At 45.9% G+C, this 69,452-nt stretch overlaps 10 protein-coding genes across 10 annotated transcripts; 6 read left to right on the forward strand and 4 right to left on the reverse strand.

Moving 5' to 3' along the window:
- Nucleotides 1–6,202: 6,202 nt before the first annotated feature.
- On the reverse strand, nt 6,203–6,616 carry LOC120669303 (testis-specific gene A8 protein-like). Its single transcript, XM_039949078.1, has one exon. The coding sequence runs from the start codon at nt 6,614–6,616 to the stop codon at nt 6,203–6,205; it is 414 nt and encodes a 137-aa protein (XP_039805012.1).
- Nucleotides 6,617–8,406: 1,790 nt separating this feature from the next.
- Nucleotides 8,407–9,133, forward strand: LOC120669304 (E3 ubiquitin-protein ligase ATL41-like). The gene is made up of 2 exons (XM_039949079.1): nt 8,407–8,511; nt 8,576–9,133. The coding sequence occupies exons 1-2, from the start codon at nt 8,407–8,409 to the stop codon at nt 9,131–9,133; spliced, it is 663 nt and encodes a 220-aa protein (XP_039805013.1).
- Nucleotides 9,134–10,080: 947 nt separating this feature from the next.
- LOC120671311 (E3 ubiquitin-protein ligase ATL41-like) lies at nt 10,081–15,133 on the forward strand. The gene is made up of 2 exons (XM_039951611.1): nt 10,081–11,931; nt 14,789–15,133. Exon 1 carries the CDS (start codon nt 10,239–10,241, stop codon nt 11,199–11,201), a length of 963 nt encoding a protein of 320 aa, XP_039807545.1. The 5' UTR covers nt 10,081–10,238; the 3' UTR covers nt 11,202–11,931; nt 14,789–15,133.
- Nucleotides 15,134–18,411: 3,278 nt separating this feature from the next.
- Nucleotides 18,412–19,598, forward strand: LOC120669305 (probable E3 ubiquitin-protein ligase ATL45). The gene has a single exon (XM_039949080.1). It carries the CDS (start codon nt 18,849–18,851, stop codon nt 19,596–19,598), a length of 750 nt encoding a protein of 249 aa, XP_039805014.1. The 5' UTR covers nt 18,412–18,848.
- Nucleotides 19,599–20,795: 1,197 nt separating this feature from the next.
- Nucleotides 20,796–21,909, forward strand: LOC120670576 (probable E3 ubiquitin-protein ligase ATL45). The gene has a single exon (XM_039950711.1). The coding sequence runs from the start codon at nt 20,877–20,879 to the stop codon at nt 21,492–21,494; it is 618 nt and encodes a 205-aa protein (XP_039806645.1). The 5' UTR covers nt 20,796–20,876; the 3' UTR covers nt 21,495–21,909.
- Nucleotides 21,910–27,449: 5,540 nt separating this feature from the next.
- On the reverse strand, nt 27,450–28,408 carry LOC120670331 (RING-H2 finger protein ATL39-like). The gene has a single exon (XM_039950419.1). It carries the CDS (start codon nt 28,170–28,172, stop codon nt 27,630–27,632), a length of 543 nt encoding a protein of 180 aa, XP_039806353.1. The 5' UTR covers nt 28,173–28,408; the 3' UTR covers nt 27,450–27,629.
- A 3,432-nt stretch (nt 28,409–31,840) lies between these two features.
- LOC120668990 (protein FAR1-RELATED SEQUENCE 5-like) lies at nt 31,841–34,814 on the forward strand. The gene is made up of 3 exons (XM_039948811.1): nt 31,841–32,639; nt 32,891–34,210; nt 34,356–34,814. Exons 1-2 carry the CDS (start codon nt 31,886–31,888, stop codon nt 34,114–34,116), a joined length of 1,980 nt encoding a protein of 659 aa, XP_039804745.1. The 5' UTR covers nt 31,841–31,885; the 3' UTR covers nt 34,117–34,210; nt 34,356–34,814.
- A 641-nt stretch (nt 34,815–35,455) lies between these two features.
- Nucleotides 35,456–37,775, reverse strand: LOC120669306. The gene is made up of 7 exons (XM_039949082.1): nt 37,644–37,775; nt 37,147–37,209; nt 36,876–37,045; nt 36,626–36,791; nt 36,429–36,506; nt 35,643–35,914; nt 35,456–35,519 (listed from the first exon to the last, which is right to left on the reverse strand). The coding sequence occupies exons 1-7, from the start codon at nt 37,773–37,775 to the stop codon at nt 35,456–35,458; spliced, it is 945 nt and encodes a 314-aa protein (XP_039805016.1).
- Nucleotides 37,408–40,816, reverse strand: LOC120669307. The gene is made up of 8 exons (XM_039949083.1): nt 40,661–40,816; nt 40,136–40,477; nt 39,591–39,731; nt 39,116–39,143; nt 38,783–39,040; nt 38,377–38,706; nt 38,114–38,275; nt 37,408–37,942 (listed from the first exon to the last, which is right to left on the reverse strand). Exons 1-8 carry the CDS (start codon nt 40,814–40,816, stop codon nt 37,923–37,925), a joined length of 1,437 nt encoding a protein of 478 aa, XP_039805017.1. The 3' UTR covers nt 37,408–37,922.
- Nucleotides 40,817–44,815: 3,999 nt separating this feature from the next.
- On the forward strand, nt 44,816–46,342 carry LOC120670955 (E3 ubiquitin-protein ligase Os06g0535400-like). The gene has a single exon (XM_039951148.1). It carries the CDS (start codon nt 45,399–45,401, stop codon nt 46,128–46,130), a length of 732 nt encoding a protein of 243 aa, XP_039807082.1. The 5' UTR covers nt 44,816–45,398; the 3' UTR covers nt 46,131–46,342.
- The last annotated feature ends 23,110 nt before the right edge of the window (nt 46,343–69,452 follow it).

Below are 69,452 nucleotides of genomic sequence, written 5' to 3' on the forward strand. Positions count from 1 at the left end.
TTACTAAAAAAGAAGTGTGGGTTAAATAAACGATAAAACTTGCTTAACATCCATGCCCATTCCATAAAACAACATACGTGTTATGTCATTATGTGCCCAATCTCTGATACTCTGAGTTTCCGCGGGGTGCTATACAAAATGAAACAGCAACCAATATCACCACTCTTTCAGTCATTTTTGTTTTGGGACTCCTTTTTCCCCTATTGAGCATAGTAAAACAATTGGCCTATAGCTCGATGTGGAATTGAATCTCAATTCATGTGCTTAGGTTTTTCATCTTTTTAATGAGACTGGAGAGCAAGCCCTACGTATTTGGTTTATCACTGGATCTTCCTACCAAACCTTAACGAAATAAGGGGCAATTCATGAATTATATTGGAAGGAACAGAATAGGAAACCAGATCTCAATAGGCACCACCATAGCATCAATATGCAATGACTACGTTTTCCTTTCTTGTGTAAGTTAGGAAAGTTGCAGTGTTTTCCTTCAGTTGATGCCTCTGGATTTTACTAGGATATATCAACTGGATACTCTGCTATTGTTAATCCAAGTAACTTTATTCTTTTTTTGCGAAAACCAAGTAATTTTATACAGCACTACTAGATATGAATTATTAGCAGCGAATGTCATTAAATAACTTCATAAGGTTGATCTAAAAGTGGTGCTGTATGCATAACCACTAGGTGTGATCTGGATTGCAACTGGGACTTCACTGAAATGCAAGGATAAAATATTCAGTTCACCAGCCTAATTGTCATGCAGCAAATTGCTTCGCTGCATAACAAAAGGTGGACATACCAGCAGGTGGAGGTTGAAGCTTGAATCCACTAAGCATGTTACCCTTACAGTGGAATCATCTGGAGCATGTCGTTAGCTTTTCAGATTAACAGATTGAACTTCAAGCAGTGCTGTCCTAGTGATAAGAATAAAAGCAGATTAAATTGATATGCAGCAAATTGTAAATGAAATTCACTAGTGCACCTTGTCAGCCAAAACCAGGAGAGTTGGCCCAACCGGGCGCACACCCGGGGGAAGTCCTACTACACCCCAAAAACTAGCCCAAGAGGTGAGAGACTCACCCACTTTATGTTGGTTCAACTCTCCCCTCACAATCAATGTGGGACTAATCCCAACAATCCCTCCACCACTGACCAGCCAGACACACGAGCACACACGGGCCTCACACCCACGGTCCACTGGGACTCGGGCCTACACCACCCCGAGTGTGCACTGGCACAAGAGATTGAAGACGTAAGAATTCAATAGACAAGATGTAAGCATCTAGGCCCTCAAGGTATGTTTCGGTGATTAATGACAACCATTATTGTGACTAATGAGTTTGTGCAGCTTAATAGATCATTATCGCTCATTTGGTCATATGTCAAAAGAGGCCCCTCAATTTCATTATTCAAAAAGGCGATCTCGGTTTTCAACTCAATTATATGTCAAGACTAAGGATCTTTCTAGTCCTAAGTGTCATAAGGTTGAGAAGGACACTTAGGTTACTATAGGTTTTATAGTTTTATAGTGATCGCACTATTAAGAGGGGTTAAGACCAAGTAACTTGAGCATGGACATGATCAATCAAAAATGGATGCACACTATGGTCACTCAGGTTCCTACAAGTTCAAATAAGTGGCTTTCAACTTATATCTCAAGAATATTTGGATTTAACTCAAATCAGAAAAGACAAAATCAGAAAAAGTCTTTAACACCGGTTTAACCGACGCTTCAAATTTTCTATACGTCGGTTAAACGAAGTCAGCAGAGTCTGGACAAGTCAATACACCGGTTAAACCGACGTGTTTGAATTTAACGTCGGTGCATTAGTCCAGAGTTGGTTTTTCCAGGGTGATTCATGTTCTATACACCGGTTAAACCGACGCTGTTTGAATTGAGACGTCGGTACAATTGACCAGTGAGATGGTTTTTCCAAGGATTTCAGAAGTTGTACTCACCGGTTAAACCGACGATAGGTTTGAGTTAACAACGGTGCAGTTGTCCAGAGACTTGATTTTTCAGTTGATCAGTGGACAACTACACTCACCGGTTAAACCGATGATACGTCGGTTAATCTGCCCAAGTTGTAACGGCTAGTTTTCAGAAGGGGCAGTTTACATTCATCGGTTAAACCGACGCTGACTATTGGAGGTACGTCGGATTAACCGGCGCTACGCAGTTTTCTGGCAGCTTTTCTCCAACGGCTCTATTCGTGTGAGCTGCCTATATATATCCCTCCAATGGGTCATTTCGACACTCTTAACACCAGGCAACATCCAAACACTCATAATATAGTCAAGAGCCACCTTGAGCTTCATCTTTCACATACTTGTTCATTCAATCAATCAAGAAGCAAGATTAAGGACTTGAGTAGAGAGAAGCTTGTGTGCATCCGTTCTTGGTGATCGGTTCTTGCTCAAGTGAAGGCCTTAGCTTGTTACTCTTGGTGATTGGCATCACCTAGGCGATCTTGGTGATCGAGGTGTTTCTCGCGGAGCTTGCCAAGGATTGTGGGAGCCCGGAGAAGAAGATTGTACGTGGCTTGATCTCCACCACGCCGGGATGGTGAACAGAGACTCTTAGTGAGCGCCCTCGTCTCGGTGACTTGGGAGGTGACAAGACTCTTTGTGAGTGTCACAACGTGGATTAGGGGTGTATGCCAACACATCGATACCACGGGAAAAAATCCGGTCGTCTCTTATCCACTCTCTCTATTTAAGCATTTTCTTTCATGCAATTTATTCATGTGCTTGACTTAGAGATCATAACTTAGCTCTACCTTGCTAGGCTTTACTTCTCGTTTATCTCTCATAGCTTGTGTAGGTAGCTTAGTTATCCGGTTGGTGAATCGGTGCCTTACTAGCATTGCATAGGTTAAGGTTGCTTAATTGTGTTTTAGAAATTGAAAAAGACCCAATTCACCCCCCCCCCCCCCCTCTTGGTCCATCGATACTTTCACAAGATGATATGGACAGTGGGAATTCAGTAGTGAAAGTTTGATACTAACACTAATCTCTGCAATACAAGGACTCCAGAACTGTTTATTGAGGTTCTAAAGTTGGTCAAAGCAAATGAAAAGCAGAGACTAGCTCATGTAAACCATATAAGCAAAGTTTTATGTTGCTGAAACAATTTTGAATTGTCCTCCACAATAAGAATGAAGACATAAACCTTTGGCGTGTCAATTCAGTTGCTCTTCTGTTCTATATGTTTCATTGTTTATCAAGCAGCACTATATTGCTGTACTGCAAGTATGCAACCTTTGATAAGGTAAAGCTTGTATTGCCAGCATTATCTAGGTGAAAAACTCTTTAATGGAATGTTGAATTCTATAAGGCTTTATTGAGCAGACACAATTTACAATCTACTCTAGGAAATAAGCATGCTAAATAAGAAATTTGATGTATCAAGCTTTCAATAATGAGAAATTACTAAGTTTAGATAACAAAGACTTCCACATTTTATTTCCACCACTGATAAAAAAAACTATTCCAACATAGGCATTAACCCTTGAAGAGAAACAGTTTACAGAAATAAAGAAACCAATCAAGGCAAACAATCTATCCAATATTTGGTCAATGGCTAATATTTCTTTTTGACCTAATCACCAAGGCATTCGAACTCAAATTTGAACACACCCTTCCAACTTTCGAAGTAAGGTCGAATCCCCTTATACTTCAGTCCAATTACCCAAGACTCATGATGCCAAGATGACAATACCTGTATCATAAAGGTTCAAGCAGCTGCAACTTTAATGTCTCCACAACACATCTGCCCTCAAAAAAAGAGTCTTTGCAACACATCGAGTATAATGACAGTCAAAATATATATCATGCAGCCATCAAAGGCTTCTTGAACCTATTATGCATTTTGACAAAGAATGTGAAATCCTGTAAATAAAAAGGCTTCTCATCAGACCAGATATATTTAAACTATCCTTGAGCGATAACGACATGAATACCTTGTGTTTGGATTTCTAGGAGTTTTTCCAGAGGGTCACTTGAAACGTGCTCGAGTTTTTTTATGATCCATCAAAGTTATGTAAATCTGACCAAAGGAATCCCTTATCCAATATGGTAAAAAGCTGCACTAGAGCTGTTACAGATTTCACCTTTCAGTTCGTCAGTAAACCTCTAGCAACTTAAGGTTGTCAGTCTAAAATGAACTATGTAACCCTATCATGGAATGATTATTGGCGCTCATTAAATAATAAACAAACTTGTTAACATATCATCAAAAGGCTGGAAAGTACTGTTGAGCTTACTCAGTTATTATGATCACATGGACATATTAAGTGAAATAATCTCTAGTGTACTGCCATAGACCAAACTTGAATAGGGTTAAAGACAATACTACTCCATCTCGGAATCGCTAGCATCCCAGAGCATGTGCAGTCAAACTTTAGAACTTGGACTACTAATAAACATGTACATAGAAATGATCTAATTTATATGTTTCATCTGAAGTACTTTGGTACCATTCTGTTTCCAATAATCTTTGGCCCTTTGCTAAGAAATAAAAATGGACAAGGATGTGCCTTGGAGATGATATTGATGTCCAAAATAAACAAATGAACAGACTTAGCACTGGGTACTACTTACCAGGTATGCTTGTTACATAGCATGGCTGAGATGAGCAAAGTATGCCAAGTGAAAAAAAAAATCCCAGTTTAGAGTTAGCATTGCTCCTCACCTTTATTTAGTCACATCATCCAATCCAGTTATTGCAGAAGGTGATATCCCTACAGAAATTTGGCCCAGAGTAGTTCTGGAATTTTGTGATATGGCAAGTTACTTGATATGTATTTATGTATATAAGCAAAGCATTAAAAAAACTAAATCCTGTATAAATATGCTTCAAGAAAATTTATGATACCATCATTTTGTCATCATCAGAGGCCAAACCATAGGAGATGTTAACAGAGGGTGTATGTCAACCAGATGCAACTATTATAATAGGTAAAACTTATATGAACATCTTGAAGAACAAGCTCTTCCAAATATCCTTTGTACCACTAGCAACTATAGAAAAATCACTTTATACAGAAAATGATCCAAAAGGCTAGGAAGCACAGTGTTCTGATTTACATTTATATGGTGTTTCAAGAATTGCGGAGTTGTACTTCAGAGACCACTGCTGTTCAGGCTTCAGAAACTTCCATTGGGCCACTCCTAGGCAATTCAAAGAACTTCTCTCATAATCAAGCACACAAAGAGCTAAGGCTGATGTTTTATGAACAAGGTTTCTTAGTATTACTAGGCAATTGATCTTTCGCAGGAGAATTCCTCTGCAGAAACATACATCGAAGACATCTCCCATCACTATCGGTAAGGCTTCTCAAAGAACCAAAATAAGCAAGATCACCCAAGATCATTGTAAAGAGCCAGGAAAAGTACAAAAGGTCAGAGAAATGCTATTAGATATGAGACTATTGGAGATGATTAGTTGGCTCAGTGAAGAACTACCTAGTTTCTAGTAACTTTTGGAGATGATTAGTTGGCTCAGTGAAGAACTACCTAGTTTCTAGTAACTTCTGTGAATTTTGGGTGTGCCCGACTGCCCGTGCAAATAGGACACCCCAGTCAGCTCCACCCAGCCAAGGAGGCTCATGCTCCAAAGCACAGGGATTGCATCACGCCAGTACAAGTCTACACCTACCTAGTTAACTGAATGCAAGATGCATTTGCCAGTTCCTGCTTCCCTTTTCACCATGAAGACTCATACAATAGTAGTTCCAGACGACTTGTCATGCACAAGAAATGCACCTTGACATTCGCTGCGACACTGGGCAAGAGACATGATAGGTTCAGTGTTTTCAACTTTTTATGCTAGCCAGGAGACTGGTATTCGCTGCAACAGCCTTGGGAGCCTTGCTGAGCAGCACCTAAGAGATTCATGAAGGCAGTAGGACCGTATCTCCTGACATGACATTAAAATTCCCCGGAGTATGAGGAATCTAATTGCGATCCACAATGCGACATCATCATCATCATCATCAGTGAGGACACACGAAATTATCAATCAATTTCGCAATGTATCATATTATTCTCCTTTTTGTGAACAAATTATTTCTCATGCTCAAGAGTACAGAAAAGAGCAAACCAAGCAATCAATCAAGGCAATCCAATGAGCTATTGGACAAAGGAACAAGAAGAACCCAACCCGTTCCATCACCTCCGAATTCTACTGTACAGCCGGCGCCTATCTGAACCCCTTCCGGAGTGAGTATCTGGGCGCAGCGGCAGCCTTCTTCGCCGCCGCGCCACCAGCAGCCGCCTTCTTCCCCGCGGCGCCACCAGCAGCCGCCCCGTCCTGCGCCCCCGGCGCTCCCGCCACCGCCGGCACCGCCTCTTCGGGATTCTTCGCCAGCTCCGCCGCGGCTGGCGGCGCCGCGTCCTGCCCGAGCGCGAGCGGCGCCTCGGGCCCCGCGGCCGCCGCCACCAGGTTGGTGATGTCCCGGAGCGGCACCCGCCCCGCCCACCGCGCCGCCCTGGACGGGCGCTTCTTCACCCCGCAGCTCTTTACGCCGTACCCGTGCCGCCGGGGCCCGGCCGCGGCGGCCGAGGTCGAAGGAGCGGCGTTCTCCTTGTCAGCACCGGAGCCGGCGGCGGCCATCGCGGGGCTCGGGTAGCGGACGCGCTCGGGATCGGGGCCGGAGGCGGCGTGGAGAGGCTGGAGCTGGATGTGGGAGGGGAGCGGCCATGGGTATTTGAGAGCTGCAGACGAGGAGGGAGGATTTGAGTTTTGGACGAAAATGGTGGAGGGAGGGAGCTCGAAGCGCAGGCGAATCTGGGGAAAATTTCGCGAGATGCTGCTGGCTTGGAAATTGGAATTGGGGCGTGGCGGGGCGGGGAGGAGATGGGGTGGGGGAGGACTGGAGCTGCAGGACAGGAGGAGGGAGGCGACGGCCGCCCAATTTTTTCGGGTCGGCGGGGGCCGGCTGCTCCGCGGAGGGAACTTCAAATTTCCTCGGTTTGGGAAAGAGCACGTGAGCATGTGGCCTGTTCCCCGGTGTGACTGTGTGAGCGCGCAGTCCCGCGGTGCCGCGACCCTTTCGCGCGCGTGGGCCGTTTCGTGACGCCGAAATTGGCAGGCGGCTGGGACTGGGACGCTCTTTGTTGCGAAATTTCGTTTGAATCGAAATTCTGTTCGTCAAAATTGTTGGGTTTTAAATTGCGTAGCCCAGAGAGAAAAGAGGGTGGTTTGCAAGCTCAAAGAAAATAGGTTGTAAAAATACACCGGTCTTGTTTGGTTCTCTAGCGCTAGAAGAGAGTCTTGCATGCATGGTTAAATGAAGTTTATTTGTAAAACCTTTTTACGGATGGGTGTAACTTTTTGCGACGAATCTAATGAATCTAATTAATCCATTATTGGCTACAGTATGCTGCAGTAACCATCCTCTAATCGTGTGATCAAAATCCTCATTAGATTTGTCTCTCTAATCGTGTGATCAAAATCCTCATTAGATTTGTCTCGCAAAATAGGGCAAGGGTTGTAAAGTCAATTTTGTAAACTATTTTTATTTAATACTCGAAATTAATGATCAAAATTAGTTACATTACCAAGCGCTACTCAACCAAATAGGATCACTATGTTCTCCTAAAAAAACAACCCGTACGGTTAAAATGGGGTTATATCCCCTACCTCCATTACATGAACCCGAAAGGGTAAATCCTTTTGCTACCACTGTAATTTCTCTCAGTCGCTTATTTGCCATTCTATGCCAATTTGAGTGGTATAGATGGCCCCACGTGCCACCAAAGCCTTCGATGACAAATAAGGGAATGCAAGGTTTTGATCATTTTACATGGCACTAGCGGAAAGTTTCAAAAGCAAAACGACCTCGCTTGATTACGAGTCGTTGGAGTTTCAGCGCGTCATTCCATTCCATGGGAGCTAATATAATATAATGGGAATGTATTAGGTGTAAACCAATTTTTTCGTGCAAATTATGAAAATTTCAATCTAAGTCATTAGATCAACATATAAGGGATATGGGAGATTGGGTAATTTTACAACGCCCTTGGATTGGGTAATCACACTTTTTCAAATCTCCCCTCCCACCTCTCTGCGTTCCTCCCCTTGGATATTGATCTGATGACCCAGATTGAAGTTTCCATAATTTGCACGGAGAAATTTGTTTGCACATGATATGTTCCTAATAGTCACGCTTATAGCATCATCATCTTGCAAGATGCCGCGTTCGTCTACGTGCAAGCCATCTCCCGAGCTCAACCTACCTTCCATGGCATGCCACACTGGCAGCCACCACCCGACCTGCACGAAAGAAATGATGCAGAAAACAAACAACCTTCCGCGACATTGCCGTAGTCCCATCCCATCCCTTCCTCTCTACAGGCTCTCTGTCGCGCGCCACGCTCCCGGCGCTCGCGTTCTCCGCGGCAATGCCAGGCGCCTCGGCGTCCACGACGGCGCAGTACGCGGGCATCGGCGTCTTCATCGCCATCGTCCTCTACGTCGTCCTCTACTACAGCCGCTCCTTCAACTCGGTCTTCCTAACGCGCCGGCGCCGGTGACGACGACGCGGTCACCGTGCTCCCCGGCCCGGTGCAGGCGCTCGGCCTCGGCCCCGACGACGTCGCCGTGCTCCCCACGTTCACGTACCGCTCCCCCTCGCCGGGCCGCGGCGACTCGAGGGCCCCGCCCGCGGCCGCGGCGGCGGACTGCTGCGCGGTCTGCCTCGACGAGCTCCGCGACGGCGCGCTGGTGCGCATGCTGCCGTCGTGCAGGCACTACTTCGACGCGGGGTGCGTCGACGTGTGGCTGCTGTCGCACGCGACGTGCCCGGTGTGCCGGGGCAGCCCGGGCCCGGAGAAAGTCCGCCTGGGCGTCGCGTCCCTGTCGCCGCCGCTCCCGCAGCTGCGCCGGCTCGACGCGGCGTCGCACGAGCGCGAGAGGGGCGAGGCGTCGGGAGCGAAAGACGCCGTCGTCTCGTCCATGTCGTCATCTCCAGTGAGGTCCCCCATGCATTTTGAGCTCATGGTCGCCATGGGCAATGGTCGCTCGGCTGTGTCGCCGTCGCCGACTCGGCCAAGAACGCCGGACGGCCGGATGTGCAGGACAAGATCACCTTCTCCTTCCACGTTAGACCCGCACGACGCTGGAGTGTAGAGTAGAGTTCGCAAAAATGTTCCTGGGCTTTACCTCGTTCTGGGCAAGATTTTTCTATGCTTCACTTTGCCCAGCAAATTTGTGCATGCAGATGTGGATAAGTCCCTCTGTTCCAGATTTCCAGTGCTTACTCTGTTGTCTGTTCTACATAAGTCATCTCATAGTCCAATTCTGCTCTGAAGAAAAAATGGGGGAAGAACCGATTTCTCCAAATTTTGCTATGTCAGACTTTGCGCTCAATCCCGGAGCCAATGATCTTATCTGAAACTCATGCAGACGCAGGCAAAGCCTAAAAGTGGTTGATGAGTATGCGCTTGAAAATCAAGTAAACTTTCATTATAAAAAAACAACAACAACAACGGTTGAAGAATCGATGCATGATTTTGCCTACGAATCATGAAGTTGACTTGAACCCTATCCAATTGTCTGCCAGAAAATTCAACCAAACTATATTCACTATTCTAACTGGGTTCACCAATCATGCCTGCCTGCACCAGATGATCACTGAATGATCAATCGATGTCGAGCTAGCAGTTCAACGGCTAAACTACACACAGAGGACAAAAACAATCCTAGCAACAAACTCAAATCCATTATCCAGCACCGGATGAACACCAGCAGAGCGTACAACTTATCACAAGGTCATACAATATTCAGCACGCAACCTCCTGCCTTAACCCAGGGCTTTAAGTGTCCAGCTAGCGACCCAACTGCAATCCTATCATGCACTTGGTATCATGCACTGCATGCACTGCGACCCAGGGTTAACAATTTCGTTTTTACTGTTCGGAATTTCGTTTGTTTGACCAAAATTTGACTTTTATATTTTTGAATTTGGAATTCAAATATATAATTTTCCGGACCGAAATTTATGTCCTGGTGAGTAGCGAAAACGGGAAAAATGACCGAAATTTCGGTCTTTCCGACCGAAATTGTTAACAGCGGCGCACCCCTTTCATGCCTGCGGCAGCCTCTAAATCCCACGTCAACCACCGGGATCAATGATTCGTTGATCGGTTGCCAGCGACATGTCGCTCGAACCATCTCAAGACAAGGTCACCAGAATTGGACGTTCTTGGCAGCAGCGGCGGCGGCGGCAGCGGCCATGTCGTCGCCCACCGCCGACCCTTCCGGCGGCGGCCCGCCGGCGCCGAGCATTAGCAGCTCCAACTTCACGCTGCTGTACATCATCATCGCGGTCCTCGTCGGCGTGATACTCTACATGGCCATCCGCTACGGCCGGTCGGTGCTGGCCGAGTGGCGCCAGCTCCAGGCGGGCGGCCACGGCGCGACGTTGTCCGGGACGGGGATCGGGCTCAGCGTGGACGACATCGCCGCGCTGCCCACGTTCACGTACCGCGCGCGGGCCGCGTCGCCGTCGCCGTCGCCGCTCGGCGGCAGGAGGAGGAGCGGCAGCAAGGGGAGGGCGGCGCCGGGGGCGGTGGAGTGCGTGGTGTGCCTGCAGGAGCTGGAGGACGGCGACGTCGTGCGAGTGCTGCCCCCGTGCCGCCACTTCTTCCACGGCCGCTGCATCGACGCCTGGCTGTGCGCGCACTCGTCGTGCCCGGTGTGCCGTGCGCACCCGGAGCCCGAGCGCGCGCGGCTGATGGAGGGGCTCCTGTCCCCGCCGCTGCCGCAGCTGCGCCGGTGCGGCGTGTCGCCGGAGCGGCCCACGGCGTCGAGGGTCCTGGCGGATATCTTGGCGCGGTCGCCGTTGAGGAGCAGCTGCTCGACGAGTGAGTCCAAGGAGATGATCGTGTCCAAATCACCATCGCCGAGGCCTCACTTTGGTTCCAGGTCTCCGTCTCCAACGCCGCCGGTGTACGCCGGGGTGTGCGACAGGTGCTCGAATCCATCGCCGCCGGGGGTGTCAGAAATCGATGTTGCCCCATCCAAGTCGCCGTCGCCGATGAGGTTCGGCACCATCAGGCAGTTGTCGGCGGTGAACATTGGAACGTTGGAAAGCATAGAGGTCATCACGCCAGCATCACCGTCACCGGTGCTAATCAGAGAGGATGGTGGTGGTTCGCTGTCGAAGTCGAACTCACCGTCCCCGTCGCCACATTGAGTACGTAATGGGTAGATACAAAAGTATGAACACTTTGACAGGGCTTGCGATGCATCTGATATTTGATCCTTTCTTTTTTTCTCCTCTCCCTCTGATTTACTCTTCTCTCTCCCTCTCTCCTTGCCCAAAGCAACCAGCGCCTCTACCTCCCTCTGATTTTTCTCCATCGAGCTACCAGCAAGTCGACAGCAGCAGCTTTGCCTTCCTCCTCTTTGCTCCCCACTGAACAATCAAGCAAGCAATGCAAATTGCTTTCTTTTTTTTTCCGGCTCGATCTCTCCCTCTGCTCTTCCACCAAAGCAACTAAGAACACCTCATCTCTTGCTTCCCTCTCTCCCTTCTATAGTTCTATGGTCTCCACCGAGCAAGCCAAGTACCAGCTCCCTGTTTTCTCAACCGAAGCAGCGAGCCGCAGCCCCTCCGCTGTTCGTGTCTCCCTGCAAGAACCAGCACCAGCCCCATCCGGGAAAGTGCTGTCACCAGGAGCTGCATCCACGACGCCAAGCAGCCTGCTACCCCTCCATCGAGCCGCTGCTGACCACGAGCCGGACGAGCAGGAGCACGCCGACAGCGCTGACCCGGAGGAGCTTCTCCCATGGACGCCTACAACATGTTCGACGAGGATGCCCACGCCGCCGACGCCGAGTCACCGACGGCCGCGACGAGCGGAACCGCGAGCCCAAGCACCACCGTACCGTCACGCCGGCCACGCCTACACCGTCAACCCTCGGTGAGCGCTGTCCCGCTCCCGACGCTCTAGTGCTGCCGACGTGAGCAGCGACCGCCGATGACCCCTCCGTAGAGCCTAGGACTTCTGTCCGGTGTTCTCGTGCAGGAGCCGAACGCCGTTGCCATCCGTTTCCCGTTGCCGCCAGACGCCATCGCGGCCCGGCTACGCCGGAGCTCCGCTAGCGTCGCGGCGATGCTGCGGCCTCGGCTATGCTGAGTGCCCGTGCACGCACACGCTCGGTGCAGCAGTGCCGGCCCCTTTATTCCTTCTTGGCCACCAGTGAGCACGCGCGGCCGCTGTGACCTCGGGTTGCCAAGCGCCCGCGCGCGTACGCGCCGAACACCACCTGAGCCGAGGACCAAAAGGCCCTGCCTTTGCCTCGTCATCGCCCGCGTCCACCACCGCAGACGCAGGCCGTCACGACCGAGCACGGAACATGCTCTGACCCGGGCCAAACCGGCACACCCGTTCCATCGTCGCCGATGTTGCGACGCGAGCTAGCTGTAGCTAGTCACCGCGAATGCGAACGCACGATTGGCCTTGCCAAGCCCACCTGCGGTACCACGGCAGCTCTGCCCCGCGCTCTTGCCGCAGGAGGGCACGTCACGAACCGGCCATGTTGGGCACCGTGCTCATGCATGCCGCCAGAGGCCGTCGTGCTTACCACCATCCTCGCAAGCCCGACACGAGCCAAGTCGCCGTGGATCAGTCGTCGCTGGACGCCACGAGCGCAAGCCTGCACAACTAAATAATCTAAAGTTACAATCTATCCAACCTTACACATGGCATGCTTTTGTTCGGTAGAACGGATGCCGAGCCGTTCGCCGGACGAAATGTTGCCGACTCGTTGCCACGCGCCAACCTCCTACTTAAGATGCCCCTCGCGGTGCCATCCCCTTTCGCTGAGCCCACGACACGCACGAACCGCACTCACGCATGTCGCGACACTATGGCCCCACGATGAGACCGCACATCACTATCCGGCAGCTTTCGGCGCCGCTCTGCACTGTGGCACCATGATGCTTTGCCACCCACGCCGGCTTTGCCATCTCGTTGCGCGTGTGTTGACAACACCGCTCTTCACCACAGCGTTATTTCTGTTCTCGCACTAGTACCCCGTCACACCATTGTCGGCCACTACCTCCTCTTGGTCGATAAAAGGCGCATTCGCGTAGCTCCTCCATCACTCCAAACTCATTTCCGACCAACCCGTCTACCTTCCCAATCTGAGTTCACTCGCCCTATCTTTTCTGCCAGAGCAAGGATTTACTCGTCGCTCTCTCATTCTGACGAGCTGCTCTTGGTAAGCACAACATGCTATCTGACCTGATTCATCTTCCTAAATTTATCTAAAAATCTAGCTCTAACTGTCTTTGTTAGTTTTATAATTTATAGAGTTCAGTTTACATTTATGTATGCTTTGTTTGTTTGATTTGTGTCGCGTAATAGTCGTCGAGAGTTCACGAACAACGACGAGAAGAAGCCTGGAGTCCGGTGCCGTGAGTTAGGAAGTTTGTACCACAAGCAGAAGCCCGGAGTACGTACCGCGAGCATGAGGACTAATACCGCGAGCCGAAAATCGAAATGCGTACCGCGATTTGAACTACCCATTTGTTGAGCGAAGACAAGTCCAACCTTTTCCCTTTTGATCATACTTATCCCAGTTTTTAAACACAACCCGTAGAAGCCTATTTAAAAGTGCATTCAATCTGTATATGAAACCTTGAACTATTTTACTGCTTGATGTAGTTAAATACCCATTTGAAAGACCATACCTTGCTATTGTTTATATCCTGATTATCCCTTGACAACCTAAGATTTATCTCTAAACATGATTAGCTCTGTTTAGATGAATGCCTTGATAAATGATACTACCATGCTTAGGATTTATTTATGCAATCTTACTCACTGTTATTTACCAAAATCAATCATTTACAAATGAGAAAAATGAGATGGTTGTTTTTAAAAGGTGTGAGTTAAATTTTTTAAAAAAGTATAATGAACATGAGGACGATGATGGTGATTACCCAGAGATGGGGCGTAATAGGGTCCATGTGTGGGACCACTAGAGATTGGACTCGAGGTTGTGTGGTACGGTCTTGTAGTTATCCGTCTTGTCTCGATTAAGGAATGGTAATTGGCAGGATTCTAGTCAAGTATTACAATGCAACTATACGGCTAAATGGGCACTGGCCTTAGCTTATTAAGTCAGTCGGCCCAAGAGGATGCTATCGCCCGAGTGCTCGAGGAGCTCATCGGTGTCGGGGTAGCTAACCCAGTCAGATGTACGGAGCCGCGATACTCGGGCAGTCTGTCGTGTAGCATATTTTGGGTCCGGTTGATGTAACGGCTTTGTCATGTTAGCTTGCCGACACATCAAAGGAATTGTGTATGTGCGCGTTGGCCCCGCGCTGGCATCAAAGCGAAACATGTCGTATGGGTAAAGTGTACAACCTCTGCAGAGTGTAAAACTATTCGTATAGCTGTGCTCATGGTCAAGAGCACTTGAACTAGACAGCCGGTTTTAAAGCTTTTAAAACCATTTTGATAAAATGGGATTTGGGTCTGATTTTGAAAATGTCCGGCAAGAGTGCCGTGGGCTACTGCGCACGGAGTGTCCGGTAGCATTAAAAGTTGAACTCACTTCTTTTTAAAAATACTTATAAATATGACTATATTACTCTTTTGCTAAAATGCCTTTACAAAATTAACCTTGCATGGGTAAAAACCTGCTTTTCGCAAAATAAACCCCAGCCACTTCCTTGTACTCCATTATGCATGAATTTTTTATCCCCCTCCGTAGGGCGGGGTTGGTCTTACTGAGTACTTTTGTACTCACCCTTGCCTGTGTTTACAGAGACGGTTCTACGCCAGAGAAGTCTACCCGTAGTCGTCGCGTCCGCACCCGACTTGCCTGTGGTGTGGGCCTTCACGATGATGCTGAGTTACGATGTTGGTTGTTTCATCAATGTTGTTTTAGCTTTAGCACTAGCTTACTTTCTTTTTGTTCTTCTTTTATTTTGGATTGAAATCCATAAACCGCTGCCATACAATCGGCAATGATCCATTCTGCCGAAATGTGTGTACCAGCCTCCTGGGACTAGAATTGTACCACATATGACTCCTGTGTAAGCGGGGGTCGCGACAGCTTAATTAGGTGTTAATGTTCTCTGTGGTGGAATCAGTCTACCTAGGTTTAAGTCCTCGACTCGACACTGGTACTTGCAGTTTTTGGACTTATTACAGGATTTAACTAGCACTATTTATTATCTTATTATTAAGCCAACAAATGGAGCCTCCACTTTCGTTCTTAAGATCTAGAAATTCTCACGTTAATCAGAGAAAAATAGAAAAATAAAAATTACCCACCACTGCCATTATAATAAAAATAGCCTAAAATACCCCTGTGCCTAATTAAAAATCACACACCAATGCCATTATAAAAAATTAAATATAAAATATCATTTAGCTATGTATCAGTTACAAACTTATGCTATTAATAAAAACTAAAGCTAACAACAATCAATCGAAATAAAATAAAAATAAAAATAATTATATGCGTAATATTATTAAAGCTCAACAAATCAAATTGTTATTATAGGTAGATCATATTTGAATTGTTTTAACCAACAATAAGACATAATTTACGATAATAAATAGGGTGATGTATGGTAAAATAATATAATCTTTAAGTAAGAATACAACGACATGCGAATTTTTGAATTTTCAATACTAGCCGCGCAAATGCGCGGGCTATATGCCTAGTTATTTTAGTAGCGACTTCTTCAATTTTATAATCTACTAGCAGCTTATTCTCTCTAAAATAGTTGTAGGGTTGCGGGCATGTATTCAAGAGGTATATGTCCATATATGTTTCGGAAAAAAGATAATTTGCATCTGCGAGACGAATCCGTTGGTGTTCCCCTAAAAAGAGGTTGTTTATATACATTTAGTATTTTTCTTCTCAAGTAAATTTATTCTTAAGATCGACTAGCTCAATCTTTTGGAGGTGATCATAGAAGTATTGTTGTGTGCATGTATTCATAGGGGCAGATGTACCTATGTGTTTCAGAAAAAAAGATGATTTGCATCTGTTAGATGAATATGTCGATGTTAAGCTAAAAAGGGTTTGTCTGTATCACACTTTATATATTATTTTTCTTCTCAAGTAAAAGTATTATTACCTTCAAGTAAACACATGGGGCTGTCTATATCACACTTGTGAGTATTTTTCTCCTCAAGTAAAAGTGTTCCCTTCAATTAAAAACATGTTCCACTCAACAAAAAAATTACTCCGGTTGAATTAGTGAATATTGCGCTAAAAGAATATTCTGCCAGATTTGTAAAATGCAATACGATTATCTAATGACATTGCAAAAGGTAGAATTCAAGCTTGAGAACTCTGACCTGATATTATATTAATTGAGTTATATGCACCATCAGGAAATCATAAACTCTAAAGTCTAATAGTTAATTTAGCTTAAATTTTGAGTGAAAACTCAAACCAGTCACTCAAAGTTTGTGATATCCATTTCTCTTTAGTGTATGTTGTTTTGCTTTCTGGCCAGGAAAAATCGATGGCTCCAAAAGCAAAAATATAACTCACATAGTTAAAAAACGGAGTGTAGCTCAGATAGCAAGGTTCCTTGTGGTGGAATCTGCCCATTCGGGTTTGAGTCCTCCATTCAACATGAGTGCTCGTATTTTTCTAGATTTGTTCTAGATTTAACTCACGCTATTCTTTCAGTGGTAGACGACATGCCCATCGAATCATCGATAGCGAGATACCTGTAGTGACTCCGTCAGTCTTGAGGATCTACTGGCTCAGTCTCTCGAAGGCATTCATCATAGCAGTAGAATTGTGTGCCTACTTTTAGGGGTGAGTGTACATGCATGTTTGTGAGCACTAGCATCTATATTATGTTTCGTAAAAGAATAAGAGAGAGAGAGAAATCAAATAAACCACCATTACCTGTTCCATAAGAAAACAGTGAGAGTACTCTTTTTGTAACATGCGCAAGAGTGAAAGGCTTCCGGCCGGCCTAGGGTAGGGCTGTAGCTCATTATCTGTTACGTACATAGTAATATGATCTGAAATTTTGAATCCAAACGGCTAGAGAGTGAAGCTGCGGGGCGGGCCATCACGTTCCATGTGATAGGCCAGATCCAGCTCCACGCAATTTGCATGCGCAAATGAGCACGAGCGTTATGTATGTGTGACGGTTGTTAATACAGTGATTATTGCTGAGTATGGAATGATCCAATACTCCGTAGATGACGAAAATAATCCAACTACGAGCCATATATACTTCAGGTTATAAACACTACTACAATAAAAACTATTTCGCAGGTGGCTAATTTTTTTTGTACAACTGGTTCTCAAGGTCGCATGCGTCCTAAATTATAAACACTACTACAAAATCATGGTTTCTATACATGTGGTAATATGATCACCTTCCTCTCTGACAATCATAACCTAACATCTACTACTACAAAAATGATTTGCGTAGCTTTGTTTAGAGGCCGATCAAAATGTCACCCGTTTCTAAAAATAGAGACCCGCCCCTACAAATGATACTTATTTCTAGGGGTGGGTGACGCATTCACCCGCCCCTAAAAAATTTCGCTAGGCATCGACGTGATTCAAAATTTTTGACCAGACTATTTATCCAACCAAGTCATCCGTTCACTCTTGACTTCTCTCTCCCATTTTCAACCACTCACTCTCTCGCCTTTATATATCTTGGCCTTGTTTGGTTGGCCTCTTTTAGGATCTTCTAGAAGATAATCTTACATGCATGGCGAGCTAAATGAAGTTTATTTGCAAAACCTCTTCACGGATGGGTGTAACTTCTTGTGACGAATCTAACGACGGTAACTAATCGATGATTGGCTACAGTGATGCTACAGTAATCATTATCTAATCATGCAGTCAAGGACCTCGTTAAATTCGTCGGGGTTCCTAGCACGGGGGTTTTGGAGTTGGTTTTGTAAATTGCCTTTATTTAATACTCGTAATTAGCGGTCAGAGTTTCTTCTAGGCATTCTAGGGAACTAACAATTTTTTTGGATCGGGAACAACGTGGGCGGACAAAGTCTAGGGTTGGGTTAGGCAGTCGGTGGGTTTGTTGAGCCAATATGTTTGAGCCTGTGGCCTGCTGGATGCACGGCTCACTAGGCTCGCGAGCAGCTTGCGAGCCAGCTCGAGGCGGCTCGTTAAACTAACAACCAAAAAAACCTGCTCGGCTGGTTAGCAAATTGAAACGAGCCGAGCCAGCTACGAGCCAAACGAGCTACGAGCATTTCATCCAGCCTATACACACGCCTAATCCTCTAATTCCCACAATTTACCCACCAAAATGGATCTTGTACATCTCCATCAGTTTCCAAAATGTATATCCATTATGTTCTTGACCCATTAATGGCTGACGTGTAACTTCGCTTTTCCGAATCTTGTATTGCATAATTCGCATTTTATGATCTTGAATGAAAAAGCTGTTAATATAAAGCACTGGAACTTTATAAGGCAGTGCAGACTGCAGAGCACAGACGAGCGAGGCCTTGATGGTTTGCACTCATGAATCACATCAGAAGCGACGGGGCCTGCATGGCAGCGATCGAGCTAGGTGCGCCGCATCACCGGGGCAAGCTAGCCGAACCTGCAGATCGAGGCTGGAAAGAAACAGAGAAAAATTTGGCGTGCTGCTAGCTCCATCTTTGCCAGTCCATGGTGCCAAATGTGTGAACCTTCTCTTTCTGTTCAAAATGGCGTCTCTCCGTAGGTTTACGCATGCATTTAGTCTGCAGTTTGTCTACGACCTCGGTTCGCCAACGTCCTCACCAGGTTCCCATCCAGGGAGACTCGATTTGATCAGTTTGTGTGAGATCATCCGTCGCCGGCGCCACCTAGCCATCGAATGAATCCTGCGGCGGCGGCACTACATGCACCGCGCGCGCACATGCTGAGCGTGAGCGTGCACCGGTCGAGGCTGCTGGCGGCGGGCCGCGCGGCGCCGGACGATGACGACGTCTGCGTCTGCTCCGTGATCCTGGCCTCCGTGGTGTCCCTGATGTTCCTCTGCGGGGTCCTCTCCGTGCTCCCCAGCCCCGGGGCCATCGCCGCCACCAAGGCCTACGTCGTCCTCGGCGCGGCCGCGATCATGCTCGTGCTCACGCTCCTCGCCTGGCTCGTCGCGCCGGGGATCCGGGCCCTCGCCGCGCCGCGGGCTCCGGCTCCGGCTCCGGCTCCGGCTCCGGCCCCGGCCCCGGCGACGGCTCCCGCGGCCCCGGCCGCGGCGCCCGTGCGCCTGGCGCGGCGCCTCTGCGCGTGCGGGCTGGCGGACGCGGCGGGGGTCGCCGCCGCGCTGCCGGCGTTCCCGTACGGCGGCCCCCCCGGAGCCGCGGCCGCGGACGGCGAGCGCCGGAGGAGCGGCGTGCTGTGCGCGGTGTGCCTGGAGGACGTGCTCGCCGGGGAGATGGTGCGGCAGCTCCCCGCGTGCAGGCACCTCTTCCACGTGGGCTGCGTCGACGTGTGGCTCCGCGCGCACCGGACCTGCCCGCTCTGCCGCTGCGAGCTCCCGCCGCGTAAGCCCGCCGCCGCCGCCGCTGGTGCGACGGCCAGCGCGCCCGTCGTCGCGGCGGGAGCGCTGCCGCTGCCGCCTATTTGATCTGAGCGCCACTTATCACGCTAGTCACTAGTTCTCACTACCTACCAGTCTACCACCGCCCTGATCGAGATCGAGATGGGTTCGCAGTTACAGCTCTCTGCAATCTTATTAGCCTGTCAGCGATTTGACTGATTGAGTGAGATTTGCGTTTATCCCCCGATAGGTTTGAAATGCTAGAAGGTGCCACGGATATGTTTCAGCTTTCAAGGAGCCCTCGATTGATCGATAGCGAGAGGGCCGGCGGAGAACAAAAAAGACTGGGCAAAATCAAATCGAATGAGTTCTGATCTACCGCTCCCGCCTGATGCTTCCAGTTTCTAAAAGGCGGCGGCCGGCAGGGGACATCCAGGGTGATGGAGACCGGCACCGACATCCTCTAGAGTCTGGCTGCTCTAGCACTAGCCTGACCCTCTCGCTATCTCTCCGTGTTGCGAGCAACCTCGACGTCGATGGTATGATCGGATCAGTGACGCCGCACCGGCATCTCGCCAAGTCAGTTAAGGTGGTGACAGGAGAGACATATGCGTTTCTTTCGATTCCAACTGTAGGCACTGGCACAGTCCAGAATATCCCTAGCATCAGCACAGAGATCCCTGCGTCTCACCACGCCATCTGTGTGGACGAACTGAATAAAAGAGCTTGTTGATGGAAAGCTCGGAACCATCCGAGGCCCCGGCTCTCAAAAGTCAACCGTACGTGTTGGGCGTGTCGAGTTTCTGGAACCCCATGAAAGGAAGGAAGGCAGAGCTCAGCTCGTTCAGTCATCACAAAACCATTTCCAGGCTCTTCTTCTCCTCGAAACAGATGCACCTGTTTGTTGGAGAAACAGAACATATGCTCTGTTCCCGCCACTACTAGCACTAGCTCGCTGCCGCTCCTCGACCGCCATGTGTCGCCTCCTCCCGGCGTCCACGACGGCGGGCCACCGTGGACTAGGCAGTGGAGTCCACTGTCCACCCTCGCCTGACCTCGTTAACTTGCCGTGCGCGGCGTTGCTCGCGCCCCATCGACAGCGACCCCTTGTGGTTTCCGGCCGCCGCGCCGCGATCCCTTCGCAAAACCGTAAGCCGCGGCGCAAATCGACGGCCGCACAGCCAGCAAAGGAACACGTCGCTCTCCACCACGCACCACGCACCACGCACCGGCGCCGCGCGCGCATATTTCTAGCTCGCCTCCGCATCTCGCGGCCACGGGACCCTCGACACACTTCTTCAAGAACACCCCTCCACCACCCCTGTCCCGGAAGCAGACACAAGCTCTCGCAGTCGACACGCACGCATGTTGACGCTGCACCCGAGGGTGGTGGTGGCGCGCGCCGCCGAGGACGGCGGCGGCGGCCACGACGAGGGCCGCGCCTGCTACTTCGTCGTGGTGGCCTGCGTCTCGCTGCTGCTCTTCGTCGTGCTGGCCGCCGCGACGGGCAGCGTCGCCAGGGCCTGCGCCATCACCGCCACGGTCGCGCTCCTGCTCGGGCTCGCCGGCTGGGCCGCGCCCGCGTGGGACGGTGCCCCGGCGGCGGCGGCGGGGCTGCACCAGGCCGGAGTCGGCAGCGCTCCGGTGCGCCTGGTGGCGCACCGCCGCTGCGCGTGCGGCCTGGCGGACGCGGCCGTCGGCGCGCTGCCGGCGTTCGCGTACGAGCCGCCGCCGCCCGCCGCGGCGAAGGGCGGCGACGGCGGCTCCGTGCTGCTGTGCGCGGTGTGCCTGGAGGACGTGCGGGCCGGCGAGGTGGTGCGGCAGCTGCCGGCGTGCCGCCACCTCTTCCACTCCGACTGCGTCGACGCCTGGCTGCGCGCGCACCGGACCTGCCCGCTCTGCCGCTGCGACCTCTCCCCGCGGAGCCTCACCGCCAAGGCCGCCGCAGTGGAGTCCGCGGCCGACGCCCTGCCGCCGGTGTGAGGAGGAATCCATCGATCAGCTCGCCGGAATCTGGGCGGGGCATTCGTTCGGCACGCCTACTGTACATACTCGATCTCTAACACAGCATAAAGCAGATTAGATTGATGCAGTGGTATAGCGATCACTGTCGCTGATGTGTAATTCTCCATCACTACGATTTACGACGCACGACCAATCAAAGATTCTGATCTCCAAGGCGCGACGTGCGTCGCCTGAAAATGTCTGCGAGAATTCGAGTGGCTCCCCAGCTCTCGCCTGATGCTTCCGGTCGCGGAAGATAGGGAGCATCCAGCCGATGGAGACCGGTACCGGATCGTACGGATCGCGGAGCTCGACTTGCCTGAAATCCGCCGCTACCGGACAACCCGGTCGATCACGTCAGCTGCACGGATGCTGTATTGCTGTTGCGCCGGCCAATTACATTTGGATGTCCTGTCGATAGTTTGACCAGATATCGGGAGGACTTTTCGGACACTAATTAAAAAACTAATTTCAGAACTCATTTAGAAACCACGAGACGAATCTTTTGAGGCCTTTGATCGCATCATTAGCACATGCGGGTTACTGTAGCACTTATGGCTAATCATGCACTAATTAGGCTTAAAAGATTCGTCTCGTTGTGTACATCCAAACTGTGTAATTAGTTTTGTTATTTAATTACATTTAGTGCTTCATACATATGTTTAAAGGGGAGGTGAAAATTTTTGATAACTAAAGGGCCCCTTTGCTTGGAGTGTACTATGCAACAAGAAGAAAGGTCCGTGTTTCCCAGGCAAACGCACCCAACCAAGATTTTGTTGGGTGTGATCAGGACATCGTTTCAGTGATGGCATATCTGTCTGTGTTGTGTTGTTGATCGGTCAGACTACCGGAGTGTGGACTTGGTGTGGTTTGGACCCTTCTTTTTCTTTCTTTATCTTTTTCGTTTTGCTTCACTTGCTTTCAGGGCACGGGGGGTGATGACATTCGATTAGCAACCGAACTTATTGGTAACTTAAAATCCAAATGTGTGCTCAGATATTTTGTTGTTAGTGATCTTTCGTGCATTACTGCTATAATTTATATTGGGATAAAGTTCATTTTTGGCCGTCCAACTATTGTCTCAGTTAGGTTTTAGTCATCAAACCGCAAAACCAGGAATCTTTTGTCACCCAACTCTTAAAACTATTCGTATTTGATCATCGTGTTGTTTTGGTGGTGGTTCCGCTGACGTGGACACCATATGACGGTGGGGCCCACCTGTCAGCCCTCCTCTCTCCTTTCTCCTTTCTTTCTTCTCTCCTCTCCCACCGGATGCCGCTCTCCCCCTGCGCGCTAGCTTCGCCACGAGCCAGTGCAGCTGTCTGGGCAAGCCAGACCTTCGCCGCTAGCCAGCGCCATAAGTCCCCAACCTCTCCATTCTCCCCGCCCGCCCCTCCTTTCTTCTAGGGGAAAGCTAAATCTCACTCGAGTGATTTGGAGGCTCTCCTCACTCGAATTTTTTTCTTTCCCATCTACACCTTCTTCTCCAACTCCAGCGAGGTTAGGGTTCGGGTTAGGGTTCCGGGTTGCTGGGGGAGCGCTGCTCACCACTGGCCTTAGAAGGAGGGCCGGCGGCGGCAGGCCGGCCCGGCGGTGGTGGTGGGCAGCCGCGCGCCGGAGCTTCGGCGCAGCCCTAGCGCACCCGCGCCGGGGGGTGGCGGCGGGGCTGGGCGGCCGGTGGTGGCGGGGCTGAGCGGCGGGTGGTGTGGCGGCGGGTGGGGAGAAGCTGGAGGTAGAAGATGAAGGGAGGTAGAAGATGGAGAGCCCTTGGATTTTAATCCAGTGGTCCAAAAAATTGAGGGAGAAGATGTGATATTTCACTCAAGTGAGGGATCTTCTATCTCTCACCATGAGCACGTGTAGAGCCGAACAGAGCCGAGCCGCCATTGGACCTTGTTGTCACTCTCACCACCAAACTCAAATCCCCCCTCCCAAACCCCCTCCACCCTCCCTGCTACCTCCCCAACCTGCTCCCGATGAGCACCGATCCATTGCCGACCGGGAATCAAAGTTCTTCGTCTGCCATTGCCACCGGCGAGACCGAGATCCGCCTGTAGGCAAACTCCCACCTCCGGCTCCCATTTTCCTTGTCCAACGACTCAAATTGAATGTAAGCGACATCCTAAAGCTCATGCCCTCCACATTCCACCACATTCCACCTGTTTCCATGCTCATCTATGGAGCTCGCCGCCGGCCGGAACCCCCTCGTTGCCACCGGCCATGTTTGGCCGTTGCTTTTCATGCACATCACCCACTATTGAACTCGCCTCATTGCGTAGATGCTGTTGATGCAACTCCCCGCCGCTGTATAGCTCGCCGCTGGCGGGAACATGCCGGGTGAGCTCCGCCATGATCCAGAGCTATCGGCTGGAAAGGTGGAGCTTCGTCGAGGGCCCACGTTAATAGCCAGGCGAGCTCGAGCTTCGCCATGGGCCCGCGCTGCCGGCCGGGCGACCTAGAGAGTCGTGCACGGGAAGGGCGGCGGTAGGGGCGGGCCCAGAAATTGAGAGGTGGGTATTCAAAGTTTCAAAAGGTGTAAAATTTTCTTTTAATAGCCAAATTTCGTAAATTACAATAATAGTTTTCAAAACAAAGATCAAATTTATCACTAGTCAGCTCATCTTGCGCTTAGCTTGATTTCGGTTAGACCTGCTTATGCTTCCTCGCCCATCCACCACAAGGCACGTACTGCTTGCGCTTAGCTTGATTTCGCTTAGACCTGCTTATGCTTCCTCGCCAATCCACCACAAGGCACGGACTGCTGGAGCGTCAGAGCTTTGGAGGCCTTGTCGTCCTGGCGAAGCGGCAATGCCTTGCCTTGTCTGCGTGCGCGCCACACCGTGCACGCTCGAGACCTGTGCCCTGCCTAGCTGAGGCACTGGCCTGGCCGCTACTCGCATCTCGTGGCCCGCCCAGCTGCCATGCCCATGATGACGTCTATCTGCCCTGCCGCGGAGCCACTACTGATGTCAGTCCTTGGCGCCAATGAGCCCCTGCATTTGTCTGTCCGTCTGGCTTTGTCGCGCCCTCACCGTCGGGATCGCTGATTCGAGGAGTTAGGGTTGCGGTCTTGCAGCTGGGGATTGGGAATTGAGGGACCGAGGGGATGCACAGGCGCTTGGCCTGCCTGTCAAGCTGACTCACTAGCTACCTGACCGCTAATGGATCTGTGGACCGTCGGGTGGGGAGGCGTAGGATGTGTGTTGCTATGATTTTTCAGCACGAAACATAAACTAGAAGTTTGGAAGCCTATTATATTGTGTAATATTTGTATTTTTGCATCATATATATACAATACACTATATATTTAAAAGGTTTTGCTAAAAATAATGGTATTCATTTGAATACCCTTGATACAACATGGGCCCGTCCCTAGGCGGCGGCCCACGCAGGGTCAGAGGAGTTGGATAGGAGAGAAGAGAGGGAGAGGAGAGAAGAAAGAGGAGAGAGAGGAGGACTTATAGGTGGGTCCCACCATCATGTGGGGTTCACGTCAGCAAAACTATCCCCAAATCAACCCGATGGCCAAATATAAACGGTTTTAAGAGTTGGGTGTGAAGATTCTTGGTTTTAGGGTTCGATGGTCAAAATCAAACTGAGATAATAGTTGAATAGCTAAAAATGGACTTTATCTTTATTACAAGACACGCATCCTCCGGTTCATCGGTCACCATGTGTACGGCCATAGAAGCAACGATGGGGGGTTTGGTTTCAAGGAGGTTATCTGTGGCAGAGGACTGAAAAAAGAAAATGTAGCGGTAAATCTTCCAGCAAGGGATGAAGCCACTGGAAACCAAAGTGTGTGGCGAAAATGAGGAGCTGAGCACCAATGTGGAATTCGTAAACAAAACGGAAGTTGAACTGAAATCTAGATGTAATGAAACAATTGATCCTTCAAGTCGCGCGCCCCAAACATACATGATTTAATCCGTGTTGAAAAAAAATGTGTTGTCTATTGTATAGCATTGCCCACATTAGCAATTAACTGGATTGGCCAATTTTGCATCTTCAATTTGGTAGCATGGAGTCTATAGCCTTTAGCATCTCCAAAAGCCTGCCTAGCCAAATCTCACTCTCTATATTCTCGTTTAGCTAAGATCCACTCTCTATATTTGGCTACACTACAACAAACTAGTCAAATCTCACTCTTCATATCCAACTCTTTTCTCTCCTCTCATCTCTTCAACTCATTGACACGTGGGCCCTACAACATCATCCACTCCCCTCCTCCTCCTCATGCTCCCCGCCCATGGCGCCGAGGGCCACCGCCGAGTGGCCCCACTGGCGAGGGTAATTGCCGAATGGCGCCACCGCCGAGAGCGCCCGCTACCGAGGGCTACCTCTGCCGATGGTGCCAGGGCGGGAGGGGGTGCGAAATGGTGGGAAGCAGCGCGCGTGATAGTGTGTCTTGCGGACTCGGGAAAGATGTCGACGAGGCAACACGCGAGGATGGCGAGGGAGATACCGAGCAGAGGGGGAAAAGAAACCCTGTTGGGTCATGATTTTACAGCACTTTAGCCAAATTTATAGAGCCTATTCTATTTACAAAGGCTGTTAGTGTGGCTCTCCTTCGCCTCTTGCCACGTGTTAGCGTGCTTAGGGGGTGTTTGGATCAAAATGCTAATGCCGTGCTAAAGTTTAGCACTAGTCCATCTAAACAGAAGTGCTAATACTAATAGATTGAGCTAAACTTTAGTCAAAACTCAATTTTTTTTTCATCTTAAAAAATAATAGATGCTAAAAATTTAGCACTCAAAGTTAATCCATTCAAACAAACCCTTAGTCACGTGATGATCATAGAGCATTCATGCGGAACATAAAATCCTCTTAAAAAACTGTAAGTTCCTTTTAAGAAAACGCGGGTGTGTTAGTGTAATGTACTGCGTGCATATGATTTTGTAATTCAACCTAGAAACTAGGTTTTGTAGTTCAACTGCTGGTGCGACCTGGTTATAATAACACACTGTATATTGTACTCCAAACTCCTAAGGGCTTCTCCAGTGGCTGTGCGTGAAGAGTCGAATCATGCATGCCACGTATGAGCCTAGTTTTTTCATCTGACATACTTCATTAATTTCATATCCCTCGATGGACCTACAACAGAATAGTTAAAAGGTAAAGGCCGTGTTTAGATAGTGCGTAAATTTTTTTTGCAACGGAATCTTGCTAATTTAAAGTACTAAATGAAGTCTATTTATAAAACTTTTTACATAGATGGGTTGTAAATCGCGAGACGAATCTAATGATGCTAATTAATCCATGATTAACCTATAATTAGCAGATGACTACTGTAGCATCACTGTTGCAAATCATGGATTAAGTAGGCTCATTAGATTCGTCTCGCGATTTACAGCTCATCCATGCAAAAAATTTTATAAATAGACTTTATTTAGTACTCCATGCATGTGTCAAAACATTCAATGTGATGTTTTTTTTTGCGTTTACAAGATTTACGGGTAAAAATCTAAACAGGGCCAAAATATCTTTCAAAGCCTTGTCTTTTCTCTCCATGCACGGTTGGAACTTCAACACTCAATTTTTTAATCAGTAGGATTCGACTCCTCTTTGGAGGTGGACTCTTTCTCTCTCCTTTCAAAGCCTTGCCTTTTCTCTTCATGCACGGTTGAAACTTCAACACTCAATTTTTTAATCGGTAGGATTCGACTCCTCTTTGGAGGTGGACTCTTTCTCTCTTCTTTAAAAGATCGGCATGCTCCAGCGGTGATGATTCGATTCATCAGGTCCATGTCGGCCCAGAGTTCGGCCACTGGAGAAGCCTAAGTCCTAACTACAGCAAACGTGGATAGATCGAATCAAAGTCGATGATATGGGCTGTCAGTGTCCATTGGCAGATCTTTTTACAGCTTGTCTCAGTCAGTAGTGTTGTCAGGTTCTTTTCTATCGACGATGACTGGACAGACTTTGCAAGATCGCTAGCATAATAAACTGCATTCTCATTGACAAATAGGCTTACATGTATACAGCCAGCAGAACAACACACTAGCACAACTATATATAAACCCCAAAAAATTAGTACTATGTGCAAAACTATCCCAAAAGTCGAAACTACCCTTCAGCCGCCGTGACACGTCCCAGCCCAACCCCCCGCAGGAGCTACACCGGCGGCTCGGTGGACGGCGGCAGCGCGGGCCCCTCGGGCGGTTCTTTGCCGCCCTTCCGCGGCACGACGTGGCTCCTGCACACGGGGCACGTCGCGTGCGAGTCGAGCCACATGTCGATGCAGCCGACGTGGAACGCGTGTGCGCACGCCGGCAGCCGCCGTGCCGGCTCCCCAGCCTTCATCGCCTCAAGGCACACCGGGCAGTCCCCGGGCGCGGGCGCGGCCGGCGGCTCGTACGGGAACGCCGGGGCGGCCGCGGCGATGGCCGCCGCCGAGAGCCCGCCGCGGCCGGCCCGCGCCTCCTCCTCGCCGCCATCGGCGGCGGCCGGCCCGGCGCCGAAGGTGCGGGCGGCGCACGAGAGCACGAAGAGGAGCGCGCAGTACATGGCGAGCGCGACCCACAGGTACCTGACGAACGCGGCCAGGATGACGAGGAGCAGCAGCACCGGGTACGACGCGAGCACCAGCGCGCTGCGCCGCGCGGCCACCGCGTCGCCGAACGCCTGCGCCTGCCACGGGTGCTCCGCCGACGACATCCTCAACTAGCAGCGCCGCCTGTGCCCTATGGTGAGCTAGTGTGGCTGCTCTCGTGTGGCGACGGTGAGTGCGTGCGAGCGAGCATTGGCGGCGTCTGGCGAGGGAATTTAAGCTGCCCGGCGGCCAACGCCAACCGGATAATGCCGTCCGGTTGCCGGGCGGCGTATGCAGCGCGCAGCTGCAACTAGACAGGCGGCATTCGAGACTTGTGCAAGAGTTGCTTTCCTGGGCGGGCGAGGTGATTGGATTTTTGTATGGGGTCAATGCTTGTCTCGGCAAGAAAGGCTTGGTGGAGGAAAGGGACCCCTGTTAGAAGAACTGCTCTGATGGTAGTTCGTTCTCTGATAGTGTGATCCAAGGCGTGCGAGTGAAGACAGCCCATGGACCGAGCGACCAGATGATTTTGTTATTGGTCGCGATATGATCCAACCATGCATATCCTGAACAAAAACAGGACAACAAGCTTGGCACCAGCAGTCTGATTATTCTTTGAAGAAGCATATCTGACATGGTCTTGTTGGGGTGTAAGAACTGGTATTGAGTTTCGAAAACATGCTGCTTGTCCAAACACGACGCCGCTTCTCTCTATTTCTTAATTCATTCAAGTGGCCAGTGGGTCGAGACAAAGGAAAAGGGAGAAGAAAATCCGCAGGAGTTCAGAGAACGCAGTCACAATGCGCGCACGCGTTGTATTAAAATTTCTGTCGTCTGCAGAGGTGTGTTTTCGAGCAGAAGGTAGCTGTCAGCAGGCTCTGAGTTTATCACAAACGAAAGATACTGATGATGGGACGTTAAGTAGTTAGTACCTGCGAGGCGATGCTGGTCTGGTGAACAATCTGGCGACAGGTGACCTGGCCGCTGAGCATATGATGAACCGGAGATCGAAATGGTCACTGCTCATGCTTGTGTTTTCGCGGATAAAAGTATTATTAGATTCTTAAGGGTTCATAGTGCATGGATTCTCAAGTTGGTTTTGTATATTAACTTTATTTAACACTTCTTATTATCGGTCAAGTGCGTTCTAGGTCATTCTAGAGAATAACTAAATAAGGCCAATGTTTCATTGCAGCTTTTAGGAATACATTCACTCCATTAACCGGGTTAGGGTTAACCAGACACAGCTAAATAGCTGGTTAAATGACAGCGCACATTCGGAAACAACATTCACCGCAAGCAATGCAAGTGTCCTGGCTCTAGCGAGCTGTAGTTCAGTTCGTTAGTTTTCTTTTAATGAACATTGTTCACCTTAAATCTGTGTTCTATACTAAAATATGGATACTTACATTTATAGCTAATTAATCTTTTTAGGTAATTTTATCCATCAACACGAGACGTCTAACTTAGTTGATCTTAGGGGATGTTGATTTCCCGGGGCTTGTCACATCGAATGTTTCGATGCCAGTTACAAAAGGAATTCCAGCTTTATCTCTTTTTTCAATAACAAAAAAGGAATTCCAGCTTTTCTAAAGAGAAAAGTCTGCTATAACAAAAATTCAATTTTCAACCTTCAACTACAAAATCGGTAATAAAAGCAATCGAACTGTCGAAACCACACAACTTTTGCCCTTTGGGTTTAAAGGTTATAAACCACCTTCGTCCTTCGAAACCTTTATAAAGGTTTGTAACATAACCTTTTTATAATATGCATATACTTCTTTCGAAATCAATAAGCAATATACTAATCAAACTTTCGGGAAAAAAAACTAACTAAACAAAGAGACGACCACCCGCTTTGTAACACTAGTGGTGAAACAAAAAAAAACTTCCATGCGCTTTGGCAAGAACTCGGGCTGAGTGCAGCCCACAGGCTTGGCCCATCTAGAGTTCAATACAAAAGGTCACACTTTCATGGGCCCTATGTAAAAAAGCCAGGTGATCTGTAGGTACTTATTGGGTAGAATGGACTGCCCAGACTCAGAATATTTCTTGTTTTCATTCTGGCCTGCTTCGTTGGACAATTGAATCTAGCCCGTCACATTTTGCTGTGTATATGAGCTTTATCGAGGAAAAAAGTACTTATGAAACGAACAAATAATTTTCCACCTGTTGCCTTGGTATTCTGGTATGTGTGAACGTGTCATTCTGTCCGTGGGAGAGACGGGGAATAATTCTCTGAGATTTGACTCGCGGCTTTCGCCGGTGAAGGATCGGCCCTTGGAGTTGGACCTCCTGCTGGCGCTCCTGGTGGTGGCCATGGGAGAGGCCAGATCAAGTGACCTGATCCACCCGACTCAGATCAGCTTGTGGGATTACGATGGTCGTCACTCGTCAGGTGGCTTAAACATCTGCGGTGATGATGATATTGCCTTGCAGAAACTTCGGGCGAAAGTTCTATCTGACTGTTATATCGGGTCAATATCGGCGTTGTTTGGGTATCGTTTTCCTCTTTTAGGACGTTGTTGTGATACTTTCTGCAAAGGATCGCGTTAACGCGCGACCTATCGCGCGCTGGGGGACCGCGCGACCCCCCTTTCCACCAGGGCGTGATAGCGACGTTTCCTTTTCTAGTTTCCATCCCGACCTACCCACGGCTTCGCCGCAACACTTGGCCCCGCGTGCTGGAGGAGGGAGGCGCGTCGGCGTCTGGTCCGGTCCAGGCGCGCGAGAGGCGCGGAGCCCCCCTGACCCGCGCGCTGGAAGGAAGGAGGCGCCCGCAGCAGCCGCGGCGCGCCGAATCCCCCCATCGCCCCATCCACCGCGACTCGCCGCATCTCGCATCCATCCATCCAGCCCACATCGCTGCATCTCGCCGACACGCACGGGAGGGCAGCCGCGGCCGTAGCAAGACCCTTGCGACTTGTGTCCTCCCTCCCCGGTCTGCAACTCCTTCCTTGCAGGTTTGCAACTTTTTTTGTGCTCTTTCCTTCTCATCTGCTTGATCTAATCCTCCTAAATCTGAACAAATCTTCCCAGTGATCTTCGAATTGTAGATAATTTTTTATGTCCATCTATATATTAGTGCAAATTTGTTGCAATCCACACAAGTTGTTGGATGGTGCCTCTTGACTAATGATCAGTAAATAAAATATTAGGACTTAATTTCGTCTAATAGATCAACAGGATGGGTGCCCCCTTACAAGACTCTTCTGAACATATAGGTTTATAGATTACAGTTCTGAGATGGCAACTTGTGTTCATTTTTTTGTGGCAACTTGTCTTTCTTCAGACTGCAGCTTATCTACATTTTGAGTTTTTTTGTATAGCAATTTGTGTTCATTTTTTTGGCTAAAAAAGAAATTTGTATTGTGCTAATTAGCATTTGTGTGCTTTTCTATATACATTATGAGTTTCCTTGCATGACAATTTACACTTAATATTTGTGTTTTTTAGGTGCAATATGACTTGTAGTGGGGTTTTTGATCTAAATTCTGCACCACTACAAGAGCATGATTTCGTTGCAGCCCCTTCAGATCTTGAGTTGCAGCAAGTTTCTGGTGCAGCTTTCCCACCGATATGTGTTGCTGGTGGTGCAGGTGCACATGTGTCCAGCAGCAACTTGACTCTCCCTGTAATATCTAATGAAACCCTTCATCTGCCAAGCAACTCAGCTCCTCCTGAAGTGGTAACTCAGCAACTTAGCAACTTAGCATCAAAGGTGCTCCCGGCTGAATCTGGTGGTGTGACAGTTCCCACGGCTGAGACAACTATAGATGGAGTTGATGTTGAGGATGGTGTTGAGGTTTTATCCACTCCGCAGGAACCTTTTGTAGGCATGTATTTTAATACTTCTGATGCTGCCAAAGACTATTACAATTCCTATGCCCGTCATACAGGTTTCTCTATAAGGATCGACACATCCCGTGAGTCGAAGAAGGCCAATGAAAAGACAAAGTATATCTATGTTTGCCAGAAGGCTGGGGTCAACAAAAAAGAGAAGGTTGCTGATGATGGGCCAATAACTGAGAAAAAGATTGTGAGGCAAAGGCGCAGTGATTATGTAGATAGGACGCACTGCCCAGCTTGCATGATTGTGAGGAAGACATCCCCTGGACACTGGGAGGTTGTGAACTTTGAAAGGGAGCACAACCATGAGTGTTTAAGAAAATTCTCGCTCACAAAATACTTGAAGTCCCACAGAGACATACCAGCTGAAGAGAAAGAGTTCATCAAGTTGCTCCATGGATGCTGCATCACGACAACTCGTGCTTACCAGATAATGGCTGAGTTGTATGGAGGTATTGAAAACTGTCTATACACCGAAGGTGATGCTAAAAATTTGCGTGTTGAGTACCGCGCTGAATATAGAGGTAAAGATGTGAAGGCGGCGCTTGAGTACATTGAAGAATTGAAGAAGAAAGACCCGGAATTCTATTATAGTTACACTCTTGATGAGTTTGACAGGGTTGAGAATATGTTTTGGGTGGATGGTGCAGCAAGGAGAGCTTATGAGCTGTATAGTGATTGTTTGTCCTTTGACACTACTTATTTGACCAATGCCTACAACATGCCATGTGCTCCTTTCATAGGTATGTATGTCCAGCAAAAAAAATATGCTAGTTTGCCCATTGATGGTTTTCATTGATTGTTATTTATTGGAGTCTAGAAAAAATACTGGTTATCACACTGACTATAATGCTGTATACTCTTTGAACAATTTGCTACTTTGAGAAAGCACAAGTTGGACACACTTGTTGCACATAAGTTGCCATCTTTATTCTGCACCAATTGATAGCCTTCAGCTATGAAAAAATACTAATAATTTGTATTGTGTTAACAGGGATTGACAGGAATGGTATAACAATCCAGCTGGGTTGCGGCTTTCTGAGGAATGAGAAGACTGAGGGTTTTGTCTTGCTGTTTACTGAGTTTAAGAAAGCAATGGGCGGCAAGGATCCTACAAATATAATATCTGATCAAGATATTGCGATGAAGGCTGCTATCGCAGAGGTATTTGTCAGTTCAGTTCATAGGAATTGCCGTTGGCACATTATGGAAAATGCTAGAAAGACAATGGGTCCTTTCTTGGATAGCAAGGGGGATGGTAAGCAAGAGTTGGCGGATGACTTCAAGGATTGTATTGACAATAGCTTCACGCTGGCAGAGTTTGAGCAGAAGTGGCAGGCTTTTCTGGATAAATATGAGCTCAACAATGATGAGAGGTTCCAACATTTGTATGACATGAGACATTGTTGGATCCCTGAGTATTTCATGCATTGTTTCTTCCCCTTCCTCCAAACAATAGCACGGAGTGAAGGCTTCAATGCTGTCCTGAAGCGCTATGTCAACCCAAAGAACTCGATACTCAACTTTGTGCAGCAATATAAGAAGATAGAACAAAGGATTTTCAGCAAACAAGATTTGCAAGAGGCGGCCACAGCCACGAAGGTCCCACACTACTTGACGGGGCACCCTATGGAGCATCAGATGAAGAAAGCGTATACAAGGAGGTTGTTCAATGTGTTTCAACACGAGCTGCAGTTAAGTTCGAGCTACTATGTTGTTCGTGTTGAAGGGGATGACTTGATAGATGTTGTTCCGTACAGACATTGCCCTGATCTGTTGTATGGGACACGGACATTTAGGGTCATGTCGTCCAGGGTGGAGGGCTTGTATAGCTGCACTTGTTGCAAGTTTGAGAGAGATGGAGTGCTTTGCTGCCACATATTGAAGGTTTTTGACGCCCTTGTAGTCCGCGAGGTGCCTGATCGATACATTCTCCCTCGATGGTCAGTTGAGCCAGTGGTTGATAGTGGGGTGGAAATTGCCGCTAACGAGCCTCTTCAAGAAGCCCAGATTACAGACCATGGGAAGCATGTTATACGTTACAGCAGTATGTGCACAAACTTTAATAAGATTGTGAGACCTTTTATAGCTGATGACGAGGGGTATGCCATAGTATCAAAACAAGTGAGTGCCCTACAATCTAAGCTTGTTGCTTTGGGGAAAAGGAGAGCGTCAAGTGTTCTTCCGGGGCTGGAGTGTGAACAAGTTGATATTGAATAACCCGCTGCGCCAAGGCCGCAGAACAAATCGTGCAAAAAAACAAGCTCATCAACCGGAGGGGGTGGGGATCCAAATCTGTCACAACAGCCTAATGGTGCGTATTGTCTTAACTGAATGTAGCAACTTATACTTCCTTGCCCCTAGCAACTTCTACTCATTCAGTCTAGCAACTTGTACTCCTTGTTCCAGCAACTTGTGTGTATTACTCCTAATAACTTGAAATTGTTTTGACTTTTCAGGCTCGCATGTTGCTGGTGCTGAGATTGGGGACCCACCAATAACAAAGAAGTAAGGGCGTCCAAGGTCAAAGAGATACAAGACAGGGTTGGGGTTGCTTCCCCCAAAAAAACCACCGTGTGGCTATTGTGGTTCAACAGAAAATACCACATCGACTTGCCCCGCCAAGCCGGCAAGAATGCAAACAAAAGAACTCTCGGATAAATCACTAAATGAGGTTGCTGCTGCGTGAAAAATAAGATGTGTTGCAGGGGGATGCATCTAACATTTTTTCCACTTCCTTGTAAGTTATTAAACTGCAATTAGTGATTTATGATTTTATTAAAGCATTGTGTGTGGTGATGTAATAATGAATAGTTGATGATTTTTATATTTCAGACTTGCTATATATATGGATAAATATACTTTTAATAAAACTTTGTGTATGGTGGCGTATGAAAAAAAAAGATTGGAAAATTGCAGCGCATGTTGAATTAAGTTAACAGAAAACACAAAAAAGTGCAGATCTGATGTACAGAAGTTGATATTTCAAAAAAAAATAAAGATCTGTGCACAATTTGCTGTTTTGACTTCAGACAAGTTGCCTGTTGGGCTGGTCACAAGTTGCCACTGTAAATATCTCCTTATATTACATAAGTTGCTGATCACAAAGAATACCTCCATATATTACATAAGTTGCTTCTCACACAGGAAAGTGGGGGGGTAAAAAAACGATTAGCATATCCGAGCATTGTTTAAAACCACAGAGAACATCTATATACAGAGTGCATGTATCATGAAAAAAATCACAAGTTGTTGTTGCACTAGCCACAAATTGCATACAAGTTGTCTGTTGAACTGGTCGCAAGTATATTACAGAATATCTGAGCATATCTGAGCATCAATTAAAAATAAAATGGGAGCATCTATATACAGAGTATATGCATCATGTGAAAAATACAGACATCTCTCCTCCCCTTCCCCACTCCGCTCCTAGCCTACTGATTTGCCATCTTTCCCTTTCCCTTTGAGAATAGTTCAGTCTTGTTCTCTAGCTTGTTGGCCGGGCTATGAAACCACACATGAAGAACTCGCTTCTTCAGCTTCATTTCATCAAACTCCATCATATTTGGGAGGTTGTGTCCCAGTGCTCTATAGCCTTGAGGGTGAACAGACCGCAGTCATGACTGAGATTAAGGGCACAAAAAGAGAGAGACAAATGTTAGATAATGTAGAACTTACAAAATGTTACAATATCTACAGTTTGGAATTCAGTTTAGAATAAAAAGATAAGAATGACTTGTGCTTACATCCCGAATTGCTTGTACCCCTCAATGAACTGCATCTCAAAGTTGTAAATGGTGGGAATCTTGCACCCCTGAACCTTAGATGTGTACTTGTTCCATAGGGTAATCACTTTTGCACGCACCGGATTGGCTTTCCATCTCAATTCAGCATTGTCGCTGTTCCTTAGAGAGTCTATGATTTGAAACTTCTTATCTGGAATATTTACAGCAAATGCGAACCAGTGGCCATCGCCGCCCGGCTGCACTATATTCTCTTGGTGCACGGGAAAGAGTATCTGTAGAAAAATCAGTTGAATAACTCACATGATAACAGAAAATAAGTTGCTGCTAAGGGGATGAATAAGTTGCTGGAAAAGAAAATCGAGTTGCTGATAAAAAAAGAAAAAATGCTACTGAACTGCGCAAACATGCTAATCCAATTCAATTTCTGTTCTGCATTCGGTTAAAAATATAATGGGAAACAAAAATGGCACTGTGAATGGGAAGTGATATGCAATGTTCAGCAATTGAAGCAGTATGCTGTGAGTCTGTGACCTCGACAAATATCTAACTTTGAATATTGCTATCAGAAAGCTACCTAACTCTGAATGTTGCAAATCACAAACTACTCATTACTCTTAATATTTGCAAATCAGAAAACAAAGACATTGGAAAACTACTCCTTAGGAATATTGCAATTACCAATGGGTTCTGTGGGCTAAAATTTGCTATAATCATACAACACAAGTTTGCAAACTAGGTTACTAGGCAGACAACACAAAGTTTTCAAGAAAAAAAATGTGGTTTTACCATTTCATAGTTTGAATCGCGAAACTCAAAAGCGTTCTTGACAATGTTGCTGTTCATGGGCCCTGTCATCATTTGGATCTGTAGCAAAAAAAAGTATATGGCAAAAAATGCTCAGATATGCACATGGGGGAATACTTTCAAAATGATAAGATACACACAGATGTCAGAGGGGTCAAAAGGGGGAAAAATGATATTACCGACACCCATGGGGACATTATCTTTGTCCTCTTCTTTCTAGGGTCCTGTGACAGCACGTAAGTCCCGAGATGCATGGCGTTGGTGCCTAGCGATCTCCCCATAACCATGCCCGCTGCTACCTCATGTGCTGTAAGTGTTATCTCTTTGGATTCAAAGAATATTGTGCTGACAAACAAGAAAAAGGTTTTCTCCATGACTGATGGGTAGAAAAAAAAGATGGGGGGATAAGATCAAGGTATATTGCCATACCCCTCTTTGTGCCTGGTGTGTCTGCATATGATGCTGTACAGTTCATCTTCTGTTGCAAGTTGACCCTTGTCCATTTCTTGAGAATCCTCATCGTCTGTAAATCCCAGTGAGAAGCTTGGAGCATCGGGTGCATCCTTGAAACCTTTGCTGTCCTTCAAGTTGTCGACACGCTGCTATCGGAACACATACACGTGCACAAAAAATTAACACTTGCATGCTGTATATCGGATTGAAAAAAATGAGAAGAAAAGAAAACATGGGTTGCTATTACCTTTTCTACTGCTGCTTTATGCATAGCTTCCGTGTGCCCATCACCAAGTATTTGGGTTGCAGTCTATGTAATGAAGACAAAAAAACGGATTAGCATAAGTTGCTGGTTTGCAAAAAAAAATGTGATGGGGCACATTTGCATGCGTGAGTTGCTACCTCAGCTTGTTTTGGGATGGTATCTGATTTTTCTGTAAACTTCCTCGCATACACTTTGGTCGCTGCTGCACCAGGAAGCAGCTCTACCTTTCCCTCATCTTGCTCCTTTGCAGTATTGGATTTGGGCACCACCGGTGGCAAGCCTCTCCCTCATGTGCTAGCAAGCTTTTTCCTTGACACTACATCTGACCGCTCCGCCTTTCTCTTTGTTCTCTTGGATTTGGGCACTTCTTCCAGAAGATTGTCCACAGGCAGGGGTTGCAACAAATCTTCCAGAAGCTTGGCCTCAAACTATTTTGCTTGCTCTTTCGGTTCAGAATCCATCTCATCGGACATTGTGACCGTGTCCTTCGCCCCTTTAAATTCCTTTTCGACAATATCATTGAAGACTTCCTTCTCATTGGGCACGAGCGGCACATCGAGGAACTCAGGTGGTTCAAAGATCAAAGGCTTCCTATCGGGCGGTGTAGCCATTAAGTCCAGTAGTGTCATACCTCCCGGAAGCCTGTACCGATTTGCTGGTGTAATCGGTGACAATCCGCTAAACTCAGAGCTGGATTGTGTGCCCGATTGCGTACTGCGTGGTGTGCCTTGATAATTGTCACCAGCCTCATCTTTAGGTCATGGTGCTTCATCAAAATCTGTCAAAAAAATAGATGTTGTGATCAAATATAAGTTGCTACAGATCGAAACATAAGTTGCTGCTAAGCAAAATCATAAGTTGCTAAATAACTCAATCCAAAGTTGCTGGTTCAACCAAAAAATTACTGATACAAAAATTGCTGCTGGACTGATAAAAAATGTATGTTTACCTTGCTTTCCATCATCTCTGATGCTAACATCATCCTTTGATGCTTTGTCGTCATCCTTTGCTGCTTTATCGTCGTCCTTTGCACCTTTATCATCATCTTTGGATGACGCACCTTTAGATTTATCACCAGACTGATCTTTGTGTGATGATGGTTCAGCAGATACTTAAAAAAAACATAAAACATAAGTTGCTGCTGTCTCCAAAAAGAGAATATGCTACTGAACCAATACGAGTTGTTGGAGGCCTTCAATACAAGTTGCATACCTGATTGTTTGCTGGCTGGTTTGGCTTTGTTGGTCTTCTTTCGGTCGTTGGCCCTATCATTTGAACCGCCATCATTGTGGTTGTCTTTATTCCTTTGTTTATTAGCAGCCTCATCTTTACATGAGGCTCCAGAGGCAGATCCTGCGAAGATAAAATAATAAAGAACCCTTGAGATTTCCATTGATCTTGCTACCAATATACAAGTTTTGATCCAACATATCATGTCAACATATTTACCTTGATTGCCTTTCATCGACTTGTACTCTATGTCATCATCTTGCTTGTTTGCGTTATCTACATCTTCAAATCTAACCTTCTTCTTGCTTTGCACTATCAAAGAAAAAGAAAATGTTTTTGTTATAAAAACAAAACTATAAGAAGCATATGCGATGCTGTTAGTCAATACCTTCGTTCTCAGTAGCTCTTGGGTCAATTTGTGATGAATTGATATCATCTCCAAATCCATCGTTGTTCTCATCATCTTCGTCCCCCTCTGTGTCGCAAGAGTCAAAGTTGGCATAATCTTCATCGCTGCTGGAGTCTTCTTCATCACTCCTAATCTCACCGAGTGATTCTTCCAGAATGTCGTTCTTCCTTTTACTCCTAACCTCCCGGGTACCTTTAGAGGTACTGGGGCCTGCTTGACCTCCTTCTGCATGTGCTTCTTACTGTTGTACCCCTTGGCACAACTTTTGTGTAAGGTTGACAAAAGCTTGATTGATTGCAATGTTGAACTCACTCAATGCACTTTTGAGGACCTCCCGATTCTGCAAAAAAAGAAAAAAAATTGCAAAAACATAAGGCAGCAACGAAAAACATAAGATGGTTGGATTATATGAGAGAAATGCGGGAGGAAAATGATGCGTGATGATAGAAAAAAAAGGATGGAGGACAGAAACATACAACAATGACCGATTCCGGCATGTTTGAATCGATGAATTGTTGGATCCTTTCTGGTGGGATCATCGTTGTTCTTAAATGATCTGGCTTTAGCTGTACAAAAAAAGGAGAAAAGGTGTGCATGAGTGAATAAAAAAAGGTTACTGGTTTACAAAGGCAGTATATAACTTTGCATGTATAACTCTGTGACTCTGTACATGTGTATCCAACACATGTATAACTTGCTACTTACACATACAAGATATTTACAAAGTTACTAATTCCCACACATGCAGAAAGTTGGAGGGAAAAAGATATTCGTGCATGAATCTTACTTGTAGTTTGCCGAACTGAGTCTCGGAGAGCTTATCCATGAGGCAGACTTTGGAGACGAGTTGTCCTGTCCACACAGCGGCTCTTACTTCCAAGTCGTTGTTAACGATATCACCAACATCGAGTGAATCTAGATACAATATCTGCATGCACAAAAAAGAGCATATTGAACACCAAAAAAAAGGATAGTCAGGTCTTGAGAAAAAAGAAAAAGGGAGTCTGAAAAATGAAAAAGACAAGGTGCTACAAGTCTAGTGTCCATACGGTATGGAAGAAGAGGCACCCGGACACAAACTTTCGCTTCCCAGACTTAAACTTTGCAATTCTTTTAATGAGTCTGTCCACTACTAGTTTGCACCAATTGTATCCTTTAATCTCTTCGGTGATTGAAATGGAATGGAAAGCCCTCACACACAACTTTGGGCTTGATGTTGGGCACAAGAAGGTGGTAATTGCAAACATTAGCCAAACCTTCAACCATTTGTCATCTATTGAATTGTTTCCCTCACCAGACAACTATTTTTTCAACTTCTACAAATGATGGTGCCTTATGATCATTCTCATGGCCAAAAACTTGATAGAACTCAGTGAATGTATCCGAATAACTCTTCTTTTCATAAATGACAGAGTTCGGGCCCATTGGTAACCCGAGCACTCGTTTAACAGCTTTATCGTCCACCTTTATTGTCCCCTTGTATGGGATCACCAACTCGGACTTGTTGATGTCGAAATTGTTAACTAGCCAAGTTGACAACTTCTCAGGAACAATGTTGCACTTTATTTCAAGGAGTCCCTCAAACCCAACACTTGCAATTCGCTGTTTCTGATTACCCTTGAGATTTTCATTGATCTTGCTCAGTCTTTTCGCTGATCCTTTTTTCCTTATATCCTAAAAGAAGAAACGAAGCATTTAATGAGTTTGCACACAATTCATGAATTCAAACTGCTTAAAAAAAGATTCATACAAGCTACCACATAATTCATGTATAAAGCTGCTAGAGCGGACATTCTACAAGTTAACCATAAGAAAAAAAAGATTCATGCAGCATAGTTTTTCTGCTTTGAATGATACCTGCTCTGCGTGCTTTCTTCCTACATCATCTTCTGTCGTTTCATCATTCACTCCACTGCCTCTAGAAGTATCCTTGTCTGCTCTAGAAGTAGCCCTAGTTGTTCGCTTTGGAGACGGGGCTGTATTAGTAGCTTCAATATTGCGTTTCTGGGCCATGCTATAAAAAAAAGTGCATAAAGAAAATGTGTCAGACAAAATAATAACCCCCATGATAAACAAAATAAGTTGCTGCGAAAGGGATGAATAAGTTGCTGGAAAAGAAATCAGGTTGCTACGTGGGTTCAGAGAAAAAAAAAAGTTCAGTGGGTCCTAGTGTCAACAAATCATCCTCTGAAAATAATAATCCCCAGTTGAATAATAACCCCCCATGATAAATAGAATAAGTTGCTGCATAGGGAATGAATAAGTTGCTGGAAACACAGAGGGCATATGTCGAGGCCATGCGTGCTAAAATTCTAGCTGAAATACTAGGAGGCAGTGGAGGTGGGAGTGTCTAGTGGTTTTTTGGTGTCTAGTGTCTAGTGCTTCTTTAGTTGTGTTGCTCCCTGCAGATTTTTGCAGATTATGCAGTTTCTGTAATCACTCATTCATGCATGACCTGTAGTAGTTGATAACCAGATATTCAGTTTAGATTATGCAATTTTTGGAATGCCACCTGAAACTCTTGTGAACTATGGCTATGGCAATGTATTCTTGACAATTCAGATGATTCTGATGGCTGTTGTTCAGCCATGTGCTTCTGGGCTTTTGTGCGAGCAGGAGCACAATCAGGAATGTGTTTAGCCAGAAAGTGCTTCCTTCAGATTTTTCAGTTATGCACAGACATATCTAATGCACAGAGAGTGATTTTTCAGTTGACTGAATGTACTTCTAATATTTGGTTTGATACTGTAACTTTATTTGGTATCCATATTTGGAATATCTGATGTACTTCTAATATTCTTGTTCCTTAAAAGCCCAGCTAAATTAAGTTGTGAAACCTCTGTGGCTAGGTTAATGTACATGACTGAATTATTTAAGTCACTTTGGTCTGTCCATACCTGATTTGTGACGAAGGTTTACACCAAGAGCTACAACACTCTTTATGCCCATGATATTTTCGTTTCTTTTTCAGCCAGTGAAATGGTGAACAAAGCTGCATTTCTATCACGTTTCTTTTTTCCTTTTTCAGGTTTAAATGTTCATGGTCCGAATAGGCAGAAAAAAATGATACAAAGTTGCCATGCAATTTGATACAAAATTGCCTTAAACAAAACAACTAGGCAGAAAAAAAATTGGAGAATAGAGAGTAGTCACCGTGATTTCCCAGCAGGGGGATGTGGTGCCGTGCCGGGCGCTGCCCTCATCGGGGAGTTGGCGCCTCCCCCATGACTCGATGCCCTTGTTCGCGGGCGACCCGCGACTTCATTCGCTGTGTCGTCATCGGATCCTGGGTCCGCGGAGGTGGAGGAGGTAGTCGGCCTGGGACCCCGCATCGCAAGCGCCTTCCTCCCTTGACACAAGCCGCCGGTGCCGCCGTGGCTAGCACCTCCCGGCGGGGCCTCCTCTCCAGCGCCGCTGGCGGAAGTTCCCGCCATGCCGCCTCTGCCGCTACTCCTCGCAGCCGCCTCCGCCGCTGCTCCCCGCTCGAGATCCACCCGAGCAGGGGCCTCTGCAAACCCCCGTCAGGTCCTCCCGCCGGTCCGCCAACCTCCGCCGGCAGCACCTACGCGCGGAGCGGCGGCGGTTTGCCCGTAGGAGCAGGGCGATGCGGGATGAGGAAACAACCCTGGATCCGGATTTGGAATGGGGGGAGGGGATGTCGGGGCGAGTTGATGGGCCGGTTTGGACGCGGCCTGCTGGGCTGGGCGGTCGAGCGCTCGCCGCGGGGCACGACCAGTCGTTCCTTAGCTTTTACCATTTGGAATGGGGGAGGGGATGTCGGGGCGAGTTGATGGGCCGGTTTGGACGCGGCCTGCTGGGCTGGGCGGTCGCGCGCTCGCCGCGGGCCGCGACCAGTCGTTCCTTAGCTTTTACCTTCTGCAAAGGTCCGCAGTCCTCCGAGTAAAAATCTAACTCCGGCTCGTCGAATGGACGACAACGGCATCTTCAATGTCGTGTTCTCCTTGGAGGCGTCGCCCTAGAGGTCCTCCGTGTTTGGAAACGGGAACGCTACGCTAGCAAGAATTCCTAATTCTACTCCGTTCACCAAAGATCTCATGCAAGCGGATGATCGTGGATCGTTACCCCTCTACGTGCAGCGCAGTGGAAGATGTGTTGGAGTAGACTCGTCCAACATAGTCACACATCGAAGTAGAGGAAGTAGTCGTTACGTCACCTCCTCGCCGATCAGCGCCGCAACAACAGCAGTGCCTCCACGAAATCTACACGTATGGGATGGGAAAAGCCAGTCACCAGTGTGCTAGCACCGCGTGGTCGGCTAGGTTTTTTGGCGAGGGGGAGAGGCGGCAACGACTAGGGTTTTTGACGCGTGAGTCATTGTCCGCCCCTAGCCTGCCCCTCATTATATAGACCCCACTAGTGGACCGTCATGCCGGAGACCCATTAAGGTTCTAATCTTTCTTGAATCAATAACTGACACACACATGATTGACTCTTGGGCATATCACCAACATTCCGCACCTAATTTCATTGTCAAGGTGGAGTTTATTTATGTGGTTTCTACATGAAAGGATTTAGCAAGCAACGGACAATTCGGACATCAAGTTTCTAATCAGACGAGTGATGTTGAATTGGTGCAGCGTGAAGATATTGCAAGACTGAAACATTAGCGGAAAGAAGATTAAATCATAGTATATTTTAGCTTTCTTTCTTCGTTTTAGAGTTTTCTTCTTGTGTTTGTAACTCTCATTTTGAGGTTTGGAGTCTAAGAACTCTTGTAATATTTGGCTATATATATTCATCATGTGAAATAAAAGGCCGGTTTCTAACCTTAATCTGAAAAATGTATTTGATGCCCAGATCCAATTGGCATCTTACTCTTGAAGAATTTTTTTGATACAGACAATACTCATTCGAATGAATAGGAAGCAAATGTAATGCGTCGCATCATGAAAAAGGTACAAAATCTAAATGCATGAGATGAGCCATCAAGAGATCGCTTTTGTGCATGTTTATCTTTTTATCATAATTGAAAACGGAATTCCTTCGACTAAGCGTACCTTTCACGATACCGATCCTGTCCTGTGCATCAAAGGTCCAAACTCAAAGGACACGGTACATGGTTCTCAGCATCCTTGACAAACGTATACGTGCACTCACTAGATTTCATATTGTAGCATTTGAAGGGAACACTTGTACGCGCGTACCTCTAGAACACGGGCACCCTCGGTGTCACCAGATCAGATCTGAGCGCTGTCTCCTTCCTAGTACAGCAGAAATGGCAAACTGTCAAAAAAAAAAAAAACGGCCGCTGCCAGCGACGGATGATCAGTCCGTGCGCTTGCTCCGGCCACTAGATTCCGGCCCACCCCTCCGCCGTTCACCGGTACGCACTCCGCCCCCGCCGAGAACGACCCGCTGGCGACTAATCGCGGCTGGGAGACACGCCGGTGTCTACACGGATACGGGTAAAAGATATGATACTATCAGATACACGGATACGCACTTTTCTGAAAATATTGATACGGAGATACAGCTAGAATAATTAATAATTATATATAAATATCACATAAATATTCAGCAAGTGAGATTTTACTCTTGAGGAACTTCCCCTATACTCAGATATGCAATACATGCATGTCCATATAACATTATCTCTATAACTAGCATTCTCTAAATGCACAACTGATTCCACAAGGGGTTTTTCAGTTGCTGCTCATCTAGTTCTACAGTTCTATTGCAGCAAATTCATCATTTTGTATCATCTCTTACTATCAAAATAGCATTTGGGTGGGCTGATTACTGCTCTGAGTTGTATCCCATCCGGCCAAAAAGTATCAGATACGCGTATCCAAATAAATACATATCCGTTTTTTCATAATACGAAAAAAAACGTATCCGAAGTGTATTCGGAGCGTATCCGATACGGATACGCCACCACCTAGAGTATCCGCGTAACAGAGGCCGCGTCGCTTGAGGGGCCACCGTTCTACCGATAGCGACGCCGCGGGTCGTCCTTATCTGGTTGGTAAACCGTAACAAACTGCTCCGTGTGGTTCACCCTCCCTCCCCTGTCTCGCAAAGAGAGATGCACGAGAGCTCCCCTGCAGCTGCAATCCTCATCGGTCTCCATGGTGAATCGTCCTGTCGCCGTCTTTCCAAAAAAAAAATCATTCTGTCGCCGTGTCAAATTTCGTTTTTTTACACGATCGATTTTACACTGTGGATTTGCCATCACGCTGCTGGTTAGTTTTATACGTTGGTTGAGTTGTCGGAGCTCGACAGCCATGGTGAAATCAAAGAAGAAAGGTAAGTTTTTTTTTTTCGGATTGAGCGCTAATCACTCTTCGCGGCGACTGCGCGATCGGGTCACCGGCGTGCGCTAATCACTTTGCCTATGTGGAAGCACACCATTCGGCGTTCACATCAGCACTAATCTTTTCCCCGAATTGATTAGCTTTTCTTGCCATGTCCGCCGCAAGAAAAAGCCGAAATTTTAGTGCGCAGACCGGAGCCTCCACGGAATCCTGCTCTGTTTTTTCCCCCGTGGCCCATGGATTCCTCCCGCTGAGCTGAGCCCCGAGGGCCGCCCGACGCGGCCTCTGATGAGCGCGGCCTCGCCGGCGGCACGGCGGCGATGGACCTCCCGTGGCTGGATCTGCCCTTCACCTTCCTCACGCTGCTCCTCGCCACGCGCCTCGCCTACGACTACTACGGCGACGTCGCTGCGGCCTTCGCCGGCGGCTTCTCCATCCAGGTCTTCCTCTTCTACTGCTTCGCGCGCTGGTACCGCCACGCCATCGAGGGGCGCGCCGCCGCGGCGGGCCGCGACGACCCGTCGCCGTCGAACCGGCAGCAGCAGGGGGGCGCGGACGCGGAGGCCCCGCCCGTCCTGACCCCGCTGCTGGGCGCGCCCGGCGGCGTGCGCGCGTCGACTCTGGGCAGCCGGTGCTTCGCCGTGGTCTTCATGGTGTTCGTGCCGCTGGTCATCGTCGTCTTCGAGCGCAGCCAGGCGGACGTCGTCGCCTACGCGCTCTGCCTCGCCAACATCATCGTCATGGTCGTCTGGCTCTCGCCGGACGCCGGGCCCGCGGCGGCCGCCGCCAAGTCGCTCCTGCGCCTCAGCGACGACGAGGACGACGGCAGCACGGGCAGCGCCGGCGCCGACGACAAGTGCTGCGTCTGCCTCGCCGGCATGCGGGAGGACCAGGCGCTCCGGGAGCTGCCGCGCTGCGGCCACCGCTTCCACGACAAGTGCATCGGCAAGTGGCTCAAGGCGCACCCGACGTGCCCGGTCTGCCGGGCCACGGCCGTGCCGCCGCCGCAGGAGGGCGGCGACCCGCTCGACGACGACATTAGCCCCGTCTAGCGCTCTAGCTATCGTTCCCCATGTTTGATTGGTGCATCTCGTCTGACAAATTCGTGGTGGTTTGTTGGGAAATTTGCTGAACCTGTGTATAGTTATTATCGAAATCGCTGTTAGGCATCGATTGGAATTGTTAGCAGTGCAGTGATGTGTAAATACACTCGTTTTCGTGCACTTTGGAGAAAGGAAAAAAAAGGAAAGCCTTGTTTGCTTCATGAAAGGTCCAATCATTGAACATTGTGTTCTGAAAAGATAGGAAAAATGATGACTTTCTCGGTAGTGGTCGATGGATTAAAAGAATGTCAACATGCCATTAGCATGGAGTACCCCACTAATTTGATGCTTACTTGATGTAGGCACAAAATAAAGCAACGACTTTGCATTTTCCATGCGTCAACAAAATAACTTTTGTTTTGTTTCGTGAGCGTAATAAGTAACTCCATTGCTACATTAAAGACCAACATTTTCCACCGTGGTAGTTGGTTGATGCCCACATGCCACATGGATCGATGGATGTTGGCCTGTTGTAGTCATAAACAAAGTACTGATGACTAAGCATTTTACGGGCGTCGGCACGATAAAAACTATGAATTTCGTCGCAGGATAGATAACTCTGTTGCTACAGTTTGGAGCAGTGTTTCAATGTAAGGTCATGTTTAGTTCCCAATTTTTTTTAAGATTCCCTGTTACATCAAATTTTTGAATACATGCATGGAGCATTAAATATAGTTAAAGAAAATAACCAATTACACAGTTTAGCTGTAAATGATGAGATGAATCTTTTGAGTCTAATTAATTCAAACGAAAGTGCTACATTAGCCGAATCCAAATATTTTCACCAACTAAACACACCCTAAAGTTTCCTCTTGAGAGCTGTTGAACAACTTATACCAGATCACTAATGGAACTTATCTTTTCTTTTATAACATAATAATCCATGTTCCATCATCTACAGCAGTGTTCAGTGCACCTTGACGATCTCAAGATATAGGGCTTGATTAGTTTGCTTTTTATACAATATTAGCATGCTAAACTATGGGAAAGCTCACAAATTCGGTACTTATTTTGTTGAAGGCTAAAAAATAGCCAATCTAGCCACGTGTGCTATTCTAAACTTGCCAATTTTTGGTAAAAAAATTGGTATGCCCACATTTTAACCTTTTTTTTTAAGCCGAACATTTTAACCTTTTAACAATGTTTTTAACAATGCCAATTATTTAGCACCAACCAAGCAAACCGGTAAAACATCATCTGCGGTCGGTTGGGCCAAATCAATCAGATAGAGGAGAGGTCTGATGGCGATGTATTTGGCCCATGTCTCATTACAACACATTTAGATGACCTCAGCCCAGATTAGCAACAACAGTGGGTGGGTCTGGTTGGCCTTCCTCAAAAATACTTGCTGAGTGTCATTGTTATTTATATTTATGTAATAGCACCTATGTAGGATCGTATCAGACATTCTCCTCCTTAAATGATATGGTAGTACTCCTACCTTTACATGTTTTCTTTTCAAAAAATACTTGCTGGTGGCGATGTGCAGAGCTGCAGTTTGCACGCATTTTTCTGGAACACGTAGAGGAGCTGTGTATCTTTGTATTAAGAAGAAGAGTGTAGCAAATTTACATCACTGATCATCCACCTTGAGTCAGAATGGGTGAGGCGACCTCCAATGGTGCCACCCATCCCTCCCCCCACCCCATATCGGGGGAGCTATAGGGGGAAATCCGATCCAACGGTTCCCCCTATATACAGGGGAGTTGAAACTTCTCCCACATATAGGGTGAGTTCCAACTCCCCCTATATCTCTAATCACACCGTTTCTTCGCGATATTAATCCCGTTTGAGCCCCGTAACATGATGATAATGCGTATTATGACAGTACAAATACAGTATGATTTTTTTTAAATTCAAAAACATTAAATAAATAGTTAGTTAATGAGTGATAGTATATAGGGGGAATAGATATGGGGGGAATGATTGGAGAGAAGGAGTTATAGGGGAGGAATTTTTTGGAGGGAAGTTGTAAAATATAGTAAATAGTACATTTGGGGGGAGTTGGATGGGGGGAATGGTTGGAGAAAGCCTGACAGTCGAACAAAACTCCTAAAAAAACTCTTACAGAGCTGTTTGCACGCCAGAGGATTTTCTTTTTACTAAATATTTGGCACACATTTTATCTTCACTACTCTTATGATTATCTCTTTTTTTAGGAAGACACCAAAAAAGTGTCTCATATCTTATTCATATCAATAAAAATAATTGATAGTACAATAGAAAGACAACTTGATGCAAGATGACGTAAAGGAAATAAAATTACACCGAAGAGCTCTCAAGTCGCCTTCTTCATCCGATTGTTCGTTGTCCACTGGAGCTTGAAAAACACACTGAAAAGGCAGTAAGGGAAAGGGACACGTGCAAACGCCATCGCCACACAAAGCTTTGAAGACCGCAAACACCACTCGCTGCTTACGAGATCTAGCAATCGCTGAAAGAACATCGGCTGGGGGGAACACCCTAAGCAACACAGGCTTGCAATCCTTCACCACCAAAATAGAGGGTTGAAAAAACCAGATATTATCGTAGAACAGATCGAAAGAAGATGTCAAAGTCGCCACAACAAAAGACAACCAACTGCATCTCTTGATTGACACACCTCAGCTGCAAAGATCTAGAGAGAACCTTTAAATCTGACAAAACTAACTCCCACTTGGCCATCGTTGGTGCCGGAACGGATGTCGTCGAGGTAGGAAAAGACCGGAGAGACCTTATTCCAAAGCATCATCGTCGCCACCACCTCATCGATGTTGCTGGAGAACCAAACAATAAAGAAAACTAAGTTTTAGAAAAAAATTATTTAAATGACTTTCATGGAAAATTTATTCAAATTTATTTAATAATTTTAACTAAAAGTTTTGTGAAGAATATATTTGGGTCCACAAAACTGGAATTCATCAACAGAAAAAAGAACATATTTGGGTCTACAACAATTTCTAGGGTGTATAAAGTAGAAGATGTTACCTAAGCGAAATAGTACTACGTATTCATATTGAAAAAGAAACAAATTCCAGTAGGACACGACAATCCGCTTAATAATAGATACGCTTGCAGATCACTTTGATCCGGTAAAACCGTATCTATCGATCTGTTACCCGCATGCACCCCAACACGCCATGGCCCGCCACCAAACGAACTTCCACTGGGCCATCGAATTTGCTCGAAGCCGCTGTCGTCTTCGTCGCCGGGATCGCGACCGCCGCCGTGGCCGCCTTCAGCTTCCTGAGGAACGGCGGCATAGCCATCCTTTTCCTGGGCGGGCTGCCTACCGTTTTATTTTTCGCCATCGGTTTCCATGTTGTAAGCTCGGCCGCTCTTCGGAATAGGAGATCCGCGTCGCGTCTCCAGGTCGAAGGCGACGAGGAGGATGGAACGTTGCGTGGCATTATTGTTGCCGGCCATGGCCGCCCCCAACAGCACCACCACCGCGGCTCCATTCAGCTTCCGGCCATTGCCATCGCCAAGGTCGGGGAATTGTCGCATAACAAGAGGGAGGCGGCGGCGCTCACCGCAGCGGCGGCATCGGTGAGGAGTGCGCGGTCTGCCTCTGCAAGATCGGGGACGACGGCGTGCCGACGAGACAGCTACCGGTGTGCCGGCACGTACTCCACAGGGATTGCATTGAGCAGTGGCTGCGCGTCCATCCGACGTGCCCAATCTGCCGGTGCAACGTGCCCAGTTCTTGACGTTTTTTTTGTCAGACTCTTGTTTGTGGATAGCCTATTGATCCATATCATATATGAATATATGATATATGCATTGTTTCATGTCTTCGACTATGTGCAACAAAAATACTTTTACAAATTACCATGCATTTGTAATAGAGTATTTACCTTTTTTTTTTCCAGATTTGCTACTTGTACAAGGTAATTTAGATTTTATTTGGAATGTAACACGGTAAAAGCGTAGCGAAACGAACCACTCTTTCCTAACCTATCTCTTTAATTATTTCATTTCCACATATATAGCCTAAAAACTTTATTGTTAGCTTGTAGTTTTTTTTAAGTTTTTGATGTTTCATGTCTTGAATATTCACATGTGAATGTCAATGGCCATAAAGAAACATATCTGGCTACAAAGTTAGAAGCTTATACGAGTAATTAGACATCAAATCTCTAACCGAGAAACACAGAAGATAAGAAAGCAAAAAAGGCTAAGCTTCAATCTCCTTTTAAGACCTTGCTTCAACCTTGCTTGCTCCTCATGTCGTAATAAAAATCTCATATCAACTGTCTTTTTAGAAATTCTTGATGTAAGGATTGTTGATGGTCCTATGCTTTGCTGTCGCCCTGTGATCTAGAAACCGCACTGGGTCCATCTCTACCACTCAAAACACCACCATTTCTCGAAGCTGACCATGGTGTTACCATCAAAGACTCCAAGACGATGCCTTCAGAGTAGAGCAACATTAAGATGCTGCCGTCACCCGATAGTCAATTCATTGGTTTTCACCTGGATTTGTCTCTGTAGGTTGAAGTCCTCACAGTAATGCCTTTTCAAGAAGAAGAATGATGCCTACGGCAACATAATCACCGGCACAAACTAGGGCACTGGACTTTCACGCCATGAACCTGCAAACCAAAAACCAAAGCATGGCGACTGACGAATCTCTGACCCGAATGTTCAAACGGAGCCCACCAGGACCTTGAGGGGAGGGGGATGGCCATCGGAGGCAAGTGTAAAAGATGTTTTCCACCTTGAGCTTTAGCCAAGAAGAGGACGATTCTGCGCGGAACAACTCCAAGGGCCGCCGGAGCCATAGGCTGTTGCTATCGATAACACAGCCGTGGGCCGCCACCGTCGCGATCGGTGACGAAGCACTCGCCAGCGACGCGTAAGGGGGGAACCCCGATCCCCACCACCGGACCATGATGGCCCGCGCCGCGCCGCCGGACCACCCCACGGGGAGCCACGCGCCCACGCCACAAGCTGCCGAGCGCCGGGCCCCCACCGTGGGGTGCCGCACCGGCACCGCAAGCCACCGGGGTCCACCGCGGGGAGCCACGCCTGCACCGCCACATATGCCTGCGCCGCCACCGCCGCCATCTATGACTCCACTTAGCCTGTGTTTATCCGTAAAATAGTAGTAAAAAGAGTCACATCGGACACTTTGACATACTATAACACTTTTCGTTTGTTTATGGTAATTGTTGTTCTACCATGACCTAACTAAGCTCAAAAGATTCGTCTCGTCGTGTACATCAAAACTATGCAATTAGTTTTTTTATTTATCTATATTTAATGCTTTATGCATGAGGTAAAAAATTTGATGTGATAGGTGAATAGTGAAGTTTGGAGAGAGAAATTTTGAGAGTGAACACATCGGTAGAAACAAATTCCTGTAGAAACCAGAATTCCCGGTCAAACCCCCCCCCCCCCCCCCCCCCCCCGAAATCCCCCCTAATTAACAGACTCCACGTGCATGCAGATCATGTCGTCATGGTAGATCTGCATGACTGCAACTGATCCGGTAAAACCATTTATTTCTTAGATCGATCAGTTACCTGCATGCGTCCACACCACACCATGGCTCGCCATCAAACAATCTTCCACTGGGGCATTGAGGTGCTCGACTTCTTCGTCTTCCTCGCCGGGGTCGCGACCGCAGCTGTCGCGGCCGTTGGCTTCTGGAACAATGGCCGCGTCGCCATCATTTTTCTCGGCGGGCTGCCCACCGTCTTCTGCTTCGCCGTCGGTTTCCGTTTGTGCTCGCCCGCTTTTCTCCACAGGAGGGTGCCGCGGTTTCACGTCAACGGCGACGAGGAAGGTGGAACGTTGCAAGGCGCCACCGCCCATGGCCTGCCACCGGCAACAGCCACACGGAGGCGTCGGTGAGGGACTCGCGGTCTGTCCCGGCAAGATCGATTGGGGACGACGGCGTTGCGAGCAGCGAGCCAGCGACAAGCACCCGCGCCGGCGTACCTGTGCTTGCTGCACAAGCACTGCATTGGGCAGTGTCTTCGCGTCCGGCCATCTGACGTGTCCAATCTGCCCCTGCAACATGTTCCATTTACATTTTTGGTAGACTTGCTTATCGACAACCTTTTCTATATCCGTTCCTGATTTGTTCAACTATGTGCAATAATATCTCTTTATTATCTAGGATCGTTTATCATGCATTCGTATTTCTTATTAATGGAATTAACTATACGAAGATGCTATTCTTATGCAATTGGAAATCACAAATCTTTATTTGGTTCCTCCCATGATATAGGATTATTATCTCTTATGTGCTGCCAAAAAAACGGATAACAGTAGATCCAACCAAAAAGTACCAGCATGCTAGTACCGGATCTTCTCCATGCCAATATTTTTGAGGTAGAAAATAATTATTTGTTTCTGTTGTTAAAATATTTATTCCCAGTAGCCAAAAATAATTATTTAGTATTATTTTTTTTTCAAAATATCGTGCAAACATAGGCAAGTGTGATCTTGATTTGAAAATCTTATCAATAAAAAAGATAATGGTGCAATTGTTGACATCGTTTTTTGACACGTGTCAAGAAAACTGATTCTTGTGAAGGGAAGATTGCCGATTTGGAAGAAATCAAAAGATACACAGGGTTGGAATCGGCCGATGGAAGTCCGTTCGATGGGCCAGGGGGATATTCTGCGAAGATGCTGGTCCGCTAGCTCTGGTGCTCGGCCGATGGAGAGTTGCCGATGAAGTCAAGGAAGGAAGAGAGGATCCGGATTCTACGAAAATCTTGATGATTCGGTTGTAATATTTTAAGTAGTTTATCTTTTAGATAGTCTTTTCTTTAGGGTTAAGTAATGTTTGCCGTAATCAGCTAGGACTTGATAGCGCTAGGCTATAAATATGAGTTGTAAGAGACCGGAAAAACTTGATACACATCCAATACAACAAACTTTACAATTCCTTTGCACTTTTTCGGCGACTTCGCCTTTTCTCTTTTTTTTTCGATGAGTTCTTTCAAGTTGATCAAGGACGCCTCACATTCGAGCGACCTGATTTGCTGGTGAGTTTTCGTTTTACCGAGTATATTTGAGCTTTAGCTATCGGGCGCATCGCTGTGGCTTCGTTCAAATCTATTCAAATGTTATCGAGTTTATCTAGGCTTTGACTTCCGGGCGCATCGCTGTCGTCTCATCTAGATTTATTCACCAATTATCGATATCGGCTAGATTTGTAGGTTTTCCTATGCTTTTTGGCCATTATCACATCAAAAAACATACTAGATCGGCTTTAGGTTTTGGAGTAACACTTTTGTTATCTCAAGAGTCGGTTTAGATCTGTTTTTAGCTTTACATCATCTGAGTTACACATTCGTAGCTTAGATCTTGTCATACATACACGATCGGCTGTTTAAAGCCGGTTTTGTCGTTTAGTGTATCGGCTGATCCTGCCAATACGCTCGTTTACTACGCGCTTGTATTTAATATCTTTTTATCGTCTATAGTATCGGCAATGCTTACCGATACGCCCATCTGAGAGATATTCGAAATCCCAGCCGATACGCTCTCGAATTTGACTTTGTTTTCTCCCTTGTCAATTTTAGGTCAAATTGACTGGCACGCTTGGTTGACTTTCTGTGACTCGGCGAACACTTGCCCTCGGATTCCAGTGTGTTGATTTTTGCGTCAATAACAATCTGAATTTAATATTTTACATGTTTGCATGCAGATGATGTAGCAAGATTTGTTTCTTTTGCAACTGCATGTGCTTCCAGACTCCCAATATATAGATGCAGTGGCGCAGCTAGAGCAAATTGGAGGGGTGTGTGCTTGCCTTGTGGGTGCATAAGGTTGAGTCGAGGGGTGCAAATATGGTGAAAATTTGAGCATGATCACTGTTTTTTCATTTTTTGTGGGGTGCATTAGCACCCGCTAATCACAACGTAGCTTGGCCCCCTGATTGCCTATTGTGTGTTGATGTTTGATTGGGCCAAAATTTGATTGGGCCATAGTAGGATGGTGGGGGCTTGGGACATCTTTAGGCAATAGGGAAAATTTTTTATCACCTTCTCTGATGCATAGCTGCGCCCGTTAGGATAGGGTCATTGTAATAACTAGTTAAATACCCAGCTTGTGTGATGCGTTGCTGCGGCAAACATGTTGAAGTTGAGTTTGCTGAAAAGATGGAGTTATGAAATTGCAGCCAATTAGCATAGGAGATATATGACTTGGTTGTATATAAAATATGCTTAAATACTGAAATCAAGGTACATATAAGAAGGTCATGATTTGATTCTTGCCTGATTTTCCCTGTTGATGGATCCCGTCACAGGCGATGACCAAGATCGTCGGCACGCTCGGCCCCAGGTCACGCTATGTCAACACCATCTCCACCTTTCTCATGCCAGGCATGTCCAGTAATTTCCCACAACCTCTGTTGCTCTATCTCCATCAAAAAATCTATTCTGATTTATACTGCACCTTTAAAGTTTAGAGATTTACTCTTTTAAGGTGACTTAGATCTTGTATTTGCATAAGTCACCAAAATGGACCATTGGATCCCGTCCAGAATTAATCTATGTGTCTTGTTTTGTTTTTGTTTTGTCTTGTCATGTCTTGTTTTTATATTGTTTTGTTTTATTTTTGTGTCTTGTTTTTGTGTCTAGTGTTACAAGTGACTTACAGGAGTGTAATATCTTTTTTTTTTGTGTCTAGTGTTACAGGTGACTTACGGAAATACAATATCTAAGTCACCTGATGAGGAGACAGACCCGTAAGTTTATGCATTTGCTGACGTTCTATCCCCGAACATAATTTTACCTTTAAGATGAACAGATATAATTATTGTAGCGATATTGTGTCCCCCGGTATATGTACTGCATTATCTATAATTTAGAATATATTTAGCGCACAATAGTTTCAATGGCTTTTGTCAAGTTTCATGTATAATAATTTGAGGGAACAATTTATAGATGAGGGGAGAGTGACAAAGAACTTGCCCAGTAGATGTGCGCATCGCTCAAACTACATCTGGTCAAATGTAGAAATCATTGATGCATCTTCTTCATTGAATAATTAGAATATGCCGAATAAATAAACTTTTGCATCATTTCTACATCAAAACAGCAACCCACAATGATTGGTCTACTTCGTTACTTGAAACTGAATTTAGCAAGATCACGAAACTCCGATTGAAATCCTGCACACAATTTAAGAGAACAATTTATAGATGACGACAGAGTGACAAAGAACTTGCCTAGTAAATGCGTGCATCGCTGTCTAGTGCATACAGGAGCACGGTGTTTGCTTTCAGAGAATCACCACCTGCAGTATCAGTGTGCTTCCAGTGACGGGAAAGGAAAGAGGGTGCGTGATCAAGCTAGTGTGGTCGTAGCTGCTATATGAATATATACGATCACCCATTTCTCCCACCGTTTTAGCTACTCAATGCCATCCTCCACATTCTGCCAGTTACAGTTTTGGAGGAGCCTATTGAGTGAAAATGGATGTCAACCAGTCTGTATTGATGAACAGTGTAGAGTATTTATACAAAGGGGAATAGGTAGTTACCTGGTGCGAAGGGGCCAAAGGCCCGAAGGGGTCAGATGCCCAAAAAGTGTCTGTTGGCACCAAAAGCTGCCTATTCCTATGCCTACTATACAAGTGTCATTAGTAGTTGCTAATGATGCCATTAATCCTAATTGATTACTATTAATTAATCCTAATTAATCCTAACACTCCACCTTGATTAATTGTTTTCTTGTTGGCATCGTTACTTGTTCATCAGTTATTGTCTTGAAGCTTTAGAAAAACCCTGTGGGAAAAAAACCAAAGTGTTTCGATATACCAGGTAAAATTCCTCAAAACACAGTGGGAAAAATAAGGAGAAACGCCATAATATATATAACTCCCAATGTTCATAGACCCTTTAGGTAATTCTAAAGACATAGTCTAATTTGATCTGAGATCAATATGTCATATATTATCCTTGAAAAACCTCTGTGAGGAAAAGTAGATAATATGGCAATTTCCATGTGTTAACATTACCTCATTGAAAACTTTATGTGAGAAAACTCTCTAGAAGTAAAACTCATATAAAGAAAAGAGTGTAATGTGATGCTTATGTAGATTATATCTTAATGAGATTCTCCCCCTGATTCTTGCAAATCTCTAAGCCTTCTCATACCAATGCCCTCAATGCATTTACGAAATGCGGTGTATTGTAGAGACTTTGTGAATAAATCTGCTAGATTATCACAAGATTTAGTTTGCAAGATTTCGATCTCTCCATTCTTTTGGAGTTCATGGGGGTAGAATAACTTAGGGATGATATGCTTAGTCATATTACTCTTGATATAAACTGACTCCATTCGAGTAACACATGCTGAATTATCCTAAAAGATAATTGTGGGTGTATTAATCGCACCAATACCGCATGACTGTATTATGTTCTTTATCATTCTGCGGAGCCATACACATTCGCGTGATGCCTCGTATAAAGCTATTATATCGGAATGATTGGTGGATGTAGATACTAAGGTCTGCTTTGTAGACTTTCAAGATACTGTTGTACCACCTTGTAAGTATACAAAGTCAGTTTGTGATATGCCATTGTGGGGATCTGCTAAATAACCAGCATCTGTATATCCTAACAAAATTGGATCTTGATTTCTATTTTAAAATAATCCAGGTCTCTAGTGCCATTGAGATATCTAAATACTGTTTTAATTCCTACCCAATGATGTTGGTAGGAGCAGCATTATACCTTGCTAATAAATTAACTGCAAATTCAATATCTGGTCGGGTATTGTTAGCAAGATACATAAGTGCTCCAATAGCACTCAGGTATGGGACATGTGGTCCTAATACCTCTTTTCCTTCCTCTCGTGGTCTAAAAGGATCCTTCTCAACGTCTAAGGATCTTACTACAATGGGAGTCTTTGTAGGATATGATTTGTCCATATTGAATTTCTTCAATATTTTCTCAACATAGGCAGCTTGGTATACAAATATACCAGTGGGTAAATGCTCAAGTTGTAAACCTAAGCAGAATTTTGTTTTAACCAAATCTTTCATTTCAAACTCCGTCTTTAAATGATGACGTCCTTCATTAATATCAGTTTCGCTGCCAATGATATTTAGATCATCAACATATACCGATATGATACAAAATCCTGTTGATGATTTTTTAATGAAGACACATGGGCAGTCATCATTATTTGTGTATCCCTTCACTTAAGGAATTCAGTTAACCGATTGTACCACATTCGGTTTGACTGCTTTAAGCCATATAATGACTTTTGCAATTTAATGTAATACATGTTGTGATTTGCCTTGGGATTCGATAAGCTAATTCCATTAGGAACTTTCATATATATATCCGAATCTAATGACCCATATAAATATGCAGTCACAACGTCCATCATCTGCATAAACGATTTTGTACTGCCAGAGATATTAAGTATCAGATGGTTATTCCATTCATTATTGGAGAGTAAGTTTCGTTGAAATCAACGCCAGGTCTTTGCGTAAAACCTTGTGCCACTAGCCTTGCTTTATATCTCACCACTTCATTGTTTTCATTCCCTTTACGAACGAAAACCCATTTGTATCCCACAGGGAGGATACCAGGAGGTGTTGGCATTACTGCCGAAAATACCTTCATTTTATTAAGCGAGGCGATCTCTGTTTCAATTGCAATCTTCCATTTATCCCAGTCCAAGTGCTTCTTGCACTCAGTCATAGACTTAGGATCTGAATCGATTTCAAGAATATTTGCAATTTGCTTAGAGAAGTAACAGTCGACTATTATGGACTTACGGTCATAAGACTCTCCAGTCTCAATGAAATTTATAGCTATTTCATTTACCCTTAAAGATTCATCATGACTTCTCGAAACGATGGATCTAGGGTCTTCCGATGTTCGAGTCTTAGTGTTTATGCGCATATCTGAGATGGGGTGTGGATTATAAATATCCACAGGAAATACAATGTCTTCTAGGTGTCTTTGAACCAAAGGTTGAGTTGCATTTTCAGTCTTCTTTTGCTTGTTTGCAATAGCATCATGCTTTTTGGAAGTTCTTCTCCCCCTCTTTTTGCCAAGTTGGGGATGAGTGGTTTTATTAGGTACCTCTACTCTTTAGGGCACATTCTTTGCAGGATGGAGAGACTTTGTGACACCTTTATAATCTATAAAAGCATCTGGCAGATTATTTGCAATATTTTGCAAATCAATAATTCTCTGAACCTGTTGTTCAGCTTTTGTAGTACGTGGATCAGAAAATTGAATGCCTTTTGCATTCCAATCTATTTCATGGCATTCCTTTTGGTACAATTCTCCCCCTAATGCCGGGAAATGATCCTCATTAAAAATACAATCAGCGAATCGGGCAGTAAATAGATCTCCTGTCATAGGTTCTAAGTACTTTATGATTGATGGAGATGAATATCCAATATAGATCCCGAATTTCTTGTGGGGGCCCATGGATGTTCGTTGAGGTGGTGAGATGGGTACGTATACAGCGCACCCAAATTTACGCAAATAGGAAATACTTGGTGGATTCCCACGTACTAACTGCAATGGGAAGATTTCATGATATGCAGTTGGTCGTAGTTGGATTAGGTCAGCAACGTGCAGAACTGCGTGACCCCAACATGACGAAGGCAATTTGCAATTCATCAACATAGGTCTTGCAATGAGCTTGATTTTTTTAATCATTGATTCAGCCAAACCATTTTGAGTATGTATGTATGGAACTAAATGCTGAACCTGAATTTCCAATGCCATGCAATAATTATTAAAAACATGGGTGGAGAATTCAGCAGCATTGTCCATATGAATTGACTTAATTCGATGATTAGGATAATAGGCTTTCAACTTGATAAGTTGAGCCATTATTTTGGCAAAAGCATGGTTGCGTGTCGACAGAAGAGACATGTGAGACCAACGCGTAGATGCGTCTATCAATACCAAAAAGTACCTGAACGGCCCCGATAATGGTTGGATTGGACCACAAATATCTCCTTGAATTCTTTCAAGGAATTTTAGTGGTTCAGCTCGAATCTTAAGATATGATGGTCTTAAAATTAATTTCCCTGTTGCACAAGCAGTGCAACCAAAATCTTTATCTTGGGGAAATTTTATCTTTTCCATATCATGACTTATGGAATTGCCGATAATTTTTCACATCATTCCTTTTCCAGGGTGCCCAAGTCGATCATGCCAGTTTCGGAATGTATCGATGTTGTGAAAAATTATATTGTAAGCAACATGAGCAATGGGCTTTATGTATGTAAAGTACAATCCGGTTTGGAGTGAAGAAAACTTCTCACAGATTTATTTGCCGAATCTCGTGAGTTTAGTAAAGAGAAGAAATTCCTCTTTGTTATCCTGATGTGTTTCCACATGGAAACCATTCTTACGGATATCTCTATAACTTAGAAGGGTACGAGTCGAATCAGGATACAACAAAACATCCTCCATCGTTATCTGTGTACCCAAAGGGAGAGTAATAGTAGCTCGACCTGAACCAACTATTAACACATCTTGACTAGCAATGGTCATAATATTTCCTTCTCTTTTCTCAAGAGTCTGGAAATATTTTGTCTCTCTAAGTATAGAATTTGTGGTACATGAGTCCACAAGACATAATTCTTCCTCCTTTGGATTGTTACCAACAGACATCTATTTGTAAAACAAATGTAATTTAAATATACAAGTGTAACATATAGAGAGAACATACAATATATATTATATCAAATAGCATAGTATGATACAATAATATTTATGTGACTTTGTACAGATAGACAACAAAAATAACAAGTTTGTACAATGTTAAACAATATGAATCAAAACAACTATGTACAACTTTGATTATTACAACAAATATTCAATCTGATATCAATTTCGGACTGAGATTACTCCAAATCTCCAAATATGCCTCCAGAGCTAAAGTCTATGAGCATATTGTCCGTGGTTGGAAGATCGTCTTCCATATTAAGAGACTTGTTGTTTCGTTGTTAGTTGATCTGCTCGGAACAACTCTCCTTTGGGGTAGCCTCAGATGTAAGATTGAAGTGTGTTTCATATCTTTTATCTCCTGCTTGCTTGCCCTCCTTTAAAGACTTTTGGTATAATGCAACCAAATGCTTTGGTGCACGGCAATCATTAGCAAAATGCGAGAAATCACCACATCTGTGACACTTGTTGTCTTTCTTGGATCTCGCATTGTCTCTTTTCCACTTGTGTGAATTGGGTCTTTGCTTTATATTGTGTTTAAGTTGACCAGAGGTGTTCTTTGGAGCGGGTCCATTGAACTTTTTATTCTTAGCCTTTTTATGTATATTGTGAACCTCAGGCAAAGGCACCGAACCAACAGGGCGCTTATGATGTTTCTTCATAAGAAGTTCAAGTTTTTCTGCCTGAGACAAAGTATGAATAGGCTTCGAATAAACCTCAAAATTTTTAGCCCTGTGTTGTTGTTGCAATACTCGATCAGATGGAAGCATAGTAGAGAGTGTCTTCTCTATCTTATCTGCATCTGTTGGCTCTTTCTCGCAAAACATCAATTTAGAGCAAATTTTGTGAATAGCGTGATTATAGTCTGCCATAGATTTAAAATCTTGGAGACATAAATGATTCCATTCATGATAAGCTTCAGGCCAAATGAGTTCCTTTTGCTGTTCATATCTCTCTTTAAGAGACTTCCATAATTCATGAGGATTTTCAGTCATAATGTATTCGTCTTTCAAATCTTTATGAATATAAAAAACATAGTAAAGCCAAAGCAGTATAGATTTGCTTGTCTTGCACAACAACACCATCTTGGGGTTCCTGAATTGTAGGCAAAAGACCACGAGATGCAAGCGATATCTTGATATCAGAAGCCCATGTAGGGTAATTACTACCATCTAACGCGAGTTCATCGAACTCCTTAGTGGCCATAATCCTACATGGACAACCATGGATTATATAATTTACCTTATGGTAAATTTAACATGGCAATGTTGTAATATATAGGTAAAAGAACTATATCCTATCATAGTTTTGGAATACTTGCAGATTTAGACCAAAACAACAATTCATAAATGTTGAAAAAATGGTAATCGTTACTAAGATTTAAACTATTTACTACTATCTAAAAACCTTTATTTTGGTTAAAACATGTTGTAGGTAATCATCAAGTTTTGGAAAAACAAGATGTAGACCTCTCAGTAATGGGTGATTGAATCACTGCTAAGGCACTATCTCTAGGCAGAATAATTCATGCATGAATTAAACGCAACCAATGCCTTAGTCTCCATTGCCTTGTGTTTATTAACCAAAATAAACAAGATATATTGTATGTAAATTGTGATCCTAGTGTAATTATACAATTTCTAGGATAATCTTGTTAGATATTATCTAAATTGCTTGTTAATTTAGCATGTATGTGGTGCAAAAGTGGTTCTGGGAGCACCAACATATCCAATTCTATGATATAAATGTAATTGTAACTAGGAATTAGTGCAAAATATGGGATTTTGGGTGCACTAATAAATTCCAAAAATATATCCAAATTACAAATATAATATTTGTATGGTGCAAAATAAAAATTAATTGCACAAACAATACATACAATCATAGATTATTCAATTGAATGTATATATAAACTAGATTAAAACCAAAAATATATACAAAGATAATTACAGCAATTCCGAGCAACAATATACTATACAATTAAGCAAATTGTTCTCACAAGAAAAGAAAATAGCTAAGTCGTATGCTAATTAGACTAACACTGCTGTAAATGGAAATAAATTAAAGAGAAAAGAAAAAAATAGAAAACAGAGGGCGGCTTCGTTCGGGAGGCGATGCTGATGCGGGCGGCTCTCGGCCGCAACATCGGCGTAGGAGCGCCCGGATGCCATAGTCGTTGGAGGAATTGCGACGTTGAGGTTGTAGGCGAATCACGGCGGCCACGCATCCGCTCCGGCGTCACGGTTGGGGACTGGAGGGGCGTCACGGCGTCCAACCATGAGTCCACCACCTCCGTTCCAGTGCTGAGCGACGGCGGGCGGTACTGGTGGCGGCCGTGTCAACAACGGCATCGGCAGCGTGGATGGGTGAGGGGTTGGCGGCCTCGGCAGCGACGACGGTGGTGCGCCCAAGCGCCTAACAAACATGGCAGCGCCATGCGTCGGGCAGGCGCCTAGAGCGAACTGCAGCAACGGTGAACTCGGCGACGAGTGACGGACGCCGGAGTTTGTGCGCATTCTGTTGAAATGGCGGAGCGGTGCACTGCGGTCGTTGATGTCGGGGAGGGCACGGCGAACGACACTCTGCAGCATGAAGCGTGGAGGACGACCAGTGGCATTGCTGCGGGCGATGCCGACTCGACGGCGTCGGTGATGGTGTCCACCATCGCGTTCATGGTGGGAACTGTGGGGTTCGCCATCGTTGGTTACCTTGCAGAAGTCCGGCGAGGTCTCCCGTGAGTACTCCAGTGAGTCTCACGAACTTGTTCCGGCGAGTCCCTGTTTTCTTCTTTCTCTGCCTCTGCCTACGAGCGTAAGTGGTGTGTGTGCGTGCATGATAACGTATTGAGTGAAAATGGATGTCAACCAGTTTGTATTGATGAACAGTGTAGAGTATTTATACAAAGGGGAACAGGCCTGAATGGGTCAGATGCCCAAAAGGTGTCTGTTGGCACCAAAAGATGCCTATTCCCGTGCCTATTGTACAAGTGTCATTAGCAGTTGCTAATGACGCCATTAATCCTAATTGATCACTTTTAATTAATCCTAACAGAGCCCATGCTTGCGTTTATCTTGCCATGATTAATCGAATAAGTTATTGAAATAACAGGTGAGCAAGTGGAGAAATGTAACGGTATTTAAGCACTAAAGCGAGACGATGAAGGGTCATAGTGGGAACTATTCTCAATTCAGTGTGAGGCGAGCGGAGTGGCACTACCGGCCTGTTGATGGAATTGAAGGACGCGTTATCATTTTATATCTCAGGACTCAGGTCATGCATTATGGCCTGATATATTATTAAAACATCAAGGGCAGCGCGCACTATACCTGTTAGGAGATGAAACAAAAAGTCATATGATGGCTGACACGCACAAAAAGCTAATGAACGAAATTAAATTAAATATGCAAGTATAGTAACAGCCAGCAGAAGTGAACCATCATCTGTATTGGATGATGAGCGGCTGCCTACCACTTGGATGGACAGCTGTGTTAAGCTCGTGATCCAATGGTGAAAGATAAAATGATGCTGTGGCTTCACGTCTTAACGACATGTGAGAAAAATAGCCATTAATGACTCTTAGTGGGTGAAGAGGTAGTGCTGGTAAAAAAGATGACGTGGCATCATGAAGTTATATAAATAAATTAGTCATAAAAATGTCCTATGGTCTGACAAGGCCCATGTGATAAACAAACTAGATATATACTGACAAGGTCCATGTGATAAACAAACTAGATATATATGGGCTAAGCCCAGATCCTACATATATATGGGCCAAGCTCAGTTGTAGGCTCAGTCGATTTCATAAATTATTTTCTTATTTGATTCTCTTTTTAATTATGCTAAACAATAATATAAATTTATAAAACAATTTATTATATAATTTTTTCCCTAATTAGTCTTTTTAAAACGCGGTATAGATGCAGAAGTTCACATATACGCGCGCACACTCATCCCTATGTATACTGCATGCAACCTACCTTTATGAGCACCTTCAAGAGACTGAGAACCTCGAGATTGATGAAGTCACCACAAACATCTCGCTGTAGATGTGTGTACGTAGCCTACCACTGAGAGAAAAGCACCGCTTAAATCTTGGAATAAATTTAGAAAAATACGAGCTTCTATGCCTAGTCTAGGACTCGAACCCGAGTGGGCAGGTTCCACCATAAAGAAGCTTCTTCCTAATATAATTAATTATGCAAGCCTCTAAAGACTTGAATAATAACTATTTCAATGGTTAAATAATGTTAGAGTGTCATATGCCCTTTATGCATTTCTTGACAAAAAGAAATTGTGACTAAATGTATGCGATGTCTGATGAGGACATCACTATGGTGGACACACTCAAGCCGGTCTCATCATCAAGCCACAAGTCATCGCTAACTTGGACTGCGCGTTCAGTTTGGATTCAGCCGACAGCCCTGCACTCAAACGACGAAATCTTCCTCATGCAGTGTCCAAACAAGGTGTTCTCAGATATGTTGGAAACTTGGCGACGAGACACTTCTTTTGGTTCTGGTCCCAGCTACAGAAGATTTGTGGATAATTCTATGTGTCCATGACAAGGTGCTGTGTCACCTATATTGGGCCAAGCAGGCCTTTATGTTGTGTCGGGCCTTAAGTCCAAGTTTTGGGCAGCCCCCTAGTCGCCCCCAACCCTAGGACACCCTTTTTTCTGGTATAAACTCAAGTTTGGGGTTTGGGGCTTTGTTAGATCATGTTTTCCATTGAAGAACTGTCTTCTTCATTGTAACTGTGACATTGTATCTTTTTGCTGTGAATCAAGGGCCGTTCTTGTTCTTAACCACTATGGCGATTAGTCCTTTTGTGATCAGAGCTTGAACCTGAACCCTATCTTGATTGTTGCTTCATACACATCTGCAATTTCAGTTTACCCTTTTTTGCTTGTGTGTTTTCAATTTGCTTGTAGGAAAAGCATTCTTGGCGAGGTCAATCGAGTTGTGCTTGGTTGATAACAAGCGGAGCAGCCATGTAACTATTGCAGGACTTCGAATCGTGTCTGATTAGAAGCCGGATCGCTAACGTCGAGGTTCCACAAATTGAATTTACCCTACCTCTTGGAAGATCGGGCCAGTCTCAAATCAAGTGGTATCAGGATTCAGATTTACCGTGAGGTATATCATCGTGCTCCCCTTTAGATTCATCCCATTCCTTAACCTAGAGAGCACAAAAAGCCCAAAAATATTTCACTTTTCGCTGTCCTATAATCTGTTTTAGCCTCTGCAATTTTCATTTCAGATTTGCTTTGTTGAGTTCGTGTCCATGGTCGAGTCTTGTTGCTGGTTTAGTGTGTTTGTAGTCGTAGTTCAACCGTCCGTCGTTGTTTTTGTTTCCTCCCCGTACCATCCACCTTTACCCAAACACCAAGTCAAGCCCTCACGTTACTTGACTTGCCCTCACTAGCTGCCTTGTATGAACTCTCGCCGCACATACCCTAGATAGGTTGAAAGCCACCTTGTGTTTTTCACCTTGCATCATAGCCTTTCTTGATTCATTTGGCGATACCTATTGCTACATACACCAGGAATACTTTGGCCTAGCTGAGATGCTTTGCTCAAGCCCGATCTTTGTTGAGGTTCAGGGAAGCTTTGCCCTACCCTCCACCGCCATCCTATTTGTCAAGTTGTGCTCTCTCAAAACACTGACTTGAGATACCTTCAGTAAAACAGGCATAGCTTGTCGCTCGGTGCTCCGTTGAGCTCAATTTTTTAAAGAAGATTCATGACTGAAAGTTGGATATATGCCAAACAACGTTGGTTTGGCACTCAAAAATTCAAAAAACATCTAGAGGATTAAGTTTTTGGCCTCTGAAGTTGTTTCAGGGTTTTCAAAGAATGTGCCCGAATTTCTCTAGACCAAATTTGACCTCTTTTTTAGGTGAAATTTCTTGTGGTTCCTTCTTTTGTGCTCCCTATTCAGAGAAAAATATCTAAGAAAAAAATATTAAGATTGTTTGCTATTGGTATTTCTTAACAATCACAGAGTAATCCGCAAGCGCACGGAAGATACCGTTGTAGCACTTCACCCGGATAGTATTCAGGGTATCGAGATTTCACAGGAACGGATGTGTAACGACCATCTGGCTAGTTCAACCCAGGAGAATAAGAGGTAGGCGAGCTTCGAGTAGTGTGGTTTATCTAAGGTTAAAGATCAAGGCAAGGTAGACTTAGGCTCGTCACTTGTTTACTTCGGGCATCGGTCTGACCTAGGTACTGTTAGGGACCTCCGGCTTGTGGCTCTACGCCATACTTGGACAGGGGGGAGTGCACTAACCACAAAACAGCTTTGTAGTAGACCGACAGGGCTATCACCACCTGCGGTCTACCCCGCAATACTGTGGAGCACGAGGCAAACAAAGGCAATCTAGGACCTAAGCACCACGCTTAAGCCTTCGACTACTTACTCTAGCGTTACGCAGGGTTACTCATCTTTATCAGGGGTCCTCTACTAGAGCAACTGTTACTAGAACGGACGATGAACCCGTAAACAAATGAATAACTTAAGAATACTAAACCAAGAACTCAACAGAAGATGAACTCCGGATACTTACTCAAGCGATTCGTACCCGTCGAGGTACAAGGCGAAGAGCGGCCGACACGTCCGGCTCTTCTCAGATCCTTCTCCTCGCATACTCCCTCTACTCTAATGATACAAGTGGAGACCTACTACTACTTCTCCAACAAGTGAATGGAGTGATGAATGGTGATGCCTTGAGAGGGTGTCTGGAGGCCCCTTTTATAGCTCCAAAGCTCGGTTCCCGCCATCAACAATTATGGAAACACTGCAAACCGCCTTCTGGAGGATAAGAACGATGTTCCCGCCAAAACTCAGTGTCAGTGCCTTCCATGTGGGGTTGGCCGACCCCCTATGGCCGCCTCTGGCCACCGCCTTCGTCTGGGTCTCTGCCTGGTGGTTCCTGATGTCAGATGGTCAGTGCCGGGGCTTGGTTGGTCGGTTTGGTCTGATTTGTGGGCCTCCGCAGCGTTGGATATTCTGTGCAATTGTGTTGCGCCTTTTGTCTATTTTTGCTCTATTCCGGGTATGGGTGTCTGCAATTCAAGAATCATCAAAACTCGTGGAAATGGTTAGAAATAATCCCTATAACTACTTTTGGTGTTTGAAAGTGTTGACGCAAAATCAACACACTGGAATCTGAGGGCACTGTTCGCCAAGCCTCAGAATACAGACCAAGGGTGCTAGTCAATTTGACCTGTAAATTGATAAGAAAATAGCAAACCATAAAATTCATGAGTGTATCGGCTGGATTTCCGAATCACTCTTACGTGGGGTATCGGCAAGGCTCTGCCGATACAGAAGGCGACAAAAGATCGTATAAGATAAGCGTGCAATAAAAGCGATCTACTACCGATCGGCAATGAGCTGCCGATGCCGATGAGCAACCAGACGGCTAGATCTAAAAGCCGACTTGTGCCAGGTAATAATGTACAAACCCACGAATGTATGAATCTGGACAAAACTAAGCTTATGATTCAATCTAATCGGCTTTACAAGGTTTATTGTAATAAACAAGGAGCTTACAGCCGATTAAATAGATCACTAAGCCGGTTAGTTTGTGAATTAATCTAAACGAGAAAACAACGATGCGACCAGAGATCAAAGCTTAGATAAATTCGATAAATTTTGAATAGATCTGAACGAAGCAACAACGATGCGCCCGGAAGCTAAAGCTCAGATTTACTTGGTAAACGAAAATTTACCAGCAAACCAAGTCGCTCGAATGTGAGACGTCCTTGATCAGCTTGAAAGAGCTCGCAGAAAGAAAAAAGATGGCAAAGCCGCTGACAAGAAAGTAAATTGCAAGTAGTAAAGTTTTGTTTGTTGGATGTGTATCAATCTTTTTACAATGGCCGGGAGTCCATATTTATACCCCACGCTAACACAATCCCAGCCGACTATGGCAAAGCATGATTCTATTCTAGGAAATAAAAACTACTTTTAAAAATAAGATAACTCTTGCCAAATCGAAGCCAAAATATCTGATCAATTCTCCCCCTCTCCGGTCAGCAGGATCTTTGACCGCGGCACACGATCGTTCCTCCAAATCCACCGATCGTACAACGCAGAACCTTTTCTCCTTTGCAACACTCTTCCTTGACACGTGCCAAAATTTGGTGTCAACACATGCCATCCAATTTCGGAGTAAAAACGTCCTTTTTACTTTGAAATTAAACCCAGTCAAGATTATGCTGCCGAACGGTCCCTTCACTTACTGCCGCCTCGCTTCCCGTGCAGGTGGCAAGTAAAAATCTCTTCTTTGCCCTCGACCTTTCACCTTTTCGTCCGCATAGCGGGAATGTGCCGATCCATTTCCTGTTTTTTTACCCATGCGTCCCTCGATTAGACCCAAGAGTAATAACCATGCCGGTGCACTCAACCGATTCATCTTCCCCACCTTGGGCTATAAATCGCCCCATCGTCACTGTAGTCTCCTCATCGGCTAGAGCTCTCTTTGCCTTCTCCTTTCTCAAGCTCCCAAAACCCTAGCCTCCTTTCCTTCTCCAAGTCAGATGGCCAACAACAAGTGCATCGGCGAGGGCTCCTCCGATGCTCCTCCGCCGCTTCGTCCCCGTCTGGGGTAAGACCTTGTCTTCTTTTCCGCCAATACTGTATTCCCAATTTGCTTTTGACCATCTTTTCTTCTCTGTAGGTATGCCACCATGGAGCTTCCTCCCAACTTTCGGGTCCTAGATGCGGGTACCCAGGACTACATCTGCGACCAACTCACCAATGGCGACACCAAGGCTGCCAATGAGTTTTCGAGCCATGCCTCTTTTCAACAATTTCTTCTTCATATCTTCCATTCTAACTTCTTCTTTCTCAGCCTTGGAGGCACAGGTCCAGACCCTCCTGGACGCCGCCCGAGTCGCCATCGACTCTGTGAATGCGAGGGGGAGCACCATCGCTGCACGCCTCCGGAACATCCCGGCCCGTGTCACAGAGGTCGCCGAGCACGGGGCTCATGAGGGCGCCGCCAGAGCCATCGCTGTTATCTCCACTATGTCCGGGGCGGATTTTCGGTAGTGGGAGCCGATCTTCCCCGAGCTGGGCCCGCGGCGAGATGCTTTTGAGGAGCTCATCGATGACCTCTACCACCCTGCTGATGCCGTCGCCGATGACGTCAGCTCGGAGGGGGTTATTAGCAATCTCTTCGGGGAAGAGTCAGACTAGGTTGTAGCATGTAACACCCTTTTCTGGCTCTTTGTAAATATAATTAATGAACTGGCTTCCCCCGTTGACTCCTGTCTTTTGTCTTCATTGTGTTCCGTACAGATTCCTGTCTCGTAGTCGCACCGAACAAACCAACACCTTCTTGTGATTCAAAATCAAATAGAAAATCAAGTCAAACCCAAACCATATGTTTTTGGATTAGATTTTTTGATCTAAGGGCGATATATGTCATATCAGCCACGAAAACTCTTGAACGCATTGCGACACAATCAAGCCTTTCCTTACTTTTGCACTAAAGGCGATACACTCTCTGTATTGGCTATTTTGAATCCAAACGATCTCCTCATGCAATCGGTCATGCATCTACCCAAACACTTGGGTAATATTTCTTCAAATATTTGCCA

The sequence above is a fragment of the Panicum virgatum genome, chromosome 4N (assembly GCF_016808335.1).
Source record: "Panicum virgatum strain AP13 chromosome 4N, P.virgatum_v5, whole genome shotgun sequence".
Classification (NCBI taxonomy): domain Eukaryota; kingdom Viridiplantae; phylum Streptophyta; class Magnoliopsida; order Poales; family Poaceae; genus Panicum; species Panicum virgatum.

Excerpts from the sequence above, each read along its gene's own strand:
- LOC120669303 (XM_039949078.1), bottom strand. The coding sequence starts at position 6,616 with ATGGCCGCCGCCGGCTCCGGTGCTGACAAGGAGAACGCCGCTCCTTCG.
- LOC120669304 (XM_039949079.1), top strand. The coding sequence starts at position 8,407 with ATGCCAGGCGCCTCGGCGTCCACGACGGCGCAGTACGCGGGCATCGGC. Across the intron at positions 8,512-8,575 it reads ACAGCCGCTCCTTCAACTCG|GCGCTCGGCCTCGGCCCCGA; the intron begins GTCTTCCTAACG and ends GGCCCGGTGCAG.
- LOC120671311 (XM_039951611.1), top strand. The coding sequence starts at position 10,239 with ATGTCGTCGCCCACCGCCGACCCTTCCGGCGGCGGCCCGCCGGCGCCG.
- LOC120669305 (XM_039949080.1), top strand. The coding sequence starts at position 18,849 with ATGAATCCTGCGGCGGCGGCACTACATGCACCGCGCGCGCACATGCTG.
- LOC120670576 (XM_039950711.1), top strand. The coding sequence starts at position 20,877 with ATGTTGACGCTGCACCCGAGGGTGGTGGTGGCGCGCGCCGCCGAGGAC.
- LOC120670331 (XM_039950419.1), bottom strand. The coding sequence starts at position 28,172 with ATGTCGTCGGCGGAGCACCCGTGGCAGGCGCAGGCGTTCGGCGACGCG.
- LOC120668990 (XM_039948811.1), top strand. The coding sequence starts at position 31,886 with ATGTATTTTAATACTTCTGATGCTGCCAAAGACTATTACAATTCCTAT. Across the intron at positions 32,640-32,890 it reads GCCATGTGCTCCTTTCATAG|GGATTGACAGGAATGGTATA; the intron begins GTATGTATGTCC and ends TTGTGTTAACAG.
- LOC120669306 (XM_039949082.1), bottom strand. The coding sequence starts at position 37,775 with ATGGCTACACCGCCCGATAGGAAGCCTTTGATCTTTGAACCACCTGAG. Across the intron at positions 37,210-37,643 it reads TTAAAGGGGCGAAGGACACG|ACTGCAACCCAAATACTTGG; the intron begins GTCACAATGTCC and ends TTCATTACATAG. Across the intron at positions 35,520-35,642 it reads GGGTACAAGCAATTCGGGAT|TCATGACTGCGGTCTGTTCA; the intron begins GTAAGCACAAGT and ends CCTTAATCTCAG.
- LOC120669307 (XM_039949083.1), bottom strand. The coding sequence starts at position 40,816 with ATGGCCCAGAAACGCAATATTGAAGCTACTAATACAGCCCCGTCTCCA. Across the intron at positions 39,732-40,135 it reads GCCATGAGAATGATCATAAG|ATATTGTATCTAGATTCACT; the intron begins GCACCATCATTT and ends TTGTGCATGCAG. Across the intron at positions 39,144-39,590 it reads CTCAGTTCGGCAAACTACAA|AATCGGGAGGTCCTCAAAAG; the intron begins GTAAGATTCATG and ends CTTTTTTTGCAG.
- LOC120670955 (XM_039951148.1), top strand. The coding sequence starts at position 45,399 with ATGGACCTCCCGTGGCTGGATCTGCCCTTCACCTTCCTCACGCTGCTC.